The following is a 72,089-nucleotide window of genomic DNA, read 5'->3' on the forward strand; positions in this document are numbered from 1 at the left end:
GGCGTCATCATTTTTTTACGCTCAAACATTAGGCCCACGGAAGCCTGCCTTTTTGCAGAAAAATGTGAGCTTGGCGTGATGGAAGGTGGAGTGGAGGACAATTGTGAGGAGAGAGGAGAAGGAGAAGTAGAAGACGAGGCTGGACGGTGAGAGCCTGCAGTGTGGCTTTGTGTGTTCCGTTGCTCCCACTGGGCTCGGTGATGGCTGCTCATGTGCCTTCTTAAGGCGGTCGTCCCTAGGTGAGTATTGGGCTTACCGCGACTAACGCGTTGACTGCAAAGATTGCAGATGGCAACGCTATTGTCAGCAGCGGACACGTTAAAAAAAGCCCACACTGCGGAGCCATGTGCCGGTGTCCTGGGAGCGCCAGATGTGACCGTACATGGTCGATGACTCGCTCCTGATACATTTGCAGTCTGCTTTGTCCCTGCTGTGCAATGTAAGTCATTGCTGCTTCTCCTCCCTATCTGCTGGTCCATATCTCCCTCTGAACTCCCCTCCTCTTCCTCTCTTGTGGGCACCCACGTGACATCACTAGACACGTCATCATCAACGTCACCTTCCCCACCGCTATAAGTAGAGATCTCGGAGTAGGCAGCAACACCGGGGACCAACCTCCTCCTTGGGCTGATCTGGGTACTGGCGTCAGACTGCTGAGTAGCGCTTGTTGCTACCTCCTCTTCCTGATCCAATACCAAGAGTGGCTGCGCATCAGAAATGTCCTCTTGATATGGATCGGAAAATAATTCCAGTGACTCAAGCGGAAGGTATGTGGTGGTGGTGGTGGTGGTCGTGTTGTTGGTGGTAGTGTCTTTGGGGGTGCACATAGCAGAGAGTGAAGAAGAGGGTGCAGATCGAGAGGATGAGGAGGGTGCAGAAGAGTAAGGCTGAGCGAGCCACTCAACCAAGTCTGGTGCATCCTTTAAAGTAATTGAACGCACCTTCTGCAACTTCCCACTTTGGCTCAAGCCTGTTGCTCCTGCCCTACCCCTACCACCCCTGCGGAAGGGCCTGCCTCTTCCTCTGCCTGTCATTTTTTAAATGACCCTGTGACAAAACTCTTAGTCCCTATACCGATGAAGGACTGCTGCAGTATAGGGCAGCGGTCAGCAGTGGTGCACGTCAACCCTATCTATTGTGGACCGATAGCGGTCCTTACAGAACAGCAGACTGTACCGCACTCAAGCCTATGTACCGTAGCACCCTATACCAAGTTACCAGTCCTTATAAGAACTTTTGTGGAACAAGCAGGTTGTGTGTTAGTGATTAGCAGACTGTACGTCAGTCCCTATACCGCTGAAGGACTGCTGCAGTATAGGTGAGCGGTCAGCAGTGGTGCACGTCAACCCTATCTATTGTGGACCTATAGCGGTCCTTACAGAACAGCAGACTGTACCGCACTCAAGCCTATGTACCGTAGCACCCTATACCAAGTTACCAGTCCTTATAAGAACTTTTGTGGACCAAGCAGGTTGTGTATTAGTGTTTAGCAGACTGTACGTCAGTCCCTATACCGCTGAAGGACTGCTGCAGTATAGGGCAGCGGTCAGCAGTGGTGCACGTCAACCCTATCTATTGTGGACCGATAGCGGTCCTTACAGAACAGCAGACTGTACCGCACTCAAGCCTATGTACCGTAGCACCCTATACCAAGTTACCAGTCCTTATAAGAACTTTTGTGGAACAAGCAGGTTGTGTGTTAGTGATTAGCAGACTGTACGTCAGTCCCTATACCGCTGAAGGACTGCTGCAGTATAGGGCAGCGGTCAGCAGTGGTGCACGTCAACCCTATCTATTGTGGACCGATAGCGGTCCTTACAGAACAGCAGACTGTACCGCACTCAAGCCTATGTACCGTAGCACCCTATACCAAGTTACCAGTCCTTATAAGAACTTTTGTGGAACAAGCAGGTTGTGTGTTAGTGATTAGCAGACTGTACGTCAGTCCCTATACCGCTGAAGGACTGCTGCAGTATAGGTGAGCGGTCAGCAGTGGTGCACGTCAACCCTATCTATTGTGGACCGATAGCGGTCCTTACAGAACAGCAGACTGTACCGCACTCAAGCCTATGTACCGTAGCACCCTATACCAAGTTACCAGTCCTTATAAGAACTTTTGTGGACCAAGCAGGTTGTGTATTAGTGTTTAGCAGACTGTACGTCAGTCCCTATACCGCTGAAGGACTGCTGCAGTATAGGGCAGCGGTCAGCAGTGGTGCACGTCAACCCTATCTATTGTGGACCGATAGCGGTCCTTACAGAACAGCAGACTGTACCGCACTCAAGCCTATGTACCGTAGCACCCTATACCAAGTTACCAGTCCTTATAAGAACTTTTGTGGAACAAGCAGGTTGTGTGTTAGTGATTAGCAGACTGTACGTCAGTCCCTATACCGCTGAAGGACTGCTGCAGTATAGGTGAGCGGTCAGCAGTGGTGCACGTCAACCCTATCTATTGTGGACCGATAGCGGTCCTTACAGAACAGCAGACTGTACCGCACTCAAGCCTATGTACCGTAGCACCCTATACCAAGTTACCAGTCCTTATAAGAACTTTTGTGGAACAAGTGAGTTGTGAATGTTTAGCAGACTGCAGCAGAAGGGCAGCAGTCAAGTATAATATCCTTTCTATATTTGGAAGAAAGAATATTATACATGTACAAGCCTATTACTGTACCACTGATACCAGTCCTGAAAAGAACCTTTGTGGAACTAATAATAACAGCAAGTCTTTAAAATTACCCTCACTGCCTGACAACACTGCTTCCTTCCTGTCCCTATACAAATTGGCAAAAAAAGAGAACGATTAGTGGTTACTGGAACAGCTCTTTTGTGGACCTTGATAGTAACAGCTAATGATGATGATGATGATGATGATGATGAAAGACTAATCTGGCTGTCCCTGTAGCATACACCGTCCTTTCCCTTTCTCTAAACTAACAAAAGACACTCAGGCTGCTGCAAGAATCAGCAGCACAGCAAACCTATCAACACCTAACACCTATACCAGTCCTGAAAAGAACTTTTGTGTACCAAATAGCTAGTGGTTTATCTCTCCCTACTCCACACAGGAACCTGTCCCTATCGTAACAGAAGAAAGAATGTAAAATGGCCACCGGATCGGGTGTATTTATAGGTTAGGGGGAATGTACAAGTGTCCATGTGCTGTCATGTCTCAATTGGCTGTCCTGTATCACATGATAAACGTGTCACCAAAGGTTAAAGTTCTTGTATACATTAAACACGTAAGTCCGCCGCGGCGAACGACGGAAAAAGGCGTTCGAACGTGCGGACCGCGAATGTCGGAAATTCGCCGCGAAACGACCGCCGGGCGAACCGTTCGGCCATCACTATACAGGAGGCTGAAAAAAAAAGAGTACCTGTGGTTTCAGGAGTGCAGTGCCCAGAGAAGAAGGCTGTGACTGCTGTCTCACAAGAACATAGTCATTGGGATGTGCAGATGGGTCAATTCAGGCAGCAGGCAGATACGTTGTCAGAAAACACTGTTTCTGGCTGGCTGCACTGGCTCTAGTGACACTGGGATATTGTTGCAGTCTTTATTGGCTGTGGTGACACTGGCACTGGTGTTTCTAGCAATCAGGAACATTGTTACTGACTGTTCTGGACTTGTGACACTAGCATTGGTGTGGCAGTGATCAGAAACACTGTTGCTGGCATACATTGGCCTAGTGATACTGGCTATGGTGTGGAGGCAATCAGGAACACTGTTGCTGGCTCACACTGGTCTGGTGACACTGGGATTGTTGTGGCAGTGGTCAGGGACACTGTGGCTTGTTGCACTGACTCTGGTAACACTGTGGCACTGTTGGGGAGGTGATCAGGAACACTGTTGCTGGATTCACTGCCACTGTCACTGGTGTGGCGGTGATGAGAAACATGTTTGCTTGTGTACACTGGCCTGGCAATCCTGGGACTATTGTGGCTACAGATGAGGAACACTGTTGCTGGCTTGCGCTGATTTAGTGCCACTGGGACTGACATGACTAGTGACCAGGAACACCATTCCTGGCCAACATTGGCACTGGTATAGTGGCAATCAAGAACACTGTTGTTGACTGCACAGGTCAGGCAACACTAACACTGGTGTGGCAGCACTGATATTGAGGAGGCTAGTGATCAGGGACAGTGGCTGACTGCACAATGTGCTGGGGTGGCTTTGTAAAATAAAAAGTGCTGATCACTGTTTGGAATCACCATGATTGGTCACATGATACAGGGTCATGCTGCTGTGTGCACTAGTGGGCATGCATAAGCACCACAAAGGAAAAACATAGGGAGACAGATGTCAGAATGACAATAGTTAAAGAGACCCTGTCACCAGACCAATTATTTCAACAAACATATTACCATAATATTTTATAAGCATTAAATATATGTATTTTTTTGTATGTTTGCCTCTATAAACCTCTCTTGTAGACATACAAAAGCTCTGAAACGGCTAATGGCTTTGATATGATGTCAGCAGCTCCAGCAGACTCAGAGTTGTCACTCAAATGACACTCTTTATTCCTCTTCACTCCTCCCCCCAGCAGTTGCATAAAAGGGTATGCAAGGTGACAAAGGTAGGGGAGAAGTAACTGAACGAACACAAAGAGTAATTAGACACTCCAAAAAGAGAGAAGGGCTATGATGTGCAAGGAGAAAGGGAGCTGAGCTAGGGAAGTGACTAATTCAATTTAAAGTTCAATTTTTCTATGGTCACAGCATAGACTTATTTTATAGATTCAATTTATAACAGCAATACAAACGTAGCACCCTCTAACAATAAGTAAGTGCTAGTATAGGGTTTTTTACTAGTTAGACTGTCAGCACAGGTACATTTAGGCAGGCCTAGCTTTGGCCTAGGCCTGTCTGTTTTGATCTAGGGGAAAGGAGTGGTGTTCTGGAAGAGGGACAGGGCCTGGAACTGGAATGGCAGGCAGCTCATGTGGGGGCCCTGACTAATTCCCAACTGGTATTGGCATGAGGCGGGCCTCCTATATAAGCTGAGGTAACATGCCACTGGGAGGAGTTGCCGGCCGGGTGAAGTGGAGAATGGAATATTAGACAGCAGCAGGAAGGCACCCCCATCTGGTGGGGGGGGGGGTGGGCCGATCACAGGAGGAGGCCAAGAGAGAGCAGTGAGGGAACTTTGCTGTTACACAGTCATCAGTGAAGTCCTTATCATTACACGGTCATTGATGAGGAACTCCTGGAGCAGAGGGGCAGGTGAATCTGTCAGAATGTATGGTCCGGTCAAGGACTTGGGGCAGAGAAAGGTCGGTGAGTGTAACACAGTGGAGGGCTGGATGTGCCAGGAAGTCTGTGAGGGAACTTTGCTTCTACACGGTCATTAGCAAAGTCCCCATCATTACACGGTCAATGATGGGGAGTCCTGAATCAGAGGAGAGACTGTGGGGAGTTGTGTCAAATTGATGTGGCCTGAGGGCACAGGATATGCAAGCAGGGCTAGCTGGGAACAGTAGTCCACCTCTTAGTATGTGCTTTTAAACTACCAGGCCTCCGGGGAGAGAGCTACTGCAGGCCTCTGGCCTAGTAGCAGTGATCAACCAGAGTCTGCAGGAGGAACTATTCAGAGTGGGTCCTTTTTGCTTAAAGAAGATGTGACATTACAATAATAACCACAGTATAAGTTTGTGCAGGAGGAGAGGATTTCTGGGAACTCATCACCCTTACACGGTCAAGAGTGATGTCCTCATCCTTACACGGTCATGGGTGAGAAAGTTCTGGAAGCAATGGTCTGCAGGAGTTAAGCAGAGGAGGAGCAATAATCTGCATGGTGATGCAGGGAAAAAGACTGTGGCTGTTAAACATGCGCATCTTTCCTTCAGGCTCAAATTAAGTGCTAATTTACAAAAATCTTTAAATATGATGGCAAAGATAATCTGTTCTATGGGCATCCCATATACACCTTTCCCCAACCAAGTTGCACCCCCCAATAAACAAAAACAAAACGCAGCAAATTATTTTTCATTGTCTTTGCAAGTGATGTATGAAGTCTGGCAGCGGAGTAATATGGTGGATATTTGTTACTAGTGGCAACTACACCGCTACTTAAACAATAGTTATTTTTGACAATTCAATATAAGATTACTTAAAGAAATTCTTTTCATGTTGTGATTGCTGCCTGTCTGCTGGCCATCTTTTTCCAGAACTTCTAATGTCGCGTACACACGATCAAACAATCAGGTGAAAAAGCCCGGCAATCTCAAGTCTGCCGGACAATCCCCCTGTGTGTAGCCTCCGGCATACTTTTTTGACCCGAAAGTATGGCGAACTTAGAAAGTAGTTTTGCACTCCAATCTTCCCGCCGGACTCGCATTTCGGCGGACAATCTGGGCCGTGGGTATGCCAGTCCGCCGTACTTTTGAAATGAACGGACTTTTCCCGCCCGGAGAAAAGTCCGCTCATTTCGAGCGGGTCTCCAGGTAGGCGGGGACCACCAAGGAGACGTCGCTGGCCCCGCCACCTGGTATGGACATAAAGGGGAACCCCAACGCCGAAAAAATCGGCGTGGGCTTCCCCCCAGGTCCACATCAGACCCTTGTCCAAGCACGCTACCCGGCCGGCCAGGAAAGGGGGGATGAGTGAGCGCCTCCCCTCCTGAGCCGTACCAGGCTGTGTGCCCTCAACATGGGGGGTGCCTTGGGGAAGGGGGGGCGCGCGGCCCCCCCACCCCAAAGAACCTTGTCCCCATGTTGATGAGGACAAGGGCCTCTTCCCGACAACCCTGGCCGTTGGTTGTCGGGGTCTGTGGGCGGGGGGCTTATCGGAATCGGATACCGGCCCCCCACCCTATGTGAATGAGTATGGGGTACAATGTACCCCTACCCATTCACCTGTGAAAAAAACACAACACAGGGTAAAAATAGTTTATTGCACAGCTCCGGGGGTCTTCCGTCTTCGGGGGTCTTCTCGCCGGACTCCTCCGCTATCTTCTGCTAGCTCTTTTGCTAGCGGAGGAGCCCGGCTTTCTTCCTCGCCGTCTACCTCTTCTTCCGACTTCGGGGGTCTTGTCCCCCTCTTCGGTTCTTCTGCCGGGCCACCGCGCCTTCTTATAGCTCTTTTACAGTCTTTACGGTCTTCTGTCGCCACCGCCGCTGCCTTCTGTTCTTCTCTTCAGATGTTGACTCGTCGTTCCCTCCGCTCACAATGACGGGGACCGGGCGCGCAGTGACTTATATAGGGACACCATAATGAGCGGGGACATCATCCAGTGATGTCCCTATATAAGTCGCCGTGCATCGCGTCGGAGCCATTGTGAGCGAAGCATGCGACGAGTCAACATCTGAAGAGAAGAAGAGCAGAACAGAAGGCCAGAAGGCGGCGGCGGCGACGCCGGCGCCCCTCTGGCCCCATTTCCTGCCTGACCCACAAGTATCATGCCCAGTCTCCCCTGTACTGAGTTATTCTGATCTGGGCCCCCCTGATTCCTTTGTACTGTACCTTCCTAACCCCCTGTACATTGCCTTTCTGCCCCCTGTTCTTTACCCTGCTGAACCCTTATCCTCTCCCCTACTGACACCTGTCCTCTGCCTTACTGACCCCTGTCCTTTACCCTACTGACCCCCTATCCTCTACCCTGCTAACCCCTGTCCTGCTCACCCATGTCCTCTGCTTTACTGATCCCCGATCCTTGTACACTCTTCTTCATATCACTGACCTCTGTACACTGGCCTACAAGCTACTGACCTCTGTACACTGCTTGACATATTACTGGCTCTTGTACACTGCCCTACATTTTACTGACCTTTGCACACTGCTCTACATTTTACTGACCTCTGTACACTTCTCTACCTACTACTGACCTCTGTACACTGCCCTACATCCTACTGACCTCTGTACACTGCCCTACATCCTACTGACCTCTGTACATTGCCTTACATCCTACTGATGTACTGTACACTGCCCTAAAAAACTACTGACCTCTGTACATTATCCTACATCTTACTGACCTCTGTACACTGCCCTACAAACTACTGACCTCTGGACTCTTGTCTTAAGTATGCTCCTCATGACAATTCTTAGGTTCTCAGCAAAAGATCATGTGACCTCATAAACCATCACCCACCTTAGAAACTCCATATTTAGTACATTTCAAGATGCAAAAGTTGTAGAGATATATTGGAATGCACAAGTGCATCTGTTGTGAGAGCTAGAGACTAAGCAAAATTAACAGATATCCTAAGGAAAACACGCTTGGCAGTGAAACACTATATGAACACTACTTTGCTTTCCTCATAACAGGCTTAAAAACAAATGATATTGGTCTGCAGATAGAGACTGGTTGATGTCAGCCTTGCAAATAGAGAGATTGCTTCAATGAGCTGATACAAAATCCATCTTCCTTGTATGCAGTGACTTTACATTGTTTGAAATGTCAGACAGGCTAGGATATTTTTCTGTGATGTTGCTTAATGCTATCATTACAATTTTAAAGTTGATGGACGTTTAGATATAAACATAATGCTGTAAGGTTTACCACTTCAGATGGTATCACTAACTTGGATGCTCCAGGACCTAAAGTACAGACCTATATTCACAGAACTGGGTTTCTCACCAGAAGTCCCAAGGGTCAGGGCAGGCTATAATCAGTAGCATATTGGTAATCCAGACAAGGGTCAGCAAACCAGAACAGCCAGAGGCATAACACCTGCCAAGACACTAGGTACAGGAGTTGGGAAGCTTAATGTTAGACATTAGGTGTAGGGCTCTGGGCTTGTGATGCTTAAATAGGGCACCACAGCCTTGGTGACAAACCAGGGCAGAGGCGGTGGAACAGGCATCGATGAGATGCTGCTTAACAACAGGGACATCTCCCGCCATTGGCAAGTGAGAGCAGAGGGGCAATGCTGACAATGCAGGGCCAGCAAGAAAGCATGGCTGAATGGTGGCTGTAGGGAGAGGAACAGAAAGAGCAACTTCTGGGATTGATACAAAAGGAGCATGTTAAATGCTCCTAATAAATGCACAATAAAGCCCAATAAGTTTCTTCGTAGTGACAAATTCTATTTCAGTCCAGAAGCATTGATGTAATGGTACTGCTGCTTTCCTGTGCCAGCTTTCAGGGAGCCATACCTAGCATAGCTACTATCTCTTTCAGATACAATTTGCAGTGTTTCCTTTAAAATGGCAGTCACATGCTGAATAAAGCATATGTTGCAATCCTGCCCTAGGCAGGGGTGGCTGCCCAAGCTAGTTGATAGTGTTGCACTCATTTCATCTTCTCCCAAGATCAACGTTGCTGTTGCTTCTGCCTACTGCCAATAAGTGTCACTAGTAAACTTGGCAATAGAGTGAGAAGTCACTAGAGCACTGGGTTATAAATATTTATGTTCCCACTGACCAACCGTTAAGGGGTTTATTGCCAGTGGTGCATGCTGGGGAAAGACATAAATATTTTGGGCTGACCTGGGGAAAGTATGTGTGCACAGGGTCCATGATCCAGCTAATTAAAAAATGACTAAACTGTGCTTGCCGCACCACACCTTGTATTAATTCCCTATGTGTGATTACTCCAGTGTCTATATCTGGACTGATAACGTACCCGGAAAACTATTTGTGCTATATTAATTAATGAATGAAATAAAAATCTATAAATATATAAATGTGATTACTTCAGTGAATACAGGACTTATTAAACTAATTTGTTGGTTTAATAAGTCCTATATTCACTGGAGTAATCACATATATATATTTATTGATTTTTATTTCATTCATTAAATAATATAGCACAAATTGTTTTTCGGGTAAGTTTTCAGACCAGATATAGACACAGGTGTAATCACACAAAGTTAATTAATATACAAGGTGTTGCAAGGCAAGCACAGTTTAGTCATTTTTTTATTTCTCTGTTTCCCCAAGGGCGGACATCATTCACAGCAGCGGCCTAATTAATTTATCCACATCACCAAGGAGCGAGTGCCACAGATTCCATAATCCAGTTAGGCTTGTGACTTAGGAGGCCTTTCCTTGTGCCAGTTGCAAAGCCTTGGAGTGGGCTATAGAAGCCGCCTGTCTAGCGTGGTCCTGCTGCTGGAGGTACAAGGATCCTTGCAAAGGTTGGGTATCTGGAAAGTGGAAGGTGATGCCTGAGATGGAATACCAGGGGTGACTATGCCAACTGGAGATCCCGAGGCCAATCTAAAAGGCTGAAGACCCATCTAAAAGGTGACCGAGTTGCTTTTTGTGGAATTAAATATTTAAAAAGGCATTAAAATGACTGCTGCCAAATTGTTACATGTTCCCCATTTTCAGCTGAGAACTCAGTCCTAGGGTAAAGGGTAAATGCTAACGCACCTTGTCTCTACAGGTCAAGAGGGTGCTACACATATGCCAACTGATTTTTAAGGTTACATATTTGCAGAGCACAAATATTATAAGGAATAATAATGTAAGTTCAATATGGAACATTTACTCTATATTTTAAATTTTCACTAAAAACTGCTTATTATGCGATCTGCCTTGCTTTTCGCTTACAACAAAATTCATGCCACAAACCTTAGTGTAACACATTGTATCATAAAAAAATGCAACATAAGCATTAAACATGGTTTGCAAATAGACCAGAAATACACAGGAGAGTTCTACATTCTATAAATTCTTTTCTAATGTTAATTGTGTGGTCTACGGTGCAAGTACATCAAGCCATCTGTTTAAAATTATGACAGGAAACTACACTTGCCAAGATCAATAAGGACAGGGCCAGCTACATTTTCTGCAGAATTCACTAATCAGAGCAAGAGTATAGTTTCACATCTACCTTACTTCATTTGTGTATGTATTGTGCAGCTCATTTGATGACGGTGCTGTTGGTGGAAAGGCATATAGAGGTATACGTATATACTTCAAAGGTCATCTACTGACTGCACAAAGCATGCAGACACATAATTAAATTTAAAGGGCATCCTCTTGGTAAATGAGAGCATCAGGCTACAACACCAAACTAAACCTGCATGTTTGTACATTTACTAAAAAATATGATTTAGCTTGCTTTTTGTATTTTTCTGATCATCTTCTGGTGGACAACATGCAAATTAGGGAGTGCATATCTTCTGGTGCATGGTTATTGTGTGTGCCAGTAACCCCCCTGTTCTTTCAGTTTAGTCTTAAAAACCAATAAGTCATCCACACACTGCTCAGCAAGGACTTAAAGCACTTAGTCAGGCAACCAGTTGCAGTAGACAAAATTATATAATCTTTTGCTTTTCTTGGCTCCCAAGGTACCATGGGAGGTAAGTTATTACCGGAGGAGAAGAGCAGCTGCACTCACAAATAAAATTTGAATTGTCATAATGACTGTTACACGGTGGACCGCAGATATATAGTTTGTTTTTTTTGTACCTGAAAGAGAATTCGTAGTAGGCATTTTTAACCCCTTCAGCCACGGAAGGTTTTATCCCCTTCATGACAGGGCCATTTTTTGCAATATGGCACTGCTTTTCTTTAACTGACAATTGTGCAGTCGTGCAATGCTGTACCCAAATAAAATTAATTTCCTTTTTTTTCCCACAAATAGAGCTTTCTTTTGATGGTACTCGATCACCTCTGTGTTTTGTTTTGTTTTTAAAAAAGAGAAAAAAAAAATACAGTGCAAACAAAGTATAACCGAGGAGGTACATACATAGTTATCTCAGACAATGCCAACAGTTTGTTCAGCGTAAATAACACAACGTAGGACAATATTATCTATAAGACTTGTGACCATCCTTTCAGCCTCTGCCTCTAACGTTTACCATTACTCTAGTATGGTCAGGCAGAACATATCACCTTGTCCCAATAGTTAGGGATTCAATTTCACTGTCCAATTCTCATGCACCAGTACTTAGAGAAAGGAGAAGAGGGGAGGAAAAAAAAAAATATATATATATATACAGTGGTGTGAAAAAGTGTTTGCCCCCTTCCTCATTTCCTGTTCCTTTGCATGTTTGTCACACTTAAGTGTTTCGGAACATCAAACCAATTTAAACAATAGTCAAGGACAACACAAGTAAACACAAAATGCAATTTGTAAATGAAGGTGTTTATTATTAAAGGTGAAAAAAAATCCAAACCATCATGGCCCTGTGTGAAAAAGTGATTGCCCCCCTTGTTAAAACATACTATAACTGTGGTTGTCCACACCTGAGTTCAATTTCTCAGCCACACCCAGGCCTGATTATTGCCACACCTGTTCACAATCAAGGCATAACTTAAATAGGAGCTGCTTGACACAGTAAGGTCCACCAGAAGATCCTTAAAAGCTACACATCATGCCGAGACCCAAAGAAATTCAGGAACAATTGAGAAAGAAAGTAATTGAGATCTATCAGTCTGGAAAGGGTTATAAAGCCATTTCCAAAGCTTTGGGAATCCAGCGAACCACAGTGAGAGCCATTATCCACAAATGGCGAAGACATGGAACAGTGGTGAACCTTCCCAGGAGTGGCCGGCCGCCCAAAATTACCCCAAGAGCGCAGCGACGACTCATCCAAGAGGTCACAAAAGACCCCACAACAGCGTCCAAGGAACTGCAGGCCTCACTTGCCTCAGTTAAGGTCAGTGTTCATGCCTCCACCATCAGGAAAGACTGGGCAAAAATGGCCTGCATGGCAGAGTTCCAAGGAGAAAACCACTGCTGAGCAAAAAGAACATCAAAGCTCATCTCAATTTCTCCACAACACATCTTGATGATCCCCAAGACTTTTGGGACAACATTCTATGGACCGATGAGACAAAAGTGGAACTCTTTGGAAGGTGTGTGTCCAAGTATATCTGGCATAGAAGGAACACTGCATTTCATAAAAAGAACATTATACCAACAGTAAAATATGGTGGTGGTAGTGTGATGGTCTGGGGCTGTTTTGCTGCTTCAGGACCTGGAAGACTTGCCGTGATAAAAGGAACTATGAATTCTGCTGTCTACCAAGAGATCCTGAAGGAGAATGTCCGACCATCTGTTCGTGTACTCAAGCTGAAACGAACTTGGGTTCTGCAGCAGGACAATGATCCTAAACACACCAGCAAGTCCACCACCGAATGGCTGAAGAAAAACAAAATGAAGACTTTGGAGTGGCCTAGCCAAAGTCCTGACCTGAATCCTATTGAGATGTTGTGGTATGACCTTAAAAAGGCCGTTCATGCTTGAAAACCCTCTAATGTAACTGAATTAGGACAATTCTGCAAAGATGAGTGGGCCAAAATTCCTCCAGGACGCTGTAAAAGCCTCATTGCACGTTATCGCAAACGCTTGGTTGCAGTTGTTGCTGCTAAGGGTGGCCCAACCAGTTATTAGGTTTAGGGGGCAATCGCTTTTTCACACAGGGCCATGATGGTTTGGATTTTTTTTCACCTTTAATAATAAACACCTTCATTTACAAATTGCATTTTGTGTTTACTTGTGTTGTCCTTGACTATTGTTTAAATTGGTTTGATGTTCCGAAACACTTAAGTGTGACAAACATGCAAAGGAACAGGAAATGAGGAAGGGGGCAAACACTTTTTCACACCACTGTATTTATATATATATATATATATATATATATATATATATATATATATATATATATATATATATATATATATATATATATATATATATATATATGAATATATATATAAATATAACCCATAAAATTTAAAAGATTACCCAAAAAAGAGATCAATATGATCCTTGAGAGAACGAAACAGAAAGGATAGAGTTATTAGAGAAGAAGACAGAGGGAAAAGGAAGGAAGGGGAGGGAAAGGAGTGGGGTAGGGTGACCCAGGGCTGTGGGTCAACTGTGGCGACCTTCAGGGCTGTATCACCGTGCCAGTTAAAGAGTTAAGCAGGGCTATTCCTTCGTCGGAAAGAATAAAGATGTTCCAAAGCCTCCACGCCTTAGAATGCCTTTCTTGTTTATTTTGCACTATGAGGACTAAATCTTCCAATGTTTTAATGTCCTCCACTCTGCACATCCACAGTCTGACTGACAGGCGTGAACTTTACTTCCACCGTAGGGGAATGCAAGACTTAGCGGCATTCAGCAGTTGTCGTATTATTAACTTTTTGTAGCTCTGTGCTGGGATCGAGGTGGCATGCAGCAGGAGAAAAGCTGGATCATTACCAATCACATGATCAGTACATTTCTGGGTGATCGTTCTAACTGTCGTCCAAAAGTTTTGTAGTAGGGGGCAGGACCAGAAAATATGAAGCAGTGTCCCCACGTCTGTCTGACATCTCCAACATGTGTTTGTTGAAGCATGAAAATATCTATGTAGTACCTGAGGTGTGTAGCACCATCTGGTCAAGATCTTGTAATTAAGTTCCTGGATTTTCGTACATATCAACGGTTTCAAGGAAAATCGAATTATCGTCTATTTTTGGGCATCTATAAACGAGCACTGTAGATCAGTCTCCCATTTCTACATAAAGGGCAAGTCAGGTTGTGACGGGGGGGAGTTGAGTAACGCATACGTTTTGGATAGTATTTGAGGCAAGGTCCTCTCATTTCTGCAGTACTCTTCAAAGGTCGTCAGTTCTCGATTAAAATGTACCGGGTTCGCGAAAGAATGTAGGAGGTGGTGTAGACAGATCGCCTTCCAAAATAGAAGGAGAAAGCGTCCACTGTCACTGGTCAGGTTTGAAGTGAGGGACATTGAGTGCCCTCCAAAAAATGAGAGGCACAATCTATTCCTGTCGATGCAAGTGTCTCGTATTCCAAAGGTTCCAGTCCCGGAGGGAATGCTGGGCTTCCCAGTATTGGATAAAGTGGAGATTCATCGGTGGAAAGATGGGTTATGAGTATGCTCTTTGCTCCTTCCCAAAGGATTGTGCCAATGACGGGATGGGAAGTCAGGTCTGAGGGTAATCGGTCAAAGCACCAGAGGGCCCCCTTTAACGGGACTACCGCCTGGGCTTGTTCTAGTTGGATCCAAAGTTTAGACTTGCTATGTTGGTTCCAATCTATGATTCTACCAAGGTGTACTGCCCCATAATAATTACATAGATCTGGGAGGGCCAACCCTCCAAAATGTTTAGGCAGTGTTAGATAGCGTCTGCGTAGCCTGGGTTTGGAGTTAGTCATTATAAATTTAATAAAAAGGGAGTTTACCTGCTTAAAGTATTGGGGTGCAATCTTGATCGGCAATGCCTGAAATAAGTACAAACATTTAGGGAGGATGGACATCTTGATGAGGTTGCCACCTCTGTGGTTTTTATTTTTTGCGCTAAAAACAAAAAAAGACAGACAATTTTGAAAAAAATATATATATTTCTTACATTCTGCTATAAAACATATCCAGTAAAAAAAATAAACAAACCGAATTTCTCCATCAGTTTAGGCCAATATGTATTCTGCTACATAATTTTAGTAAAAAAATCCCAATAAGCGTATATTGATCGGTTTGTGCAAAAGTTATCGCGCAAGAAAAGGGTTAATTGTGTTCCCTATGAGTGCTATTTAACTGTGGGGGGGATGTGCTTTGACTGGAGGAAAACAGGGATCCATGTCCTTACTTAGCATAAGCACAAGATCTCTATTTTCCCCTCTGACAGGACAGCAGTCTCTCTTTTTTACATAGGCAGAGCGCTGTCCTGCCTCTCCTCAAAATGCTCGCTGGGTCCCACTGATTGGCTCCCGCTGTGTCCAATCACAGTATCATGGGTCGCCGGCATTGAGCATGAAATCACGTACCTGTAAGTGATTTTGCACAGGAGAGACGCCCTGCCGCAATATATCTGCACGGGTCTTAAGAATCCGAATCTTTCCTCATAAGATATTACAATAGAAAATTGGTATTTCTTCAGCAGTTTTGTGCTGTTAGTCATTAGTATTCTCTCTCTGTCAGATAAAAAGATACCCCAATGTCAAGCTGTGAAGCCTCTATAGAGGCCGATGTGTTCTTTCCTTGAGCTCAAGCAGCAGACAGGACAGCATCTGTGAAGGTTTTCATCCTTGACACACAGCCTGTTATGTTTTAGCATGGAGAGAATAGAATAGAAGTAAATAACAGCAAACTATATCAAGTATTCACTCAGAGGTTAGGCTACAATTTAAAAAGAAGATTTAACTGCCTATTGGTGAGTAGTTTCCTTCAGAATGTTTTTTGAAATACCACAGGGAACTTACTTTATAGTCCTATTGGCAGTGGCGCCGTTAGGGCGTGACTATTTAGGCTAGAGCCCCAAATCAGGGGCCCATAGTCCCGAGTCCAGAGCTGGCCCTACCATGAGAGTAGGGATGAGCTTCGTGTTCGAGTCGAACATACGTTCGACTCGAATATCGGCTGTTCACCCGTTCGGCGAATTCCGAACGTTATGGGGCGTTCGCGCCAAATTCGTGTAGCGCTCACGGCCCACAATGCACTGCATCATCACAGTGCATTGCTGGCTCATGATTGGCCAAGCATGCACTGTGACCCCGCATGCTTGGCCAATCACAGCGCCAGCAGCGAGGAGAGCCATGATTGGCCACAGGCAAGATGCCTGTGGCCAATCATAGCTCAGGCTGTGTAGTACACGCCCCACACTATATAAGGCCGCCATTGTGTAGTGTGTTGGCGTCTGAAGCAGTTAGTGGGTGTTCTGTGTACCTTCAACACAGTATATACCGATCGTTATCGGCCGATTTTCAATCTTGCTCTTCTGTAGTGGTTGTTCTCTGCGTGCCCTGACCGCAGTATACACCGCTATATTCACCTCACCTATATAGCTAGTGATCTATCTTTTATAATAGAGCTTGCAGTCAGCAGTGTTAGGAGCTTGTGCGTGCTGTCTGCGTGCTCTGTACCCAGTACACACCGCTATATCCACCTACATAGCTCTTCTCTATTTGAGCCATCTGCCATCTGCAGGAGTTATTGGAAGTTGTGTGTGCCTCCAGCACAGCACAGTATACATCTGTATATACCCCTTTATCTCTGGTGTTCTATAATAAAGGCATCTGCAGGAGTTAGTGGGTGTTTTGTGCCTCCAGCACAATATACACCTGTATCTACCCTTTATTGCTGTTCTCTAATAGAGCCATCTGCAGGGCTTAGTGGGTGTTGTGTGACTCAATTACAGTATACCCCTTTATCTCTGGTGTTCTATAATAAAGGCATCTGCAGGAGTTAGTGGGTGTTGTGTGCCTCCAGCACAATATACACCTGTATCTACCCTTTATTACTGTTCTCTAATAGAGCCATCTGCAGGGCTTAGTGGGTGTTGTGTGACTCCATTACAGTATACCCCTTTATCTCTGGTGTTCTATAATAAAGGCATCTGCAGGAGTTAGTGGGTGTTGTGTGCCTCCAGCACAATATACACCTGTATCTACCCTTTATTGCTGTTCTCTAATAGAGCCATCTGCAGGGCTTAGTGGGTGTTGTGTGACTCCATTACAGTATACCCCTTTATCTCTGGTGTTCTATAATAAAGGCATCTGCAGGAGTTAGTGGGTGTTGTGTGCCTCCAGCACAATATACACTACCCAACTGCTGTTTTACCCAACTCCCTTCAGGCCATTACCATGTCTGGAAGGCCAGCAAGGAGAGGCAGACAGGCGCGAGCCGATAAAAGAGGGCAAGCAGGCTCTGTGTCTAGAGACAACAGTGCTGGTCGTGGATGCGGTGCATTGTCATCAGCACGTGGCCATGGGACACGCTTGTCCTTCTTTTCGGCAGCTGGACATGTTGAACCGCAACATGCCAATGACTTGGTAGAGTGGATGACCAAGCCCTCTTCATCCTCCTCATCCTCTCTCACCCAGTCTCAGGGTACTAGCAAAACAGCTGCCAACGCATCGTCTTCCCTCGTCTCAATGTCATCATCAGTGACTCCTTCCCTAGACCCACCACGTCCTCCTGAGGAGTCTCCTGAACTCTTTGAGCACAGTGTTGGGTACATGCTCCAGGAGGATGCCCAGTGTTTTGTAGGCTCTGATGATGACACTCAGCTAGAGGAAGGCAGTAGCGTGAATGCAGAGAGAGGGGATGCTCAAGAAGGACAGCAATCTGGCAGTCATGTTCCACAAGCTGCAGCATATTGCCAGGTTTGCTACAGCGATGAAGAGGGAGGGGATGATGAGGGCACTGACTCCACGTGGGTGCCTGGTAGGAGAGAGGAGGAGGAGGAGGCACATGTCCAACGAGGCAGGATGCCCTCCGGGGGCCAGCTTAGGGGCAGCACACCGACTGAATCACACCGCAGAGCTCCGCCTGTGCAGGGCGCTGCCTCTGCGCGTTATTCTAAAAGTTCTTTGGTGTGGGCCTTTTTTGAGACGAGTGCATCAGATCGCACCGCTGCTATTTGCAACATATGTCTCAAGCGTATCTTGTGTGGCCAAAACATCAGCCGCTTGGGCACCACATGCTTGACCAGACATATGTTGACCTGCCATGCAGCTCGTTGGCAAGCGTACCTCAAAGACCCACACCAAAGAACAAAGCGGACCTCTCCTTGCTCCTCATCAGCTGACATCTCCAACCCCACTAGACCTTCAGTCCTCTCTGAAACCTGCTCTGAGAGGAATGAAGGTGTAGAATTAGGTGTGTCACAGCCAAGTGCTTCCGGGCACTCTGCTAGCAGTACACCCACGTCCGATTATAGCAGGCAAATGTCCCTGCCCCAGCTGCTGGACCGACGAAAGAAGTTCACTCCCAGCCATCCACATGCCCAACGGTTGAATGCTAGCTTGGCTAAATTGCTAGCACTTCAACTGCTGCCTTTTCAGTTGGTAGACTCGGCCCCCTTCCGTGAGTTTGTACAATGTGCAGTTCCTCAGTGGCAGGTCCCTAAACGCCACTTTTTCTCACGGAAGGCGATTCCGGCTCTCTACCGGCATGTGGAAGGCAATGTCCTTGCCTCGCTGGACAGGGCGGTCAGCGGTAAGGTGCATATTACCGCTGACTCATGGTCCAGCAGGCATGGACAGGGACGTTACCTGTCTTTCACGGCCCATTGGGTCACTCTTCTGGCAGCTGGGAAGGATGCAGGACAAGGTGCAGTAGTGTTGGAGGTTGTTCCGCCACCACGCCTCCAAAATGCTACTATTGGTTGTGACACACCTCTCTCCTCCACCCCCTCCTCTTCTTCTTCCTCCATGGCCTCTTCCAGTGCTCTATCCTCAGAACCAGCGGTGCTCCGTAGGCGTTCCAGGGGCTACTCAAGTACGCAGGCAAAACGATGCCATGCCGTGCTTGCGCTGGTTTGTTTGGGGGACAGGAGCCACACTGGGGTGGATGTTTTGTCAGCTCTGCAGGGGCAGGCCGAGAGGTGGTTGACGCCACGCCAGCTTAAGCCAGGAATGGTGGTTTGCGACAATGGCACCAACCTCCTCTCCGCCCTCCGACAGGGACAACTGACCCATGTGCCCTGTGTAGCTCACGTCCTTAATCTGGTGGTGCAGCGGTTCTTGGGCAGGTACCCCGGCTTACAGGATGTCCTGAAGCAGGCCAGGAAAGTCTGTGTGCATTTCCGCCGATCATTTAATGCCTGTGCTCTTCTGGCTGAGCTCCAAAAGGAGTTGAACCTGTCCAAGAACCGCCTTTAAATGTGACATGCCCACCAGGTGGAACTCAACGTTGGCCATGCTGCAGCGGCTGCACACACAGCAGAGGGCCATCAATGAGTACCTGTGCGACTACGGCACCAGGACAGGGTCAGGGGAGCTCGGTTTTTTCTCACCACGCCAGTGGGGCATGATCAGGGATGCATGCACTGTCCTGTCACCGTTTGAGGAGGCCACAAGGATGGTGAGCAGTGACAGTGCATGCATCAGTGACACTGTACCTCTTGTCCACCTCTTGGAGCATACGCTGCGTGGAATAATGGACAGGGCACTTGAGGCAGAACAGAGGCAGGAAGAGGAGGACTTCCTTGCCTCTCAAGGCCCCCTTTATCCAGACAGTGTTCCTGCTGTGCCACCCATCACACAGGAAGAGGATGAGGAGGAGGAAGAGGAGGAGGAGGATGATTGTGTCAGCATGGAGGTGGAGGCTGGTACTCAGCATCAGCAGCAGCAGCAGTCTTGTAGGGATGATTTACAGTCCCAAGAAACACATGGACTTGTACGTGGCTGGGAGGAGGTAGCTGCGGATCATGTTGTCCTTAGTGACCCAGAGAACTCCGGACCGAATGCCTCAGCTAACCTACGCTGCATGGCCTCCCTGATCCTGCAAAGCCTGCGGAAGGATCCTCGTATTCTTCGGATCAAGAAGAGGGACCATTACTGGCTGGCCACACTCCTTGATCCACGGTACAAGGGTAAGGTTGCCGACCTTATCTTGCCATCGCAGAGGAAGCAGAGGATGAGACATCTCCGGGAGGCCTTGCAGAAAGGTCTGTGCAATGAGTTCCCAGAGACTGGGAGGTTACAAACTCCTGGTCCTGGACAACGTGTTGCTGAGGCATTGGTCAGAAGGAGCGGTGGAGAAGGTGGCCGTCTGACTGATGCTTTCAGACAATTTTTTAGTCCGCAGCCCCAAGGTATGATCGGTTCCAGCAACCATCGCCAGCGTCTGATTTACATGGTGCAGGAATACCCAGGGGCAAGGTCAGACTTGGACACCTTTCCCACCAAAATCCTCTGGCTTACTGGGTCTTGAGGATGGATCACTGGCCAGAGCTTGCACAGTATGCAATTGAGCTACTGGCCTGTCCTGCATCCAGCGATCTTTCGGAACGCACCTTCAGTGCTGCTGGTGGCTTTGTTACCGATCACAGGGTGCGCCTGTCCACCGAATCAGTTGATCGACTGACCTTCATCAAGATGAATCAGTCTTGGATCACCCACAGCTACCAAGCACCTGAAGCTGATGTAACCGAATAATTTTTTTTGAAATATCACATCCCTTCAAGACTGCCTATGCTGATGCTGAGTGACTGTCCTGTTATGTTGATTGTCTATCCTCTTCCTCCTCCGCTGATATGTTGGAAGAACATTTCTGGTTCTGGGTGATGCCATCAGCCCAATTTTTCTGCCCCTGTTTAACAGGGGCGTTTAATTACAATTTTTGATGCAATGCTTTGCAGCAGGGCTAATTCCTGCAATAAAAATAGAGTATATGGGAGAGGTTGCAGTGTGGTGGCACCAGCACCAGTGCCTAAGGCCCAATTTTTCTGCCCCTGTTTAACAGGGGCGTTTAAGTACAATTTTTGATGAAATGCTTTGCAGCAGGGCTAATTCCTGCAATAAAACTAGAGTATATGGGAGAGGTTGCAGTGTGGTGGCACCAGCACCAGTGCCTAAGGCCCAATTTTTCGGCCCCTGTTTAACAGAGGCATTTAAGTACAATTTTTGATGCAATGCTTTGCAGCAGGGCTAATTCCTGCAATAAAACTAGAGTATATGGGAGAGGTTGCAGTGTGGTGGCACCAGCACCAGTGCCTAAGGCCCAATTTTTCTGCCCCTGTTTAACAGGGGCGTTTAAGTACAATTTTTGATGCAATGCTTTGCAGCAGGGCTAATTCCTGCAATAAAACTAGAGTATATGGGAGAGGTTGCAGTGTCGTGGCACCAGCACCAGTGCCTAAGGCCCAATTTTTCTGCCCCTGTTTAACAGGGACATGTAATTACAATTCTTGATATAATATTTCACAGGAGGGCCCGTTCCTGTGCCCACCCAGAGTAACTGTGAGGACTTATAGTGTTGTGGCACCAGCACCACAACCACCAAAGGTCAATTTTTCAACCACTGTTCAACAATGGCATGGAATTACAATTCTTGATATAATCGTTCACAGCAGGGCGCTCCAGCGCCCACCAAGAGTCACTTTGAGGGCTTACAATGTTGTGGCAAAACCAACACCTTGTTCCGCCATTTCTGCAGAGCATATAGGGCAGGCCCCTACTTTCAAACATCCAACTTACAAACATTTCCTACTTGCAAACGGAAGGAGACAACAGCAAGTGAGATGAAAAAAGATGTACGACAAAACAAATTATACAGGGGTGATAACCCTTCCCTATGTTTTCCAAAAAGCTTAAAAATAGTTTTTTTGACTGGAGCTACACTTTAAAAATGTACCAGTTGAAAATTACAAACAGATTCAACTTAACACAACACACCTACACAGTCCCTGTCTTGTTTGCACCGCCTGTATACTGCTGTTCTGAGTATATAGGTGTCACGTACCTTTAAGCAGAGCCCGGAGTGCAGGGAGTGGCCTCTCGTAGACCTCTGACTCGAGAGACCCTGGTAGTGGTGACAGGGGCTCAGGAGCACAGAGGGGCACAAGTGCCTGACTGGATAGCAGGTGGTAGTGGCAGAAGACTGTTGAAGGAGGAGGTGTATTGTAGTCCAGTGTCTGAATGCAGGCAAAGGTGAGATAAGTTCCAGCAGACAGCAGAAGGGTTCCGGTAGTCCAGCAACGGCATACAAGTGATTACAGGAGGTGACAAACAACGGAGGGGTATTGTAGTCCAACAACGGATGCAGGTGTAATGGATAAGCGGAAGCGGAAGAGTCCAGTAGTCTGCGGCCAGAGGTAGAAGGCTACAAACGCAGAAGGAGTACAGCCAGATATTGCGGAGGACTGGGAGGTGTCCTGTAGTACAACAGCAAGCAACTTACAGTTGACGGATGGTGTAACAGTCCAGGTCAGGCACAGGCGGGCAGATCAGGTACAGAAACGGAATCCAGAAGAGTAGTCGGGTACAAGCCAAAGTCGGGGGGCAGGCAGCAAACAGCAGAGTCGGGAACAAGCCGGGTTCGATACGGATCAGGGTACAGGTACAGATACAGGTACAGGTTCAGGTTCAGATTCAAATACGGATCACCAGGACGCACAGGAACGCTGTTGATCAGGCAGCAAGGCAGTGAGGCATGGATCCAGTTTAAATAGCGCTATTGGCACCAATTTGCGTCAAACGGCCGCGCGCGCACCCGATCGCGGTAACGCTCCTGGAACTGGGCAAGAGATCTTCTGCGACTTTCGCCGCTCGGACGTCCGTGAGGAGGATCTTCCTGACATTGCCCCCCCCAATGGGCAGCCTCCGGATGCCCAACTGGGACATCTTACCTGGGTGAGATCTTTTAAATGCCAGAACCAACCTCTTGGCGTGGATGCCAGTCTCTGGTTCCCAGGAGTTCTCTTCTGGACCATACCCCTTCCACTTCACCAGATACTGTACCTGGTTGCGTCTCTTTCTGCAATCCAAAATTGCTTCTACTTCAAACTCCTCTTCACCATTAATAAGCACAGGTTCAGGAGGGCCCACGTTCCGATCGGTGAAGGGATCCTGGATTGAAGGTCTTAAGAGGGACACATGAAACACCGGGTGAATACGCATCGATTCTGGTAATTTCAGCTCATAAGCCACATTGTTAATTTTCCTGGAAATTGGGAAAGGACCCACAAATTTTGGGCCCAGTTTTCTAGATGGGCATGTTAATTTTAGATTCAGAGTAGATAACCAAACCAAATCTCCGGGTTTTAGGTCGAGCTCCCCTCTCCTCTTTCTGTCAAAAACTGCTTTGTTGCGTTCTTGAGTTCTTGCCATCGTTTCTTGAAGCAATTTGTTATTGGTGCAGAAAAAGTCCAAAGTTTCTTGAACTGCTGGAACCGTGCATTCTGGGATATTGGCTGATAGGAACTGAGGGTGAAAACCATAGTTCGCAAAGAAGGGAGATTGATTAGTTGCAGAATGAACAGAGTTATTGTAGGAAAACTCGGCAAGTGGTAAAAGGGATACCCAATCGTTTTGCGAAAAAGAAGAATAACACCGCAAATATTGCTCAAGGGTCTGGTTCGTTCGTTCGGTCTGGCCGTTGGTCTGGGGATGATAGGCAGACGAGAATGAAAGACCAATTTTCAAGGACTTACATAAAGCTCTCCAAAATTTTGATGTAAATTGTACCCCTCGGTCGGAAACAATGTTCGCAGGTATACCGTGGAGTCTTACAATCTCCTTAATGAAGATCCTTGCGGTCTCAGGGGCAGAGGGTGTACCCTTCATGGGCAGAAAGTGAGCCATTTTGGACAATCTGTCGACCACCACAAGGATAGTGGTGAAGCCTTCTGACGGTGGTAATTCTACAATAAAGTCTATGGAAATCATTTTCCAAGGCCTTTCCGGGATGGGGAGTGGTTTCAGCAATCCCCAGGCTTTTGTCTTGCTACTCTTGTTCTGGGTACAGGTAATGCAAGATTCAACATAAAGTTTACAGTCTCTTAGCAGCTGAGGCCACCAGAAGGTGCGTTGGAGAAGTTCGGCGGTCTTGTGTACCCCAAAATGACCGGCCAATTTGTGGTCGTGGCAAGACTTGAGAACAGCAACCCGTAGTTGTTGGGGCACGTAGATCTTGTTTTCATGCCATAACAAGTTATTGCTAGAGAGTAAAGTGGTGTTTGAGGGATGTGGAGCTGAAGATGAAGCCTGCTTAAGTTGGGATAGAAGATCTTCCTGGAGCATAAGGAAATTTCCGGGCGCAAGGATGGTGTCTGTGGGTTGAGGAACTTCGGGTTCGCTGAACATCCGGGATAGCGCGTCGGGTTTGGTGTTCTTTGATCCGGGCCTATAGGTTATGTGGAAGGAAAATCTTGTAAAGAACAGTGCCCATCTGGCCTGACGCGGCTTCAGCCTCTTAGCAGTCTTTAAATACTCTAAGTTCTTGTGGTCGGTGTATACCAGAATGGGATGGGCTGCTCCCTCCAGGAGATAGCGCCATTCCTCAAGTGCGGCTTTGATAGCGAGTAACTCCCTGTCCCCGACATCATAATTCTTTTCCGCTTCAGACAATTTACGTGAGAAAAACGCCACTGGGTGCAATAAAGCCTTTGGGCCCTGTCTCTGAGAAAGGACTGCTCCCACTGCAACTTCGGATGCATCCACCTCAAGGATGTAGGGTAGCGCAGAATTAGGATGCTTCAGGACAGATGCTGACACAAACTGTTCTTTAAGGGAAGAAAATGCGGCCTGTGCCTCCGGAGTCCACTGGAACTTGATACCTTGTCTCGTTAATCTGGTGATTGGAGCGATGATTGTAGAAAATCCCTTGATGAATTTTCGATAAAAATTCGCAAACCCCACAAAGCGTTGAATTCCTCTTTTATCAGTAGGGGCTGGCCAGTCCAGGATGGCCGAAACTTTTTGCGGATCCATCTTGATTCCATCCACCGAAATGATCAGCCCCAAAAACTGAATGCTGCGACGTTCAAACTCGCACTTCTCAGGTTTTGCGTACAAGCCGTGTTGGCGAAGCCGAGTGAGAACCTTCTTAACATGCTCCCTGTGAGCTGGTAGAGAGGGGGAGAAAATTAAGATGTCGTCCAGATATACTAAAACAAACAGGTCGAGAAAATCTCTAAAGATATCATTCACAAAATGCTGGAAAGTCGCAGGAGCGTTACATAGCCCAAAGGGCATTACGAGATATTCAAAATGTCCGAAGCGGGTGCGGAAGGCAGTCTTCCATTCGTCCCCGCTTCAGATACGGACCAAATTATAGGCTCCGCGAAGATCCAATTTTGTGAAGATACTAGCTGATCCAAGGCGCTGGAATAATTCGGGTACCAAAGGCAGTGGGTACCGGTTCTTGACTGTAACTTTATTTAAGTCCCGGTAGTCAACACAAGGGCGGAGAGAATGGTCCTTCTTTTCTACAAAAAAGATTCCTGCCCCAGCTGGGGACGTAGAAGGACGTATGAACCCCTTTTTCAGATTGTCATCAATGTAAGTCCTGAGAGTCTCCAATTCCACTTCTGTTAAGGGAAATATTCTCCCGAAAGGGATTTCGGCTCCGGGAAGGATCTCAATTGGGCAATCGTAGGGTCTATGAGGGGGAAGTGTTTCTGCCCCCTTCTTGTTGAACACGTCCAGGAAGTCATGGTAGGTCTCAGGAACGTGCTGGCGAGTCTCAACATCGGTCTCCATACACATTAAATGGGGTGAAACCTTAGTTGATTCTTGAAAGCAGTGTTGACGACAATAGGGGGAGAAAAAGAAAATGTTTCCGGTGGACCAGTCTATTTGCGGGTTGTGTGCCCGAAGCCAGGGCATACCCAGTATGATAGGGAAAAGGGGAGATTCAATAATGTCCAGGCAGAGTTGTTCCTGATGGTTACCGGAAATAGTAGCAGTCAAAGGACATGTCTCTTGTGTCACTGGTCCTGATTTGATAGCTGACCCATCAGCAAGGTGTACAGACAACCCTTTCGCCCTGGGCCGTAAGGGCACTTGGAACTTTTGGGCAAACGATAAGTCCATAAATCCACTGCACGCTCCAGAATCAACTATTGCGGGGACTTGAATGTTCCCTCCGGGTAGCTGAAGAGAGACGGGAACAGCCAGGTGAGTAGCATTACTAGGCACAGCAGGTAAAACAGGAGAAGATACAGAAAAATGCTTACGGAATTTGGCAGGACAGGATCTCACGTAATGTCCGGGTTCTCCACAGTAAAGACACAGATTGTTGAGCTGCCGGCGTTGTCGTTCCTCGGTGGTGAGCGTTGGTCTAAGTAAGCCCAGTTGCATGGGTTCAGGCGTGTCAGCAGCAGGATGTGCAGGGGGATTAGGTACACGGGGTAACATCCAGACTGGTCGGGACGGCCCGGCAGTGCGTTCTGTTCTCCGTTCTCTCAAGCGTCTGTCTATCTGGATGGAGAGGTTGATAAGGGCTTCAAGAGTTGCTGGAACACCCACCCGGGCCAATTCATCCTTTAGAGGTTCAGAGAGTCCCATGCGAAACTGGTATCGCAGAGCGGCATCGTTCCAGGTAGTATCGGAACTCCAGCACCGAAATTCAGACGCATAGTCCTCTGCCGCTCTGCGGCCTTGCTGAAGAGAATATAAAGCTGCTTCCGCTGTGGCCGCCTGTTGAGGATCCTCATAGAGCAAACCCATGGCTTGAAAAAATGTATTCAGATTATTAAGGCAGGCTTCCTTTTGCTCCAAAAGGCGGTGGGCCCAAGCCTGGGGCTCACCCAGTAGAAGGGAGATAACAAAACCCACCTTAGTGGATTCTAGAGAGAAAGTTCTGGGTTGAAGTGCAAAAAACAATTCACAGGCATTGCGAAAAGCTCTATACTTGCTGCGATTTCCCGAAAACCTCTCCGGAGTTGGGACCTTGGGTTCAGGGGGTAACATAACCACTGATGGCGCAGAAGAAGTTCCCGACACGGTAGGGCCTGTGGTAGATAAGACCTGGACACGCTCTTCCAATCGAGAATAGCCTTCTTGTAGAGATTTAACAGCCTGGGTAAGTCCAGCAAGATGACGGCATAAATCATCCATGGCCGAATCTCCCTGCGTGGGCTCAGACATGGCTGCCTGATACTGTCACGTACCTTTAAGCAGAGCCCGGAGTGCAGGGAGTGGCCTCTCGTAGACCTCTGACTCGAGAGACCCTGGTAGTGGTGACAGGGGCTCAGGAGCACAGAGGGGCACAAGTGCCTGACTGGATAGCAGGTGGTAGTGGCAGAAGACTGTTGAAGGAGGAGGTGTATTGTAGTCCAGTGTCTGAATGCAGGCAAAGGTGAGATAAGTTCCAGCAGACAGCAGAAGGGTTCCGGTAGTCCAGCAACGGCATACAAGTGATTACAGGAGGTGACAAACAACGGAGGGGTATTGTAGTCCAACAACGGATGCAGGTGTAATGGATAAGCGGAAGCGCAAGAGTCCAGTAGTCTGCGGCCAGAGGTAGAAGGCTACAAACGCAGAAGGAGTACAGCCAGATATTGCGGAGGACTGGGAGGTGTCCTGTAGTACAACAGCAAGCAACTTACAGTTGACGGATGGTGTAACAGTCCAGGTCAGGCACAGGCGGGCAGATCAGGTACAGAAACGGAATCCAGAAGAGTAGTCGGGTACAAGCCAAAGTCGGGGGCAGGCAGCAAACAGCAGAGTCGGGAACAAGCCGGGTTCGATACGGATCAGGGTACAGGTACAGATACAGGTACAGGTTCAGGTTCAGATTCAAATACGGATCACCAGGACGCACAGGAACGCTGTTGATCAGGCAGCAAGGCAGTGAGGCATGGATCCAGTTTAAATAGCGCTATTGGTGCCAATTTGCGTCAAACGGCCGCACGCGCACGTGCACGCGTGCACCGCCGATCGCGGTAACGCTCCTGGAACTGGGCAAGAGATCTTCTGCGACTTTCGCCGCTCGGACGTCCGTGAGGAGGATCTTCCTGACAATAGGGCCTGGGGGCCACACGCATTTCCTTTTTTTAATATGGGTACTGGGTTCCCCTTAATATGCGTACAAGACCCAAAGGGGCTGGTAATGGGCAGGGAGGGCTACCCATGCCATTTTTCTCAATGATTTTCAACCATATTGCAGGAACCAGATATAACATTAAAACTGCAAGCAGTTTTAAATGATGTTATTTCCGTTTAATGTCATTTTGTGCAGGGACTGTTCTAAACACGGGAAACACGTGGCACTTCACAGGCATACTACAGACACCCCCCAGGCACCATATTTAAAGGAATATTTAACTTTTTTTTTTCACTTTAATCGTCATTAAAATCAGTGCTCCCGCCAAAATGGCCATTTTTAAAAACATTTTAGGCATTGACCCATGTCCCCTGGGGCAGGAGCCAGGTCCCCAAACCCTTTTTAGGACAGTATCTTGCATATTAGCCGTTAAAATTAGCACTTTTAATTTCGAACGTTCGATTCCCATAGACTTCAATGGGGTTCTAAAGTTCGTACGAATTTGGGGTCCGTTCGAAAGTTCTGGTGCGAACCGAACCGGGGGGTGTTCGGCTCTTCCCTACATGAGAGTGTCACGAGCTGGCTGACACTGCACTGTCCCACACAGCCACTGCATTCTCACTGAGTCTGCACGTGAAGTTTCCCTGATAGCCAGAGCCAGGAGATCAGTGTGAAAGCGGGAGGTACTTTTTCACAGGAGCTCCTGAGCTACGGAGGCAGAAGGTGGGTGCAGATCATGGAGGGGGATGGGACTCTGTACTACCCTAGCCTGTCTTCTGTATAATCAACCTCTCTGTATACCCTAGCCTCTCTGTATACACTAGCCTCTCTTCTATATACCCTAGCCTCTCTGTATGTAACAATCCACATCTGGTGGCAGGTGATGTGGCAAGTGACAAGCTGGATCTTGTGGCAGGTAATGTGACAAGCTCTCTGGTGACCCCACTGACGGGGGGGGGGTCTCTGGGGACCCTGATGTAATGATAATATATAATGTAATATATATATATATATGTTTAAACTTCGAGTGCAAACACTAATACAAGAGGCTGTACACACCTATGCTTTGGGGTGCAATTTAAGCCCCTACAAAATGAATGGGTGCAAATCACACATGCAATTTGAACAGGAATGCAGTGGGATTCCTGTCCTAATCACATGCAGATTCTCCCACTGCTCCTATATGAACCCAGGCTTAAGTCACTATGATAAGCCTGGGTTCACACAAGAGCGGTGGGGGAACTGCAGGTGATTCTGACAGGAATTGCACTGCATTGCTGTTCAAATCACATGTGAATCTTTGCAGTGTGATTTGAGCCTATTCATTGTGTATGGGCTTAAATCGCACCACAAAGGTATCATTTTTAGGTATTGAAACTATTGCACAAGTATGAGTACTCATACAAATGCTTGGTATCAGCACCAATACTGGTATCGGTATTGGTGCAACCCTAGCATAGTGGATTTTAAATCTCTCCATCCCTCAATGCCAGCACCAAAGAAAGGCGACTCATTCCCTCCACAATGGCAGGTTCTCTTTAAAGATGAAGTCGAGCTTATGCTCGTTTGGCTCGGCTTCTCATATGGGTCACAGAAGTGCAATTCATTTTGCACTCCTATGACCCATTTTCAGCAGATATCGGTCTGAAGTCCGCTCTTTGCTGATGTCATCTGGATCCACCAGATGCCTGGACTGATGCCTGTTTCAGTCTCTCAGCAAGCCACTGAGAGACTGAGATGGCCGATCCCCTCCCCTACACAGCTCAGTGCTCCAGTGAGCGTTGAGGAGCAGAGAGTAGAGCTGCTGATCGACAGTCAGCAGCTCTCCTCTTGGGATCTGTGAGAACTAAGCCATCTGCAGTGTTCAATGGCTAGGTTCTCAGTGTAGAGACACCGGGGGACAGATGCAGCATCGGTCCCATGTTGCATCCACCTAAGTAAGTATAAAAGGAAAAAAAACAAAAACATACTTCTCTTTTAAGCCCTGAAGAAACCGCTATGCATTCAAGACACTACCATAGGAGGTGTGCTAAAGTGAAAACCTAATGCTACAATGATCATCCAGCTTTTGAGTGGTCCTGAACTTGAGGTTAGCTGACATGGCTGCCAAGATTTTATGTCAATTGTGCTCGTCAGAGTCAGAAGTAGACAAGGGAATAAAGAAAACAAATGCTTTTACTGTGATCAAACTGACTGAAATAATAATTGTCTGATACTAAGCCTAGACATACAGCTACATTTGCTTGAAGTCCACCTTTGCCTTAGTTGGCCAAGGAGCATTCGTCAGATTGACCAGATGTGTCATCATTCCAATGGATAACATATCTTATCTGTTTAAAGTCCACCTGTACCTCAGAGGCAGTTGCTCGCCATTGGCTCGCGTTGCTGTCAATCACATCCAATGATGCGGTGTGCCGGGGGCGGGGCCGAGTGATACAGCGAGTGGCTATAGCTGCCGGCTGTATCGCGGGAGCGTGCCCACAAGTGCTTCTCACCGTGCGAGGGAGCTCACATGAACATGAGAAATACTTGCGGGAGGGAGCAGAGACAGCTGCCGAGGGACCCCAGAAGAGCAGGTCCGGGCCCAAAAACGGATGCAAAACAAGCTGCACAGTGGAGGTAAGTATAACATGTTTGTTATTTAAAAAAAAGAAAATTACTTTACAACCCCTTTAATTTGGGCAGTAATCACGTTCACACAAAACACTAATGCAAAAATAATGCTAACAACACAAAAATATGGTTTAATTGTTATCTTTTTTCTTTCCTTACATTCATATTTGTGGCTCAGAAATTGCATGAAAAATAATTTGGTGAGGACCACCTAAACACCAGTACAATGTAGTCAGTGTCCAGTGACTGAAGTTAACTCATAAACAGATCCCAATTGCAAACAAACACAGACAGGGGAGTTCAATTAAACAGTAATTTCACTTTTCTGGTGGTATGGCCCCTTTAACATGACCTAATTCGTGAATGCCTTGAGTGAGTTTCTGTATAAATAGTGACATGTGTGCCAAATACAGGTAGTTCGTACTAATGTCCTTTTTAGAATTTCTCACTATGGCTGCAACTGATTCCAAAATAATTACCTTCAGTTCGCAGATAAGTAAACTGGTGGTAATTACAACCAACTCAACATTGCCGTTATATGATACATTTTGTCACGTGTAATGAAACGCTTAGGATGGAGTGATGTACTGACGTCATCACTAGTGATGGACGAACTTCCGACGGGACGTTTCGCGAACGCGGCCGATAGTTTGCGAACCGTAACGTCTGCGGCGGGCCCCATTGATTTCAATGGGAGGCGAACTTTACAAACCTACAGGTCATATTTGCAGCCACAAAATAATTACTAGCTGTGCACACATAGTCCCACCACATGGCCAATGACATAATACATGCATGAGGTGAATCTGGGATCGACAACTACAAGCATTCTTTTTTTATATGTGAAATTCTGACAATTCAGGACCCAGGAGCGCATGAAGGCAATGGAGGAGAGGGAAGGTCAGAATAGGCAAAGAAGAGGGTGCAGGAGATGATCACCAGCACCGTGATATAGAGCACTGACACCTGCACCGTGATAGAGTGATCTGACACCAGCACAGTGATAGAGAGCACTGTCATTAGCACCGTGACATAAAACACTGACATCAGCACCGTGATATAGAGCACTAACACCTGCACCATGATAGAGTGATCTGACACCAGCACCGTGATAGAGAGCACTGACATCAGCAGCGTGACATAAAGCACTGACACCAGCACCGTGATATACAGCACTGACGCCTGCACCGTGATAGAGTGATCTGACACCAGCACTGTGATAGAGAGCACTGACATCAGCAGCGTGACATAAAGCACTGACATCAGCAGCATGACATAAAGCACTGACACCAGCACCGTGATATAGAGCACTGACACCAGCGCCGTGATAGAGAGCACTGACATCAGCAGCGTGACATAAAGCACTGACACCAGCACCGTGATATACAGCACTGACACCTGCACCGTAAGCAGCCCCAGGAGGAAGTCAGCATAGCACAGGGATGGTGGGAGTCCCTCATAATGAGCATAGCACAGGGATGATGGGAGCCCCTCATAATATGCACAGCAGAGGTACAGCCCCAGGAGGGTGGTCAGCACAGCACAGGGATGGTGGGAGACCCTCATAATAAGCAGCCCCAGGAGGAAGTCAGCACAGCACAGGGATGGTGGGAGCCCCTCATAATAAGCAGCCCCAGGAGGAAGTCATCATAGCACAGGGATGGTGGGAGCCCCTCATAATAAGCAGCCCCAGGAGGAAGTCAGCATAGCACAGGGTTGGTGGGAGCCCCTCATAATGAGCATAGCACAGGGATGGTGGGAGCCCCTCATAATATGCACAGCAGAGGTACAGCCCCAGGAGGAAGTCAGCAACAGCACCGAGATAGAGAGCACTAACAGCAGCACTGATACCAGCAACTTGCTGCTGGGCCCCAAAAATATGACACCGCTCAACCTCTTCAAACAGGAGGGTATGGGCATATAGTACGTGTGCTTTTTCTGTACAAGGAAGTGAACCAAATGAAGAAAGAAGGTCTGTGTGCTCGATTAAAAAAATCATTTATAGACATATACATGGTCTACTGATCACATGTGTTGAATTCCTCCGAGATCCATGCCTCATTCATTTTTAGAAATGTGAGGTAGTTAACACTGTCGTGAGCTAGGCGAGTACACTTATCGGTCACGATCCCCCCTGCTGCGCTGAACGTCCTTTCAGACAGGACACTGGACGAGGGGCAAGCCAACAGTTCGATTGCAAATTGGGCAAGCTCTGGCCAGAGGTCAAGCCTGCCCACCCAGTAGTCCAGGGGTTCATCACTCCTCAGAGCATCCACATCGGCCGTTAACCCGATGTAGTCGGACACCTGTCGGTCTAGGCGTTCCCTGATGCTGGACCCGGATGACACCTGTCGATGGGTCGGCTGAAAGAATGACCTCATATCAGAAGTCACCAACACATCTTCAAACCGGCCTCTTCTTGCAGGCGCTGTTGGATTGGTACCCGCAACTCCTTCTCTGGGATTGGGAATTGCTCCTCTGCCAGCGCACGCAAAAGCAGAATGCAGCATTTCTCGAAGCAAGGCCTGGAAGTGCTCCATTCTGCCAGCCCTCTGTGACGGCGGTAACATTTCCGCCATTTTGTGTTTGTATTGGGGGTCTAAGTACGTTGCCACCCAGTACTGGTCCTTGACCCTTATGCATTTTATACGGGGGTCCCTGTTAAAACACTGGAGCATGAAGGCCCCCATTTTCACTAAACTGGAAGCGGTGGGGTGGCCTGGCTCCTGCTCATCATCCAGGATAATGTCGTCCTCTTCATTCTCCTCTCCCCATCCATGCACAACAACAGGGATCCCAGAAAGGTTTAAAGCATGCTCTTCTTGCTCCTCCTCATCCGCCCCGGCACCATCCTCCTCTGACTCCTCTTCAGACTCCTGTTGTTGACTTGTCTCAGATAGAGTAGTCCCCCCTGGGAATTCATCCAGCATTGCGACTTCCTCATCTTCCCGCTCCTGCTCCTCCACAGCTTGATCAATGACACAACGCAATGCACACTCCATAAAGAAGGCATAAGGTACCATGTCACTGATGGCGCCATGGCTGCGACTGACCAGTTTGGTGATCTTCTCAAATGGCCGCAGAAGTCTGCATGCGTCGAGCATGAGCAGCCACTGGCACGGTAAAAAAAAACCCAGCTCCCCAGAACCTGTTCTGCCGTAGAGTTCATACAGGTAGACGTTAACTGCACGTTTCTGCTGGAGCAGCCTATCAAGCATATAGAAGGTTGAGTTCCATCGTGTCGGGCAATCGCAAATAAGACGTCTGACCGGCAGATTGTGTCGCCGCTGAATGTCAGCAAGGCGAGCCATGGCCGAGTAAGATCTTCTGAAATGGGCCGAGATTTTCCTTGCCTGCCGCAAGATGTCCTGGACCCCAGGGTATTTGACAACGAATTGCTGCACGACCAAGTTTAAGACGTGTGCCATGCATGGCACGTGCGTAATTTTGCCCTGTTTCAATGCGCTAAGCTGATTGGCACCGTTGTCACACACCACTTTACCAACTGTCAAATTGAGAGGTGTTAGCCACTGATCTGCCTGTGAACGCAAAGCTGAAAGAAGTGCCGGGCCGGTGTGGCTCTTGGCTTCCAGGCACAACAGACGCAGCACGGCATGGCAACGTCTCACCTGGCATGTCGAATAGGTTCTGGGGAGCTTGGGCGGCGCAGCGTAAGAGACGCTAGCAGCGGAAAAGGAGGAGTCAGCCGAGGAGGAGAGGGAGGAGGATGGAGTAGGAGGAGGAGGAGAAGAAGAGCCAGGCCTGCATGCAATCCGTGGCGGTAAAACCAAATCTACACGGGTGCCACGGGTTACATGCGTGACGGCCATCAGAAGGTTCACCCAGTGGGCAGTAAAAGTGATATACCTTCCCTGCACGTGTTTGCTAGACCACGTGTCTGTGGTCAGATGTATCTTGGCACCGACACTGTGTGCCAGAGATACATTCACTTGCCGCTGAACATGGTCATATAGCTCTGGGATGCCCTTCTGTCAGAAATACTTCCTTCCTGGGACCTTCCATTGTGGTGTTCCAATGGCCACAAATTTTCAAAAGGCCTCCGAGTCCACCAGTTTATATGGCAGTAGTTGGTGGGCTATCAGTTCTGACAAGCCAACTGTCAACCGTTGGGCAAGAGGGTTATCCGGCATCATCATTTTTTTAGTCTCAAACATTAGGCCCATGGAAGCCTGCCTTTTTGCAGAAAAATGTGAGCTTGGCGTGATGGAAGGTGGAGTGGAGGACAATTGTGAGGAGAGAGGAGAAGGAGAAGTAGAAGACGAGGCTGGACGGTGAGAGCCTGGGGTGTGGCTTTGTGTGTTCCGTTGCTCCCACTGGGCTCGGTGATGGCAGCTCATGTGCCTTCTTAAGGCGGTCGTCCCTAGGTGAGTGTTGGGCTTACCGCGACTAATGCGTTGACTGCAAAGATTGCAGATGGCAACACTATTGTCAGCAGCGGACACGTTAAAAAAAAGCCCACACTGCGGAGCCCTGTGTCGGCGTCCTGGGGGCGCCAGATGTGACCGTACATGGTCGATGACTCGCTCCTGATACATTAGCAGTCTGCTTTGTCCCTCCTGTGCAATCTAAGTTATTCCTGCTTCTCCTCCCTATCTGCTGGTCCATATCTCCCTCTGAACTCCCCTCCTCTTCCTCTCTTGTGGGCACCCACGTGACATCACTAGACACGTCATCATCAACGTCACCTTCCCCACCGCTATAAGTAGAGATCTCGGAGTAGGCAGCAACACTGGGGACCAACCTCCTCCTTGGGCCGATCTGGGTACTGTCGTCAGACTGCTGAGTGGCGGTTCTTGCTACATCCTCTTCCTGATCCAATGCCAAGAGTGGCTGCGCATCAGAAATGTCTTGATATGGATTGGAAACTAATTCCTGTGACTCAAGCGGAAGGTATGTGGTGGTGGTGGTGGTGTTGTTGGTGGTAGTGTCTTTGGGGGTGCACATAGCAGAGAGTGAAGAAGAGGGTGCAGATCGAGAGGATGAGGAGGGTGCAGAAGAGTAAGGCTGAGTGAGCCACTCAACCAATTCTGGTGCTTCCTTTGACGTAATCGCACGCACCTTCTGCAATTTCCCACTTTGCCTCAAGCCTGTTGCTCCTGCCCTACCCCTACCACCCCTGTGGAAGGGCCTGCCTCTTCCTATGCCTGTCATTTTTTAAATGACCCTGTGACAAAACTCTCTACAGAAGTGCAGTATGTATGTGGAAGAAGGTATATAACACCCCGCTTCAATCTGTTGTTTTTGGGGGCCACTGGTCTATCACACAAGTTATAATACTTTTTTTTTTGGATTGCATTTGTCACGCTTTGTAGTATCGCTGCAGAACCGCTCAGCAGTCACAATGCTGCACAGTGGAAACACACTATGCTATGCTTTCTATATGTGCAAGTATTTTATGCGTGTATTACACAACTATATACTGCACACCAAATAGTACACCTATACCAGTCCTTAAGGACCTTTGTGGAACTAGTAGGTTGTGATTAGCAGACTGTACCTCACTCAACCCTATATACTGTAGTACGCTATACCTTACCAGTCCTTAGAAGGACCTTTGTGGAACTAGTAGGTTGTGATTAGCAGACTGTACCTCAGTCCCTATACTGATAAAGGACTGCTGCAGAATAGGGCAGCAGTCAGCAGTAGTGCACCTCAACCCTATATATTGTGGACCTATACCAGTCCTTAAGGATTAGCAGACTGTACTTCACTCAACCCTATATACTGTAGTATGCTATACCTTACCAGTCCTTAGAAGGACCTTTGTGGAACTAGTAGGTTGTGATTAGCAGACTGTACCTCACTCAACCCTATATACAGTAGTACACTATACCTTACCAGTCCTTATAAGTCAAGTCAAGTATAATATTCTTTCTATATTTGGAAGAAAGAATATTATACGTGTACAACCCTATTACCATACCAGTCCTGAAAAGGACCTTTGTGGACCTAATAGTAACAGCTAATGATTAAACTGACTGTCCCTCACTGCTACACACAGCGTCCTGTCTGCCCCTCTCTCAGCACTGACAAAACACAGGCTGCTGCAACAATCACTTGAATAGCAGTGCACTCAAAGCTATATCCTGTACTACACCATACCAGTCCTGAAAAGGACTTTTGTGGACCTAATAGTGACAGCTAATGATTAAACTGACTGTCCCTCTCTGCTACACACAGCATCCTGTCTGTCCCTATCTGCACTGAGAAAAGACAATCTGCTGCAACAATGACTTGAATAGCAGTGCCTCAAACCTATATCCTGAACTACACCTATACCATACCAGTCCTTAAAAGGACTTTTGTGGACCTAATAGCTAGTGATTTGGGACACTGCAGTCTCTCCCTGCTCCACACAGCAACCTCTCCCTATAGTGACAGTGGAAAGAATGTAAAATGGCCGCCGGATCGGGTCTAAGTTAGGGGGAATGTCCAATTGTCCTTGTGCTGTAATGTCTCAATTGGCTGTCCTGTACCCCATGATGGATGTGTCATCATAGGTCAAAGTTCTTTTACACAGTAAACACGTGAGTCCGCCGGGCGAACAGCGGCAATAGTCTGCCGATCGGGCGAATCGCGAACAGCCGAAATTCGCCGCAAAGCGACCGCCGGGCGAACCGTTCGGCCATCCCTAGTCATCACATGTTCTCGTTCCCTGGAGATGCAGGTGGTATGCTGTATGTTCGACCAGAGAGGATTTTCCTTATCAATTATCTTATCTTAGCGCTATTCATGACTTACTGACGTAAGTGCAATTTTAACATTTACTAAATCTAATAAAAAGCTTTTACACTGTTTGAAGCATTTTTTTCCATGTTTTGGGGACAAGCCTTTTTGGGATGACACTTGGATGATCATTACTGTCCAAACAATTGCTTCTGAGGTTATCTTTTAGAAGTGCTCCTGAAAGACCCTGGCCAGGTTGTTTGGCCACATGCTCCTTTGACCTTTCTTTAATTAGAAGGTCTTATGAAGCTGCTAAGCCTGCATTCTTCCTGTAATGAGGTGGTGGTGGATCTTTTTAAATGGTGATGTATGTCTACTGTATGTACAGATCTTTTTGAGCATTTCAGAAGAGGATCCTCTTTTCCAGTTTCACAATCTTTTTATTTGCACCTGGAATTTTATTTGCTGAAGTTTATCCTTCATTCGATGTACACCGCACAAGTTATATATTTATTGCTTATGCTTGTTATTATCACCAGTATCAAGTAGCTTGACTAAATGTTATTTACATGCTTAAATGTGCTTTTTATGTACATTATTGGTTGGTGGGGATATTGCAGGTCACGCTAAACTGATGGTGGGTGGAGCCTGATGGGGAACTATGAGAGACTAGTTCCCCATCAAGTCCGCCAGGCCTGTGATTAACAGCACACATCAGAGGGTGGATTGATAACCGCTATTCAGTCCAATAGCAGTTCTTAAATCTGCCCACTACTGAGCAATGTCAATCACAGGAAAGGCAAACCTGATGGGGAATTAGTCCTAGAATTTCCCATCAGGCTCTGTCCACCCTCCAACTCAAATTCAATGGCTGCTGTATCTGTTAGGGGGCGGAGAATCATGGAGAACTTTGAGAAAAATTCCCCATCAGGTTGGTCTTGCTTGTGATTGACAGCACAGGGCAGTAGGAGGATTTGAATGCTGTTGTTGGACTGAATAGTGGCTAGAAATCTGACCACTGCCATATGCTTTTGATCAAAAGTAAAGCAGATCTGATGGACAGCTAATCTCATAGTTTCCCGTCAGGCTCTGCCCACCCCTAGTATGTAAAACCCTGACTGTGCGCCTGCCAGTGTGACAGGTACAGTGGCCAGGAGGGGGGATAAAAGGCACTGAAGAAGTAGGGTCTCATATGTACACTTTTATTTTAGTGGCAGCATTGGCATTCCTGGGAGAGTTTCTATCTCTTAGACTTCAGCATTACAGTAGTGTTTTGGCAGTAGTCCATATGCCTGATGCTGTAATAAAGCAAGAAACTAAAGGAAAAAATTGAGTTTTTGCTCAAAGTACCCAGTCAGCTTTCTTCTGTCATTCTCTGGGGAAATTACGTAATAAATCTCATTTGTTGACTAATTGTGTTCCAGAATTCTTTCATTAGTTTTATAGGCCTCAGCTGATCTGTGAGTGTTGTCTAAAACATGAAGTGGCAGCTGAATTCAGTACATTGACTGTGGCAATAAATATGATTATTCCTTTAAGTTCTACTGGACCACTGAAATCTGAATGTAATGAGCTTATATATTTTTGCTTTTTGATATCAAATACTATATCCAATTATGCATCATTAGAGAAGATTGATTTAAAGAACCACTCTCACATAAAATGGTATATTAGAGTTCAAGCAGATTTAGTCTGATTTTTGATCAAATTGGAAAAAAAAACACTACATCTTTGAACTGTCAAAATTATGATAGAGGTTTTATCCTCTCACACACTGGGGGTTATTTACTAAAACTGGAGAGTGTACAGTTCTGCATAGAAACCAATCAACTTCCAGGTTTTGTCAAAGTTTAATTGAACAAGCTGAGGTTAGAAGCTGATTGGTTACTATGCACAGCTCCACCAGATTCCGAGTAGTTTTAGTAATTCTCCCCCACTATGCCAGTTTCCTGCAAAATCTAGGAGCGCAATTATAAAATTCTTACTAGATACTACAAATGTCAGATGTTACACTACTCTCTATGATCATCTGATATTATACAAAGTTCAAACAGGGACTCCTTATGCCATGCACACGACCAGAATCTGCCCATGTATGACTTAGAAAGAAGTTTTGACTCAAAAATTGTCTGCCGGACTACGAGTCCGGCGGACAATCCGGCCGCCTGTCTGCTAGTCCGCCGGACTTTTGAAATGAACGGACTTGCCCACACACGGAGAAAAGTCCGTTCATTTTGAACGTGGCTCCAGGTAGAAGGGACTAGCAAAGAAAGTCAATGTCGCCGCCTTTGGGGGGGGGGGGCGCTCGCTTGTCCCCACCCCCTTTCCTGACCAGCCGGGCTGCGTGCTCAGATAAGGGTCTGATATGGACCTTGGGGGGACCCCTATGCCGTTTTTTCGGCGAAGGGCTTCCCCTCTAAGTCCATACCAGGTGAAGGGGCCGGCAACATGTCAATCTTGCCGCCGAAGGCGGCGACATTGACTTTCTTCGCTGGTCCCGTCTACAAAATGAACAGACTTTCCTCAGTGTGTGGGCAAGTCCGTTCGTTTCAAAAGTCCTGCCGCACCTAGTCTGCTGGAAAAGTCCGGTCGTGTGTGGGCAGGTCCGCTCGTTCGGAAAGTCCGGCGGACCTCCCCTTCAAGGTCCATCGGATAGTCCGATCGTGTGTACACGGCATTAGATACTCTTTTTTAGCTCAAACTATCATATCTATCATATCTAGAACATGATGCAAAGATGACACACCAGCAATAGCTGAATGGATATGCAAAATGAATATTTCTACATGAAAAATGTAGCCTCTTTGGCAATGAATAAAATAGAGGCCCTTCAACTGAGATGGCTACTTTGAGAACATTTCTGTCCTTGTAAACCTTTCATCTTTACTTATAACATTATTCTCTTGCCAAGCACATAATGAATATGTGTGGCAGCAAGGAGGGTGGACCTGAATGCTCACAAGCCACACATGCGTACAAGGAGAATGAGGTTTCTATACTGAGAGTGTGCTTGCTGCACATTCCTAGAACATTGACTGAGCTGTCACCAACAGCTCCTTGTTTCTAAATATGATCAGGTGTTGGCAAGATGGGTTCGTGATCATGTGACCACTGTGACAACCAATCATAGTGGCCATGTGATTGTAAAGTCCGTCCTGCTCTCCCATCGTAAGACCCAGTTAAAGGGCCATGATGGATGATTGGAAAGAGGTTAAGTGAACAAAACACAAATGCTGACTAGAGGGGTCAAAGGGGACCTGGAGTTCTCTTTATTATGTCTCCTCCCTTACCCCAAATCCTTACGCACTTCTTCAAACCTCTTTTTTCTTTGTGCTTCTTTTCACTCTTTTCTCCTCCGAAAATTAGAAAATCTGAAATAATAACTAACTAATAATAACTTAACTATTACTAACTATTTAATTATAGGTATTAAAATTTCCTTTCAAATTTGTCTGTTAGTGAACATGAACGAATACAAATTTATCCAAAGATACGAATTATCTGAAATAATAAATGCCGTATCGAAACAAATGGAATGTAACAAATTAATAATAATAAACAGCAATAATAGTAATAATGAAAATGTATTATTATCATTATTATTACTTATTATTAATTTGTTCCATTCCATTTGCTTAGATGCGGCAGTCATTATTTTATATAAAGAGAAGAAGAAGGGGGCGCCTCTGGGTGTAGATTTTTAAAAGGCAATTTATTCACAGGTAAAACAAACAGATGATGCACTCACATTTTCCAAGTCATAAAAAGGCGTGTAGAATACAAGGGGGGCGGTTTTTTCATCTGATTCGTCCGTCACATAGGATCCGGTCCGCGGGTGTCATGTTGTCCTCTCCTGGCGTTACGAGTTTGTTGTTAAAAAATGCCGGCTTGGTGGACGCAGAGGATGTGTTTCCAAAGCGATTTATTTATATAATTTGTAACTTAGGATAAATTCGGATTCGTTACGTTGAATAACAGCCAAATTTGAAAGAAAATTCCAAACATATATTCTAAACATATGAATTTTCCGATTTTCCGATTTTCGTTCTTTCGAATTTTTGGATTTTCTTTCTTATTTTCGGATTTCTGAATTTCCAAATTTTCGAATTTCAGAATTTTCGAATTTCAGAATTTTTGAGTTTCCAGATTTTAGAATTTACGAATTGACGAATTTTCAAATCTATATAACGAATGACACGAAAAATGAAAATTTGTTTTTTTTTTAAAACGAATTAAATGAAAACTAACACAATTTTTGGGCAGTGCATATGTCTACTGGCATGACACCCAAAATTTACTGGCATGGCCAAGTTTTTACTTGCATTTCCAACAGTTACAAAATGACAGTTTTAAGTGCAAATTACAGTATTTAGGCTACAAACAAGTTTACAACATGCAATTAGCAGTGTGATTTAAGGTAAGACACATATTTCTTATTCTATTTTCGATATAGTAAGTAGATCAGGGACAGGACTCAGGGAAGAAATTAGAAAGGGCTGGCACACACACATGGCATTTTTATATCTGTTCTATTTTTTATAGAACAGATATGAACAAAAACTTTTAATGGTATATTTAACAGACCAAAAGGGGGGATATAAGAGACATTTATTGTTAAAGTTTAAATACACTTCAATATCAGCATGCTCAGATTTTATCATCAGTGCTTGCTTTTTTGGACTTTATTGTTTTCTTTTCAACATTTTTCAAGTTTCAAAACACTACTGAATAATAGTTTGCTGAAAGTGAGCAGCAATATATCTTCTGAACCGCCATTCTTTCCATTTTCTGGTTTAGATTTAAACTTGTTGCTAGCCAACTGAAACAGATGAATGTTTAGCTGCCAAAAAGACATTCAATTTGATTGCATTTTGCATTTTCACTTGTTTTTTGTGTTTTTGAATATTTAGCCAAACATTAATTATATCTTCCCGGGTAAGCAATAATTCTAATGTTATCACTGCAACAAAAAGATGGTATTTTTGATGGTGGATTCAAGAGTAATTCCATGAGTTTTGGCCTAACTGGAAGTATTCTGGTGTTTGGCTAAAGAATGGGTAAACTGACAGATTGAAGCTGAATCATTACTAATGTAAATTGGGTTATAATAGTTTTTCCTTTTTGCATGAGCTTGGCTAAATTTTACCATTGTCTCATAGCCAGTAAAAATGGTGTGTGTGCCACATGAACAACATCTCAGAATGTAATAAAACTAATTTTAACTCAGTACGTTGGTGTTAAAAAATGGGCCAGTGGAAAAAAACTTCAGAATCAAATATGGTTAAGTTATTTGAGGTGATAAAACAATTAAAGTTAAGAGAGGACCCTTTATACCCATTATTTGCTGAATTTCTGATGATTTAAACAGGAGTTTACACTGGACAGAAAATAGTTGCTTCAGCAATGTTTCTTTAACAGGCCACCTTCCTATTAAAATGAAAAATAAAAACCTATGATTAAATAATCTTCAGCAAACAGGCAATGGTCAGAAACATGTGTTTGTAGTAGTACATTGTAAACAAAGGGTTTTTCTTTTACTTACACAAGGGTGACACCTAGTACTCCCTCATCAAAGTAACATTGTTGAAACATCCAACTTTTACCACTGGTCTTCACAGGCTGTAGTGTGGGGATTCCTCTTAAAAGGAGATTAACTAGTGGCATGCTCATGTCACATGTAAAAACTCAAAACTGATAATCTTGCCTCCTGGTGGGGTAGGAGATGCAGGCTTCTTCCCTCCGTGGGGTAATCACAAATTAGCCCACTGGTAACAAGTGGATAAAGTAAACACAAAACACTTTTAATTTCTTAACTGAATTTGCTTGTGCGATTTTCTTGTATATACTGTAGTAGTCAGATTTCCTCCAGGTACTACTGAACTTGATATTTGTATTTTTTTTTGTGGAATTCCCCATTACAAATCTATTTGCTAAAAGTATGACCTAACTATTTTTTTTACAGCTAGTATTTAGCCTAGCTAAATAACCTAATCTTTCTGTTACCAGTCCAATCTTAAGTGCTTGAACATACAAGTTTGACACCTAATGCCCTGTACACAAGATTGGACTTTCCGACAACAAAACCTTGGATTTTTGTTCGAAGGATGTTGGCTCCAACTTGTCTTGCATACACACGGTCACACAAATGTTGGCCAACAATTATGAACGTAGTAACGTACAAGATTTACGTGATATCTCCATTATGAACGCTAGTTTTACACATCCGAGAGCCTCTGGCTCGAGTTTAATTCCGAGCATGCATGGAATTTTTCCAACAGACTTGTGTACACACGATCGGAAAGTCCAACAACAAACATTTGTTGGCAGAAAATTTGAGAACCTGCTATCCAACATTTGTTGGCGGAAAGTTCCCCAACAAATGTTCGATGGAGCATACACAGGGTCAGACTTTCCGCCAACAAGCTCACATCCAACATTTGTTGTTGGAAAATCCGATCATGTGTACGGGCATTACACTTGATTATGACCTTTGAATGCTTGACTATGGAAGCAGTGAAACTAAAAAGTGAAAAGTGTCATGATACTGTGTGCTGGTCTGGGTATTCTGTAAATCCTGATGATCCTAATTTAGAATGGCAGTGATCAAAAAGGCTTAGGCCCCTTATCCACTGCAAGTTAGGAAAGGACAACCTCTGTGCATGTAATACTTTGCTTATTGTTTTTGTATGTGTGTACATCTCTAATTTACAGTGCCTTGCGAAAGTATTCGGCCCCCTTGAACTTTTCAACCTTTTGCCACATTTCAGGCTTCAAACATAAAGATATAAAATTTAAATTTTTTGTAAACAATCACCAACAAGTGGGACACAATTGTGAAGTGGAACAAAATCTATTGGATATTTTAAACTTTTTTAGCAAATAAAAAACTGAAAAGTGGTGCTTGCAAAATTATTCGGCCCCTTTACTTTCAGTGCAGCAAACTCACTCCAGAAGTTCAGCGAGGATCTCTGAATGATCCAATGTTGTCCTAAATGACTGATGGTGATAAATAGAATCCACCTGTGTGTAATCAAGTCTCTGTATAAATGCACCTGCTCTGTGATAGTCTCAGGGTTCTGTTGAAAGCGCAGAGAGCATCATGAAGACCAAGGAACACACCAGGCAGGTCCGTAATACTGTTGTGGAGAAGTTTAAAGCCGGATTTGGATATAAAAATATTTCCCAAGCTTTAACCATCCCAAGGAGCACTGTGCAAGCGATCATTTTGAAATGGAAGGAGTATCAGACCACTGCAAATCTACCAAGACCTGACCGTCCCTCTAAACTTTCAGCTCAGACAAGGGGAAGACTGATCAGAGATGCAGCAAAGAGGCCCATGATCACTCTGGATGAACTGCAGAGAACTACAGCTGAGGTGGGAGAGTCTGTCCATAGGACAACAATCAGTCGTACACTGCACAAATCTGGCCTTTATAAAGAGTGGCAAGAAGAAAGCCATTCTCAAAGATATCCATAAAAAGTCTCGTCTAAAGTTTGCCACAGGCCACCTGGGAGACACACCAAACATGTGGAAGAAGGTGCTCTGGTCAGATGAAACCAAAATCGAACTTTTTGCCCACAATGCAAAACGATGTTTGGCGTAAAAGCAACACAGCTCATCGCCCTCAACACACCATCCCCACTAAAGGAGAAAAAAAGGGGCCAAAAAGGGGCTGGGGAATCACCAACCCCTGGGACTTTAAAGGTATCAAATCAAAAAATATATTTGCAGAGAAAGATTAATGTATAAAATATTACAATTTTATTCATGCTATACACAATTATAATTTAAACATTCATAAAAACGATGATTTAACATCAATTTGCAAGAGAAGGCACATTGGTATTAGATTCCGTTTTTCACCAAACGAGAAGAATGAAAAAAAGGGCAAGCTGCAGTCATTCTCAACATGTTTCGCCCGGAATGGGCTTCTTCAGGAAACACCGATTGAGCAGCCACGAAACGATATTGCCAATGCTCCACATATCAAAGAAAAATCCAAAATATCAAACGGAAATTATTTTAGAATATTGTTGAAAAAAGTATAGTCATTTTGGCGATGAAATAAGAGAGACTTTTCGCTTATTGGGAATCCAAATAGTGATGTTGAATCAATAAGGATTACTATAAATAGTTTGGTTTCAATGGTAGATCAGAAATCAGAGTCCATACAATATGTTGGAAACCAGCATAATAAGGCCATGATTAGCTGCTTAATGTTTGCAGGTATGCGTCTGGTCACATCAATTGCCAATTGCCCTTGGCAATTGATGTGACCAGACGCATACCTGCAAACATTAAGCAGCTAATTATGGCCTTATTATGCCGGTGCTCCCACCATCCCTGTGCTGTGTTGACTTCCTCCTGGGGCTGTACCTCTGCTGTGCATATTATGAGGGGCTCCCACCATCCCTGTTCTATACTCATTATGAGGGGCTCCCACCATCCCTGTGCTATGCTCATTATGAGGGGCTCCCACCATTCCTGTGCTATGCTCATTATGAGGGGCTCCCACCATCCCTGTGCTGTGCTGACTTCCTCCTGGGGCTGCTTATTATGAGGGGCTCCAACCATACCTGTGCTGTGCTGACTTCCTCCTGGGGCTGTGCCTCCGCTGTGCATATTATGAGGGGCTCCCACCATCCCTGTGCTGTGCTGACTTCCTCCTGGGGCTGTACCTCTGCTGTGCATATTATGAGGGGCTCCCACCATCCCTGTTCTATACTCATTATGAGGGGCTCCCACCATCCCTGTGCTATGCTCATTATGAGGGGCTCCCACCATCCCTGTGCTATGCTCATTATGAGGGGCTCCCACCATCCCTGTGCTGTGCTGACTTCCTCCTGGGGCTGCTTATTATGAGGGGCTCCAACCATCCCTGTGCTGTGCTGACTTCCTCCTGGGGCTGTGCCTCCGCTGTGCATATTATGAGGGGCTCCCACCATCCCTGTGCTGTGCTGACTTCCTCCTGGGGCTGCTTATTATGAGGGGCTCCCACCATCCCTGTGCTATGCTGACTTACTCCTGGGGCTGTACCTCTGCTGTGCATATTATGAGGGGCTCCCACCATCCCTGTGCTGTGCTGGTGTCAGATCACTCTATCATGGTGCAGGTGTCATTGCTGTATGTCACGCTGCTGATGTCAGTGCTCTCTATCACGATGCTGGTGTCAGATCACTCTATCATGGTGCAGGTGTCATTGCTGTATGTCACGCTGCTGATGTCAGTGCTCTCTATCACGGTGCTGGTGTCAGATCACTCTATCACGGTGCAGGTGTCATTGCTGTATGTCACGCTGCTAATGTCAGTGCTCTCTATCACGGTGCTGGTGTCAGATCACTCTATCACGGTGCAGGTGTCATTGCTGTATGTCACGCTGCTGTCTGCAGTGCTCTCTATCATGGTGCTGGTGTCAGATCACTCTATCATGGTGCAGGTGTCATTGCTGTATGGCACGCTGCTGATGTCAGTGCTCTCTATCACGGTGCTGGTGTCAGATCACTCTATCACGGTGCAGGTGTCATTGCTGTATGTCACACTGCTGATGTCAGTGCTCTCTATCACGGTGCTGGTGTCAGATCACTCTATCACAGTGCAGGTGTCATTGCTGTATGTCACGCTGCTGATGTCAGTGCTCTCTATCACAGTGCTGGTGCCAGATCACTCTATCACGGTGCAGGTGTCATTGCTGTATGTCACGCTGCTAATGTCAGTGATCTCTATCACTGTGCTGGTGTCAGATCACTCTATCACGGTGCAGGTGTCATTGTTGTATGTCACGTTGCTGATGTCAGTGCTCTCTATCACAGTGCTGGTGTCAGATCACTCTATCACGGTGCAGGTGTCATTGCTGTATGTCACGCTGCTGATGTCAGTGCTCTCTATCACGGTGCTGGTGTCAGATCACTCTATCACGGTGCAGGTGTCATTGCTGTATGTCACGCTGCTGATGTCAGTGTTCTCTATCACGGTGCTGGTGTCAGATCACTCTATCACAGTGCAGGTGTCATTGCTGTATGTCACGCTGCTGATGTCAGTGCTCTCTATCACGGTGCGGTTGATCATCTCCTGCACCCTCTTCTTTGCCTACCCTGACCTTCCCTCTCCTCCATTGCCTTCATGCGCTCCACAGTCCTGAATTGTCAGAATTTCACATATAAAAAAAGAATGCTTGTAGGTGTCGATCCCAGATTCACCTCATACATGTGTTATGTCATTGGCCATGTGGTGGGACTATGTGTGCACAGCTAGTAATTATTTTGTGGCTGCAAATTTGACCTGTAGGTTTGTAAAGTTCGCCTCCTATTGAAGTTAATGGGGCCCGCCGCGAACGTTATGGTTCGCGTTCGCGAAACGTCCCATCGGAAGTTTGTCCATTACTATTCAAGACCATAGTGTACAACATCTTGATAAGATTGCTACTGGCTACTGAAAATTATAACCATTATAGCTCTACATGTTACATGCCTTGCACTTCTTCAGGAGCTTCACGGAGACCGGCATACTAAAAAGATATAATAATATCAGAAAAAATATAACTTATTATACTATAGAAAAATACATTACAAAACACATTAGCAAACTCTGCAGCAAGTGAGACTGAAGCCACACTGAAAAGACCAGCCTAATAGGGGTTACCATCACCACAACAGCCCATTTGATCCTCACAAACTATGGGTGCGTGTAAAACAATGAAACAATTGTGAATGTGGAAAAGCCAGAATATTGTGAGTGTACAAAAGCCAAACCAGCAAAGAAAAAAAAACTATTATAGTATAACTCACGAATAAAAAACACGGACATGAAAAAAGTTTTTTTCCCCATACAAATTATGCATCTGCCTTCGTTTTGGTATGGTTCAAAAGAATAGTTGAAAAAAAGAAGTATCAGCAGTGTTCCTTATACAAGGCTTCACTCTATAATGCAGTGAGGAGACAATGGTGTCTATCATAGCGGTAACATGGAGTATAAATAGAGCAGTCATCTAATGAGTGGAGACAAAACAAATAGTATGCCCATAAGTAATCTCATTAGGACCATTAAAAGAAGCTTTAGAGAAAAAAGAAAAACACAATCCATTTAAATAAACCTACCCACTGGTTTCCCCAGGCTAATACTGCATTGCTGTCATTCAGACCTTCAGATTCCTTTGGTAGAAAGCAGGCTGAAACACATCCCAGCTTCTTCCTATTTATAGCACACCTCAATCTGTAGTCACCAATCGGATTACCGATGTGACGTCCTCCAGACCGGCCGCTCATCATAATCGCGCATACGCCCATCTCCATACCGACGCAATAAGCGTCTAGCCGGACGCTGGGGCTCAATACAGCTGCACACGTGCAAATTCCGTGCATGCGCACGCATTAATTCCACGCATGCACCAAACATATACAAAGGATAAACATTTAGTGGTAACGTACGTGCGCCCGCATAACACCAGTGCATGCACACGCACGTTTATATGAAAAAAACTAGCAATTTCAATATAGTAAAGGGGAAATAACATGCGCAGCATAGGGCAATATAACACGGGGGAAGTTGACGTGCGCAACACAGAGCATCGGCGCACACGCACAAATTCACCACCCCCAGCCCTGCGCACCGGAGCCGTTAATCGAGATGGAAGATAAGGAGGAGATAGGGGCCGCGCAATATATGAAAGGCGAAACCCAGGGGAAAAATAAATCCCCAATGGTTCTGACATGCGCCAAAATGTCCAGAAGGATATTGGCGCTGAGCGGCCGCATAGTAGTGAAAGAAAATTAGCAGCTGTGTGATGGCTAGACCCCCTATGATGGAAAAAGGCATAGCTTAAAACTTCAGTATGGCAATCAGTCCCAAAGGAACAGAGTAACATTGTAATACATTTTAACATTTGTTATAAATTATATACATTGTATAGAGCAACAAGATGTTTATTGACCCAAGATGTTTATTGACCCAATATTGACCCAATATTCTATTGACCCAATATTCTACTATCATGATAGTACAATGTTCAAACTGCTAGCATTTAAAACCAGCTGCAATTAGTCACATATTGTACACCTAATATAGCACACAAATAGATGACTTTGAAAGTGTGGAGAGGACTGGAATATAAAGTACCAGCAGAAATGAAGATTACTGCATTTACCAGTGTGTCCCTATGATCTACAAAAATGGTTTAAATGTTTTAGCTTCGTTAATTCCAGGTGCGTGAATGGCGTTAAGCCATTCTATCCATAAGGTCTCTTTGCGCAAAAGGTGTTTATCCCATTCACCACCTCTGGGATCTTTAAGGATTACTGTTAATACCATGAACCAAATTAGAGAGATATCAAATTTATGATAAAGATCCAGATGCCTACTCACGGCAGTAACCATTTTTCCACCTGCTGAATAGTACACATGATCGCAATTGTCAGGCCGTTTTGCCTACATAAAAGGCACCATAATGGCATGTCATGAGGTATACTACCCTTTGTGTGTCACAGCTGGCATTGAAATTGGGGATGAAGAATTCCCCATTTGGAAGTTTAAATTTGTTACCTATATTAATGAAAGAACAAAAATTACAATCTGATGCAACTGGTCATACGACAATCGTGACTTTTTCCTTGTGGATTACCCAAATAGTGGCTAGATTTTAGCCTGTCCCGTAGGGATATCGCACGTCTGTATACAATCTGAGGAGGGTATGCCAATGATTTGTAAGAATAGTGCATATCTCTTGATGTTGTTGAGAATATCTAGTCACAAATTTGACATTGTCACTAGTTTTATTCTCTTTTTTCTTGTAAAGTAAGGTATTACGAAACTGACGTAGGACTTTATTAAAAGCCCTATGAAGTAGGGATTTGCTATGTCCCCTTGCCTTTAGCCAATCCCACAGCATATTCGCCTGAAGCTTAAACTCTTCCAAATTAATACAATTACGGCGCAATCGCAAGTTTTGCGCGTATGGAATGCTCTTAATGAGTGCACTGGGATGTGCACTATCTGCATGGAGCAGGGTAATCCCTGCCGTCTCTTTTCTAAATAATATCATTGCTAGGTCCACACCATCCCGATGCCCCGCTCAAGAGGGGTGCTCGAGTATAAGGACTCGACATCCAATGCCACGAGCAGGGCATCGGGAGGGATAACCAAACCTTCAATTTGTTTTAGTAGATCAAGAGTGTCACATGTGTATGACTGTAGTCCCAGTACGTGTGGAATTAAAACCGAGTCAACTAACCGGCTTGCGTTTTCCGTTAAGGAACCTATCCCTGACATGATAGGTTGATCTGGCGGCATAGTGGGGTGTTTGTGTACCTTTGGTAAAGCGTAAAAAGTCGCTTCCCTAGGGTTACATACATTGAGGTAATTGTATAGTTCTAAATCGATAAGGCCCTCTTGATGGGCAGAGCCAACGATCATCAAATACTCATTCCTAAATTTAGTAATCACAGCTTTTGAGATAGTAATACAGCATTGCGTATTGGATAAAATTTCCATAACCATTTTTTCATAGTTGTCCTTCATCATTAAAACAATATTACCACCTTTATCAGATGCTTTTATTTCCAGGTCCGGATGATCCTGGAGATATTTAAGCTCGTAACTGGAAAGGTGTGAGATTTTTAGGTTTTGCTTTTATTGACATCTGCTTTATGTCGTTGACTGTGCCCATCAAGAAGGCCCAAATATGGTCATTAGTCATCAGATGCGGGAAACGTTGAGACTTACACTTAAATTTGTTAGTTGGGGGTTTATGTGAAATGGGACTAGGGGCCTCCAGAAGGGATGTTTCTTCGCAGGGCTCATTAGTCTGATCATTCTCATCTAATAAGAGCATTAGGTCTTGAAGGGCTCGGAAGTCATTCATTGTGTAATGTTTCACCTGTTCCGAGATACATTTATCTTGTTTGGCTTGAAGGTAATATTCATCAAAAAGAAATTTGTAGGTTAAGTTGGGTGAAAAAAGATAAATATCTTTAATGGTTTCATATATGTCAATATCCATTGACGGGCAGAAACTAAGTCCTAGTTTAAGGACCTCTAGTATCTGGTCGTCAAAAGGGTATGGTGTAAGGTTAATGACATCGAGACTTGATATTAAGTTGGAAGTGGCATCCTGGACAACTGAAAATTTGACTGAGAAGCACTCGGTTGGACATGTGAGTCCAGCGTGCTTTGTTTTGTATACGTTTGCAATTGAGCTGCAGGTAGGATAACGGGAAGCAAAGGATTTGGGATTAAAGTTTGTGATAAGTCAGGGCAAGTGATCAGTGAAGCCATGGCAGACCTAATTTGATCGGAGACTAAAGTAGAATTAGTGGGATTAGAACGTGTATTTTGATTCGGTAAGGATGAATTTAACATCTGAATAGCTGTAGCACCCAAATATTTAGGTTGTGACTGGGCTCAACCACCCATATTGTGTACATTAGCATGTATTTGGTTAGATCACATTAAATTAGTGTCTTGTGTCGGGGACGTTTTTTAGGAAAGGGTGTAACAGACCCACCACCAAAGTCCCGCTTACGTGCTCCTGAATTGGCGTGAGGGTGAACACCATTATAACCACTGTTGCCCTTTCTAGGCGATAACTGTGAAGAAATTAAAGAAGAATCGGTTTCAGTATCATCATCAGTAGTAGTATATTTAGGTTTATTTTTTGAGAACCGAGAATTGTTTCCTGGTCCTCTGCCCTGAGGTGGATTTTGCCAACTATATGCAAAATTCTCCTAAAAAGCTAACCTATCTTTTGATAATTTATTCTGTTTTTTTTAGATAATATCTTTAGTAATTTTGGCACCTGGTATTATAGCAGTATCCACAGCACCACTCTGTGGTGATACACTTTCTTTATTTAATAAGTGTTAAAATTTATTAGATTACAGAGTTATTAAAACCCTTTGATCCTTGATCTAAAGCAGGGGTAGGCAACCTCAGCCCTCCAACTGTTTTGCAACTACAAGTCCCATGAAACATTGCAAGACCCTGATAATCACAGACATGACTCCTAGAGGCAGAGGCATGATGGCACTTGTAGCTTCACCACAGCCGAGGTGGTGATCTAAAGGGTCAGATTACCTAATAAAGTTGTTAACTTGAGACCTGATATTAATTTTATCGGCTCTATGAAAATTGCTTTGCATCAGCTGTGCCCAGCTTATCTAGTTTGCCACTTGCACCAAACATTCTTACCTGGTAGGTGACATCAAATGAAATTAATTTGCTTTGTTGTACCTTCTCTGGCCTGGATGGAGAGCCCACCCTTATACTTATCTTCAAGAAGAACATAGACAACAATGCAAGCTCCCCCTTGTGAGTAGGGAAATATTAGATCTCCCATGATGTTTTATTTTATTTCTGTATGTGTCTCTATTGGAAAATGTTCTTCAATAGTCACTGAGATAGAAAATGAAGGGAAACATCAGGCAATCAATATAGGAAAAGTGCATTTTGGGGCTTTAAATAAGGCCAGCATCAAAGGGACGCCAGCCTCCATCCCTGTCAGTAGTTTATAAGGAGTGTAGAGAGATGGGACTTTGAGTGAAGCACACAGCAGTAAATGGATTGGTCAAGTGACTGAAAAAATTAAATTTATTTATGTTTCACAAATCATACATTGTTTGCAAGTATTTCGGTCAACAAGCCTCTAAAAAATACTTGGGGCAACATGCCTCGTACAAAATAAATCCCAGTTCAATAAATAAACATATATTGAGTAGTCTTGAGACCTTAGTTAATAAGTAAATTAACCAAACGACCGAAATAAAAATTTCTAAATATGAATAAAATTTCAGATTATGTAAAAACTTGATATTCCATGATTACAATAAAAAGAAGGTAATAATTCAAGGCTCTACATGTTTCGCGGTGCTGTAGCCGCTCATCAGGAGCAAGTACCATGGAATAGATCTAAAAAAGAAAAATAGCAAAAAAATAATAAAAGGAAAAATAATAAAACAAAAATGAGCTAAAAATGGGTGTTAGCCCATATTTAAAGTGGTTCTGCACACACATTTTTTTATTTTTTTTTACATGCTACAATTATTACCATTCTAATGTTAAACTCACTTTTTAGATTTCTTTCCGGTATCCAGGTCCATTTTTAGTTAAAATCGTCACTTTTAAAAAGCTTGCAACTGAGTTTTCATTTTGATTGTGGGCATTTGAAGCCCACAAGCAATCCCTTTCTTGTTCCATTTCGTGTGAACTACCAGCATGCCTTGCTGGTTCCCGCACATGCTCACTGGCAACAGCGCCGAGCGGCGTAAACATCTATGTTGCCATAACGTCTGTGAAATTACGCGAGATTTCACGTCAGCTGTCCGCACTGACTCCTGGGATGAATGACACCAGATCTCAGGAGACAGTGCGGCAATCACAGGAAATAATGCGGATCCCCGCAAAATCCCCGCCCACAGCCGCAGAGACAGAGGAATGTGTGCATAGACTGGGTCAACGATTAAAAGGTACGATTCCAAAAAAAAAAAAACCTCCATTAAGCACTCTTTAGTAGATTTGGAAGGCAGTGAGATCAACTACAAAAAGTGTGTGCAGAACCGCTTTAAAGAAAGACTGTGCATCCAACTTACATTTGCATTAGCACACCATTTGGGTGGCATCAAGGATCGCCAAAAAAAGACCGCAAGGTGAAGCCCCCAGGTAACACGGTAGCCTGCATGGATGATTGTAACCGCCAAGAACACCTCCAGAGTTGATGAGTGCAATAGGTGTGATGTGAACATAATGATTGAAAGAAACCCCTAGGGGGACATAAGTGAGATAAAAAATAAAAATATATGAATTGGGAGCATGTGTTGCAGTGGTGATGAATGGATGGTGCGAGAAAAAAAAGAGCAGATAAAGTGAGAAAAGAAAAGAGAGCATGTTGTGTACCTATGCCAACTGAGAAGGGCCGTAGACCATCCACGTAAGTATGATCCTACTAGTGAGAGGGAAAGGTGGAATGTGTGAACCTACAACGGGAGATGCCTGGGCAGATGCACAATCTGTGTCCCGTCACCAGAGCCACGTAGGTACATGCAGCAGTGGAGGGAGGAAAAGCTTTCACCTAGACGGCTCAGCCATCCGGCGATTAGCGCCTGGCCATCCCCGCACTGTGCACGGGCGGTGGTCTCAGCGAGGGGCATTGATAGTTTCAAGAAGCTATTAGATAAGCACCTGAACGACCGCAACATAAAGGATATACAATGCAATACTGACATATAATCACACACATAGGTTGGACTTGATGGACTTGTGTTTTTTTCAACCTCACCTACTATGTAATTTTAAAATACTTTAATCTAGTTTTCTGACTAAAGATTAATATGCACAAATATTCATTGCATATTCCTTTACTGTTTAGAGGCAAGCTTATAATGAACAATAGGACTATTTTATAGTTTCCTCATGAATTTTTTTCTTTGTCCCAACCTATTACATGTATGACTGATGTTTAGGTAGGGCTGCTATTAAATTTAGTTGCCAGGCGATAGTTGCCTTGGCCAATTGTTAGGAGATCAATTGATTTCCCCCCTAACTCTGGACTTGCTGCACTTTTCTCTTCTGTCACTAGGTGGCATTTTAGCTGGCGACATTAGATAAGACAAGGGCATAGCACGGACAGATTATGAGTGAATGGGGTGTCTCAGCCAATTGGCAGGGGTTTCTTTAGCCCCTTGGCCTGCTGGGAGAGCCTCTTTATTTGAGTAGAGTCAGATGATTGGGGCTCGGTGCCACCTGGATGGTTGTCTGGGTGCATGTGTGGTGTACTGCCCCAGGCTGCTTGGTCGGAAGCCTGAGGCCTATCTCAAGGGCATCTGGCTGCTAGGCTGTCTGAGGCCTATCCAGAAGCAGGAGAGCAGCATAGGTTTGGGACTGTGGGCTTTTAGTCCAACCAGAAGTAGCGGTTCCGCTGACAGGGGAACCAGCTGTGGTCGGAAGTAGAGGGGGAGCAGACTTCTCATCAGCCGTGGACAGTGAAGTGGGAAAACCTCAGCAAGTGCCAATTCAGGGACCCAGCAGGACAGCAGAGGTGATGCTTGTGGAGCATCAGTGAGTACCAAGCCAGGGACCTAGCATGTCAGCAGATGTGATGCTTGAAGTGTATCTGTGAGTGCCAAGCCAAGTACCCAGCAAGGAAGCCGGGGTGATGCTTGAGGAAGATACTGAGTGTTAATTGTGAAGGAGCTCAGGGGATCCAGTGGCTATTGGATCTGAAGTCTAAAGAGATAGACTGAGATCTCATTGAGTGAAGACCCACAGTGAGTGATTGTGGGGTAAGCTGAGAACCGTTGTGTTGCAAATAGTTGGATAAAATTACAGTTAGTAACTTCTACAATTTTGTTGCCATAGAAGACAGTGTCCTACCTATACAGAAGTGGTGTCCGGCTGGAGGCCTTCACCTGTATAGCTGTCTGCTTACAGAAGTCTATGAGTCTACCAATTAACATTGCATCTATCTAAGGGTGTCCTGGCCCTAACCCTCTCTCCCACATTTCTGTTCAAGAGATAATAAATCTCTTTTTGCATTCTAAAAGTGTTTGGCACTACACTCATCTTGCCTTGCAACCCACTCTACACAGAAGGATGTCAGCTGTCTCTGACTTTGGAGGTCACCATTGGGCTTCAGGGGGCCTGAGACTTTGATACATACATGTGTGAATATTTTTTTTTTAAATAATTGTTATTGAATTTCCACATTATACAACAAAAGAGCACATATAACATTTGTATCACATTACCCCACCAAACATCCATACAACAACTACATAAACAACAACACAAAAAACAACAAAAAATAAAAAACCCCACCCTTCCCTATTTGCATCATCAAAGCCTATTTCATTCCCCTCCTTCGCATTTTACCCAGACGGTACATGCATTATTAGTAATTATTTTTCTCCAGGATTGTATCTCTTTAGAATCTTGCATATTATTTATATATTCAACTGATTGCTCAGGCAGATTGGAGACTGACCACCAATGCCAGATCTTTACAAATTTTTTAGGACATCTCCTATGTTTATATGTCAGCTCCTCTCATTAATTGCTTTGTTCCATTGATCTATCATTGGTGAACAGTTTGAAATCCATTTTTGTAGTATAAGTTTACGAGCCATATACATAGTTCTCAACCACATCACCTGCACTTCAACTGGAAGGATATCTTTCGGTATAAATTTAACCCCTTTGTGCCAGCGCCTCCTGCCCCTATAAGAGGTTTCAGATGCCAGAAGGCGGGGTTTATGATCATGTGACCACCATGATTGGCTGTCAATGTTATCTCATGATCGGAAAATTCCCAATTGCAAGAAGCGATTGGGAGCTCAGGGCACACACTCTTGGTACAGCTGTGTCTGTAAATTGGCACGCAAATATGCGGCCACTCAGCGCCAAGGCCCACCCACTGAGAGGCCACATATTTGCTTACCGTTGGCACTTAGGGGTTAATTCCTAGGTTATTGCAGGAATATGATGCATGGAGACCTGACTGACCAGCATTATCACCATCTTATTATCTCGCTCTCTTTTTTTAATTTTTGATAGCCAGATCCATGAAGCTGTACTCTGATGCTGTAATGAAGGCCAAATCTTCATATAACCTTCTGGTGCTCTATAAAATCTAGAGACTTGTGGTTTAAGACTAGGGTTTTAAAGACGAAAGAAAAACATTTTAGATTGCACAACAAACTTATTATGTTCATTAAAATAACAACATAGTTGCCCATATCTGGATTCATATTAGGCCCCATTGTTGACAATAGTAAAAAGCCCACATATGGATAATTACACTACTGATGATATGGTATACTTGTAAGTCTGTGTTTCATGCCATCTTAATGTACATATGGTGCTGATTAGTTAAAGTGGTTGTACCTTACATATACCCAGGTAAGGGACTGCCCTCTGATTATACAGGGAGATTAAACAAATGCATCCATTCCACCTTTTTATTTGCAGCTTTCTTTACCCTACATTCATGCAAAGTACAGAATTCATACAGGATCTCTCAGCTCTGATAAGCAGGGGGCATAGAGCTGAAGTGAGAAGAGCTCTGAGAGCTGATTGGAGGGAAAGGACACACACCCTTCACACAGTACACAGGAACAGAACTGAGGTTGTCAATCAGCTGTAGATCCATGCCCTGTCACCATTTTTATCTTGGTGTCAGGAAAACATGTCAGAGGTGATTCATGCTTATAGCAGAGGAAAGAAGCAGCAGACAGAAATTACACTTAGTTCTTTGGATTATGACAAGCACACACTATAGAGGGCTATGCTTTGTTAAATTGTTTCATGTCTGAGGTTTACAACCACTTTACTTCACTCTTTAACTGATGTCATTTTACCCAACTAAACTCCAGCTCTGTGGTGGATCGTGTCATGAGAAGAGACATTCTAAGATACTATCTTCTCCAGTAAAACCAACCTTGTTACAAATATCCTCTATTCTAATGCATTCTTGAGCCTTTTACATTCTTATCTGTTATATTACCAAACATTCTTTCATAAAACTAATTTGTAATTTATGTTCCCTACCCTTTAAAATCCCATTAGAAAACCTTTTTTTAAATAAATTTTATGGAAACCCATCTCCCGGATGAAAGGACTATTGAAAAGAATACTTCTTTGAGCTAAAATAAGATAAGAACGATCTGTGAGATTTCTTTTCATCTCTATTTACAAGGACAGACCAGTGGGAATATTTATATAAGATTCTACATGGAGCACTCTGTAATAACATTCAATCTTGTTTTTCTTCTTTAGGTGAACAGCTCAGCTTATCCTTGGCAGCAAGGAGCTTCAATGTATAAAGTCAAAGCAAAATTACTCAAATTCTAAATATTATAATGTTAAGAAAATCTACTCTTCAAAGTCACCTTTACTCACCCGGACAAAGCTGTACAGGTTTGCAGAATATTTTTTGTCATCGTTTACTATTTAGTGATGTCGACATCTAGTATTACATCGGCGAAGGTAGGTGAACTTGCCAGCATACAGTCAGAGCCAGGAATAACAACCATTAAATGCCCTGTGCCAAAGTGGTCTCCTGCCCAGCTGACGGATTTACAATGTTTCCATTCAATGTCTTTGACTTTTTTCCTTCCCTTCCCCACATAAACAAACATGATTTTCACGCATCAAGAACATCACATTCAGGCCCTATGCTGAGAAATAATACAACCTGTGGTCTATTTATTAACGTTTTATTTCTCTTAGTCAATAGAAATCATTTTGCATTATTGCATACAGAAAGAGTGCTGTGTTGGTCTATTTCAGTTACTGACCTCCAAGCCACAGTCAACTTATCCCTCAAGGCTTGGGTCACAAACGCTCTGTATTTTTTAGGACAGTCTTAGGAACATGACGCAGTAGTTTGGGGGAGTTGTGACACTTGGATGATATAAATGGTTTTTGTACAGTAGCAATTAGTTTGATGAACGTTTAAAATTTACATGGTTTATGTATTAGAGATCTTGTCCACAAATTGCATGGTAAACCCTTACTTTGGGCATGGTTTTTACTGTAAGTAGGGATAAAAGACCTTTTTGGACACGGATATGTCATATTTATAAAAACTTTTGGCAAATCTTTTAAAGAAAGTAAATGTATGATTTAGATGCACTACCAACTTGATTTTAAAATGTAATGTTATTCACATGGAGCCATGGAAAAATATTTATAAAATTGCATAAGATTACCGGTTGACTATTCAGTCCTATAAATGGTGTATTGTAAAATGCAATTGCTCATTCATTTCTGAGATCAGTCTATCGTGGCAAAATAGAGATCTTTTTATTAGAGCCCATGCGCGACAAAACAACACGTTTAAATCAAAATGAGATACTTCCTGCGCTAATTCACAAAAACACAAGATAGTAACTAATAAACCTTACACCACTCAAAATAAATCCGCATAAGTAAAGCGGACATGTGTATGAAGAGACAGCAGCTCACACCCCAAGCACCCACTAATCTGTGCGAATTGCAAACAATATGTATAACAATGAACTTGTATAGTGCTATCTCGCAGTCCGTGATAAAGTGCATAAATATATACATTCATAAATATATAATAAAACCCAAATACATAAGAAATATATTTTATAAAACTAGTGCTACCTTATATTCCGTAACTCAGTGCATAACCTGTGCAAATCAGCATAATATGTGCAAATCACAATTAAATAAATAAAAATAAAAATGAGACTAGTAAAAATACATATCATGCAACATTAATATGTGTAAAGTGTATTTGAATTTTATTATTATCTTTAGGAAATTTATATATTTATGCACTTTATCACGGATTGCGAGATAGCGCTTTACTAGTTTATTGTTATAAAACAACAGGTTTACTTTAATAACTGACTCCCAGGCATAATAACTTCACTATACCTTCACTTCTTGCAGCTCCTTATGACAGTTTTAATAACGAAAATGCCTCATATTTTCAAGTATGGAGGAGCTTGGATGCACTCCATTTCCTCTCAAGAGACAGTGCTGGTGATTAGTGCTTAGTACTGTCACATGGGGCAGGGAGAGATTGCTCAGCCCTGTGTAAGGTCTGATTAGCTTGACCCTGAGCTTACACAGACCGTTCTACTTTTATGACCAGATCTGACTGTCTTTTAGAATAGGTAGCTTCAAACCACTCAAAAGTAAAAACTCAGATTTAGAGTCATGGCTTTCAGTTCTTTCATCTACCATCTTGTCATCCAAGGTTTTTTGGTCTGTTCTCGAGTACATATTCAACTTATCAAGTTCATGTTGAGTAAAGTTGTTAATTGTTGATAGACATGTGCATTCGTTTTCGTCCGAATGCATTTTCATCCGCATTTCAGGTATTTTTGTTTTCGTTTTGACAAACAATAACGAAAGTGCAGAATCCGAAAAACTAAAGATCTGACATAAATAAATGTTTTATTTTCGTTTTCGTTGTTACAACAGTTCGATATAGAATAGGAGATTCCATGTGACTCTAACAATAACAATCTGTGTCTATTGAACCTGTGGTCGAATGTGCCTAACCTTACCTCTATTAGTCCAAGATTATATAGAGAAAATATTCAACAGAGAGAAAATATTCAACATAGAGAGAAACGATTTGACAGAGAGAAAAGATTCTAAAGTACTAATTTTAAAGGCTAATATGCAAGTTTTTGTCCTAAAAAGTTTCTGGGGACCTGGATCCTGCCCCAGGGGACATGTATCAATGCAAAAAAAGTTTTAAAAACTGTTGTTTTTTCGGGAGCAGGGATTTTAATAATGATTAAAGTGAAACAATAAAAGTGTAATATTCCTTTAAATTTCGTACCTGGGGGTGTCTATAGTATGCCTGTGAAGGGGCGCATGTTTCCTGTGCTTAGAACTGTCCCTGCACAAAGGGTCATGTCTGCAGGAAAAAAAGTCCTTTAAAATCACTCGCGGCTATAATGAATTGTCAGCTCCCGTAATACAGAGAACACTCATTGAAAGTGATTGATAAAATAAATAAATAAATACATTTTAAAAAAAGCGTGGGGTTCCCCCAAATTCAATTACCAGCCCCCTTCAGGTCTGTTATGGATATTATGGGGAACCCCACATCAAATTTTAAAAATAAATTGACCTGAGGGTCCCCCTAAAAATCCATACCAGACCCTTTATCCGAGCACGCAACCTGGCAGGCCGCAGGAAAAGAGAAGGGGATGAGAGAGCGCCCCCCCTCCTGAGCCGTACCAGGCCACATGCCAACATTGGAAGGATGCTTTGGCGTCTCCCTAAAGCACCTTGTCCCCTTGTTGATGGGGACAAGGGCCTCATCCCCACAACCCTGGCCGGTGGTTGTGGGGTCTGCGGGCAGCGGGCTTATCAGAATCTGGAAGCCCCCTTTAACAAGGGGACCCCCAGGTCCCGCCCCCCCTGTTTGTAATGTTAAGGGGGTACAAAAGTGTAAAGAATTGTTAAATAAGACAAACACACTTTTGAAAAAGTCCTTTATTAAAAAATTTAAAAAAATTTAAAAAGATTCCAGCGGTGGTAATCCACTCTTGCTATCCAGCAACGGATGATCATCTCTCCAGCGATGGCTGATCTGATCCAGCGCAGCGAATCCATCCATCTTCTGTCTCCAAGGAGGAGACATTGCGGGAGCCCGGCGGGCCTGACGTTTCTTATATGCGGAGGGCGGGACACCCGTCACCTGACCCCGCCCCCCCTCTGACGCAAGGGGAAACCCCTGGCTTCCCCAGTGACGTGTGGGTGACCCGCCCCCTCAGATGTAACAGAAACCTGCATTACATCAGAGGGGGGCGGGGTCACCCAAACGTCATTGGGAAAGCCCGACTTCCCTATTCGTGTCAGAGGGGGTGGGTCACTGCAGGTCAGGCTGGATGGCTCTACAGGGCAGGGCTCTGGTACCTTCCCTAGGAGAGGGCAGAGGCCAGGAGGTCATCATCTGCATACTTGAGGGAATCTGGCCAATCCCAAGCAGAGGGCCTACAGTGTGGCTGGGTCAAAAGTGGTTAAAGTGGTTGTAAACCCTTACAGCCCATTTTTACCTACAGATAAACCTAGATTAAGGCTTACCTGTAGGTGCAAGAAATATCTCCTAAACCTACACGGTTTAGAACATATTTGCAAAAGACAGGCACCGCTGTCTATGGCGTGCAGGCACATTGAGCATGCCGCTGCTAATGGTGATCATGCCGTTAGTGGCGGCTCACGCGTGCTGTGTCTGGCTGGAGCTGCGATACCTAGAAGTCACTGCGGGATAGATGGCGGCATCGGAGGAGGACAACGAGGGTTGCTTTGGGGGCTTTAATCTCAGGTAAGTTATTCATAGTGAGCTAGTATGCTATGCATACTAGCTCATTATGCCTTTGCCTTGCAGGGCCTATTTTTTTTGTATAGTTTGGCTTTACTTCCTCTTTAAATAGCGTGAAGCCTGCCCAGCAACAGAGTTGGGTGAAAGGTGGAGGAGACCCAGGGGGCTCTGCCTCCAGGCTGGAGATGCGGAAAGGAAGGAGAGGGAACTTAAGAGAGGAATCTCATTATCTTTGGACATCTGGACTGGCATGGGAAGATCTGATCAGTTGAAGGCCTGAACAGCAGTCTTGCCCAGTACTGCAGTGAGCAAAGTACATTGTGATTACCTCGGCACACCCAGGGGCATACAAGGGGAAAGACTGCAAGACGCAGCATACGTTCCAAGCCTTGTTCTAAATCCTGATCCCTTCTCCTGGGGAGTTCTTCAGAGCAGCCAAGTGGGCTGGTAGTAAGGGCAGCCAGGCAAGCTGATAGTCGAGCATCCAGGAAAGCTGGTAGTCAAGGCAGCCAGGTGGGCTGATAGTATCTGCAAGCATCAGCACTAGATGAAGTTCTACAGAGGAAGCAAGATACTTCTGCATACCGTTTGCAGCTGATCTATAGAGACTACATTTATTCCAGAGGGAGTACAGTCCAGGATCTAAATTTTTGTACATAGAGAAGAAAGTTTGTCCTCATCTATTGTTCTTCAAGTCAAGATGGGCATCTCATAATCTCTATACCCTATCCAAGTTGTTTTCCTCAATAAAACAGCAAAAGCAAACCCAGGGACTTATTTCATGTGTCTGGATGCAAGTTGGAAATGTGTGTTGTCTGGCCGTGCAGGAATAGGGGGAATAGTAACCAGGGAATCCTGCGGGAGTAGTGCTACACATACTTAACTTTTGAATAAATACTCAAAGAGTATTGATGACGCCCTCTGGGATGGGCAAAACAATTTGAGGCAACTACGTCACTTCCGCTGTGTGGAATGCACGCCGAGCTGCCGCAAACCTGAAAGAGCCCTACTATTACAGATAAGGCTGTTTTGTTCTGATACTCTGTAAGTGTTATTTTAATTGCGCTAATACATTTTTAAAAAGCTACTACACTATGAGAACTCTCTCTTTCTGTTGAGCCTGGTGGAGATTCCTGTCTATCAGCAGGTTGAAGGTATATAAGAACAGAGAAGAATCTGTGACACCAGATATAAGCAAGTTTGATTCCCCAGACTGAAAAGCTGAGGGTCCATTTTTTCTGATTAGTAATGATATAAGAGGGGTGTGTGCTACACTGCACAGCATGTTTACCTGGAGCACTTCAGCACTTTTATTATGAATTTTGGAGCACCGAGCACTTTATTGGAGGATGGTTGTTCATTGAATGGATCACAATTAAGACGTTTTGTGATAATACTAGTTGGACTAGTTTCATCTTTTTCACTGCACATATCTTATATATTTGGTTTGCATGTATGTATTTACTGTATGCGCTGTGAATATTGGCAATTTAGTTATACCGTATATACTCGAGTATAGGCCGACCCGAATATAAGCCGAGGCCCCCAATTTACCCCCAAAAAAACTGGCAAACTTATTGACTCGTGTATAAGCCGAGGGTGAGACATGCCTGTCCATCCCTGTGTGTGTGTCCGTCCATCCCTGTGTGTCCGTCCATCCCTGTGTGTCCGTCCATCCATCCCTGTGTGTGTGTGTGTCCATCCATCCATCCATCCCTGTGTGTGTGTGTGTCCATCCATCCATCCATCCCTGTGTGTGTGTGTGTCCATCCATCCATCCATCCCTGTGTGTGTGTGTCTCCATCCATCCATCCATCCCTGTGTGTGTGTGTGTCTCCATCCATCCATCCCTGTGTGTGTGTGTGTCCATCCATCCATCCATCCCTGTGTGTGTGTGTGTCCATCCATCCATCCATCCCTGTGTGTGTGTGTGTCCATCCATCCATCCATCCCTGTGTGTGTGTGTGTCCATCCATCCATCCATCCCTGTGTGTGTGTGTCTCCATCCATCCATCCATCCCTGTGTGTGTGTGTCTCCATCCATCCATCCCTGTGTGTGTGTGTCTCCATCCATCCATCCATCCCTGTGTGTGTGTGTATCCATCCATCCCTGTGTGTGTGTGTCCGTGTGTGTGTGTGTGTGTGTGTGTGTGTGTGTGTGTGTGTGTGTGTGTGTGTGTGTGTGTGTGTCCAGCCTACCTGTGTCCCGAGCCTGTGTCCCGAGCCTCCGTCCCGTGCCTTGCCTCCTTGCCTCCGTCCCGTGCCTTGCCTCCTTGCCTCCGTCCCGTGTCGTGCCTTGCCTCCGTCCCGTCCCGTGCCGTGCCTTGCCTTGCCTCCGTCCCGTGCCTTGCCAGGATCGCCGCTCTTCGTCGGCGCCTCGGCGGCCATTCTAAAATTCAAAAGCCGCGCCTCCGCCTTCGCCTGTGATAGGCGGAACACTGAATTTCCCAGCAGCCTGTGTTCCGCCTATCACGGACATCGTCTCATCCTCGTCCGTAGTACGAGGATGAGACGATGTCCGTGATAGGCGGAACACAGGCTGCTGGGAAATTCAGTGTTCCGCCTATCACAGGCGAAGGCGGAGGCGGAGGCGCGGCGTTTGAAGGGTAGAATGTCCGCTGTCTGTCTGCTCGACACGCTGATCGAGCAGGCAGACAGCGATGACTCGAGTATAAGCCGAGGGGGGCACTTTCAGCCTCAAAAAAGAGGCTGAAAATCTCGGCTTATACTCGAGTATATACGGTAATTGGTTTCACACTTAGTGAACAGCAGCTGCAGGAGATTGGTCACATTATTATTTAGGATATAACGCGAGTATATAGTTTTCACTTTCATGATTCAAATGAATGACTGGCAAGCATGTTCCTGTGTGATTCCTGGTGTGAACTGCCCTCCGTCAAAAACCATGTCAGGTAAATTTTACATGTGACACATGCTTTTTCATCAAGCATTAACAGCCCTGCTTTTGTCAGCAGACAAAATTTGATCAGTGGTTTGCTTAGGCTGTCCCTGCTTTTGCTGATGCCAAATTGTAGAGCCGCTGGTTAATTACTATTGACCTCTCATTAAGAGTTAAGTGACTGCATATAATGAAAGGGGTTGGCCAGCAGCAGAACAGTTGTTATGAGTAAGATTAGGTTGTAATGCACTAGGGACAGAGGGTATAGACAGGTGTTCTTAAAGCAGAGGTCCACCCTAAAAAATCTTTTTACATTAACAGTCTATTTAAAATATATTAAAAAACATAAAAAAAAAAGAAAATTTAACTTACCAGAAATGGATGTTGCTAGGCAGTCGTCCTAATCTACCACTTCCTTCTCCGCAGAGCTGTTCCTTCTCTTCATCCCTTGCTTTGCCTCCTGGGAAATAGGGCGCGCTGTCTTCTGCAACCTGCAAAGCGCCGCACGACTCGCAACTCGTGCATGTGCAGTAGGAAACAGGCAGTGAAGCCGCAAGGCTCAAGTTTCTCTTTGTTAGGATGGCGGTGCCGGCAACCCCATCCGATGGACGGATCGGCCTCAGGGGGCCAACATCGCGGGCTCCCTGGACAGGTAAATGTCCTTATTAAAAGTCAACAGCTACAGTCTTTGTAGCTGCTGACTTTAAAAAAAAAAATTGCGGCTCGAACTCCCCTTTAAGAATTCATAGACTGCAGATGACAAAGTGTTATAAAATTGTCCAGCAACAGGACAATTATAGTCAAAGATAAAAAGTCTAACCAGTGTATACCTAACTTTACTTTCAAAATATTTTATTTTATATTAAAGGCACTTACATACTTAAAACAGTACACAAACTAGCAGTAGCAGGGAGGGCCTGCTGTCACAATGTAAGTAAAAAAACATGAGACATTAGTGAAAAACAGACAATATCAAGAGTGTACAGTCGGCAAGCCCTTCCTTATCGAGGGGCTACATCAATAAGAGGTAAACGGAGGGTGTCCCCCCCGGGAGAGCCCACCAGGTAGGACTATTAGGGTAACTCCCAGGAGCCCCCATCCCGACACCCCTAATAGGGAGCTTGCTGTGCCAGGATGAGGGAGTGTCCTCCCAGGCCCCTCCCTCGCAGAGGGGAAAAACAGTCGGGGGATCGTCTGCCGTGGGTACCGCAACATTAAATTGGACTGTATGGTGAACTTGTCAATTACAGCTCTGTTGAGCAAACCAAAATCTTAGAACGACTAGAAGGACAGAGAAGAGAAGAAAGGAGGAGAAGAGGAGAACAGAGGGGTCGGGGGAGGTAAGCTATGTCCTGAAAGGGTGGAAGGATATAGCGAGGGAATGTTTCACAATCAATGTAAGGATGGGTGCTTTAGGGGTGAGGTCTGGTTCCTAGGGGAGGGCCTGGGGGTACCCCCGGCAGCAGAGAGATTCCCATGTAACGGGCCCAAGGGTCCCACACCTTTCGGAATTTAGGTGTGGTGTCTGACAGAATACCTGATAGTTTTTCTTGGGACATTATCCACGATATCTTCCTCTTAACTGCGAGGAAGGAGGGTTTGGGTTGCTTCCATGCGGAGGCAATCGCAATTTTGGCTCCTAATAGAATAAAATAAGTTAGTTTCTGAATGTTACCAGACATCAAAGGAATCGGGGTATTGAGTAACGCAACCTCTGGAGTTCTCGAAACCCGGCAGCCTGTGACTAAGTAAATCAAGTTGAATATTTTAGTCCAGAACGAACGGAGTCTAGGGCATTCCCACCAGATGTGGATCATGGAGCCACGAAGTTGGCACCCCCTGAAACATAAGGGATTAGCCGTGGGATATATTCTGGCTAGCCTTACTGGAGTGAGGTACCACCTGGTTATCAATTTGATGCTAGCCTCCATTAGTGAGGTGTTCTGGATCCCCCGAAAGGATCTGGCTAAGGCCAGCTGCCAGGATTCGAGACTCCCAGAGGTCTGGAGATCAGATTCCCAAGCCGTCATATAGGGGGATTTACCCGTTGGGGAAGTGAGAGCCGTGTAGATCACTGAAATACCACCCCTCTGCTCCCCGACTCCACCACACCAGGCTTCATATTCAGTAAAGGGAGGAGGAAGGGGTTTGTTTTTCCAAAGTGAGTTCAGGTAGTGAGATATTTGGTGGAAGCGGAACCTCTCTGTGTTTGGTAGCTCTAAGTGTTCGATACAATAAGCTAGGGAAATCGGACCCCTGGAATTAAAAAAGTGACCTATCCGGTATAGTCCCTTGTCCAACCACCATCTGAAGGCCTCAATGTTCAGACCGGGGGGGAAGTCATGATTACGGAACATGTGAGCAAGGGGTCTTATAGTGGAGACTAGGGAAGGCTCTTTGCGAAGGCCGTCCCATAGGGCACAGGAGTGAGAAAGGGATGGGGACATGATGGGCGGCCTGGCTTTGGGCGGGCACCATAATAAAAAATCTAGTGTATAGGAGGGTACCGCACAGCGTTCTATGGACTGCCAGTCCGGTTTCTCAAGTTTGGAGTAGATCGAGGAGAGTTGGGCTAGGCGAGCTGCAAGGTAGTATTTGTGGAGGTTAGGCAGACCCAGCCCCCCTCTGCGTCTATGCAGGAAGAGCGTGTTTTGCGGTAGACGGTATCCCTTATTACCCCAAATATATTTCAGTATTTTGCTTTGCAGAGAGCAAAGGTGGTCCTTCCGAACTGGTATTGGCAGGGCTCGAAAGTAGTAAAGGATTTTGGGGAGAAAGGTCATTTTTATGGAGTTAATCCGGCCAAGCCAGGATAATTCATGTTTAGACCATGAGGAGAGGTCGTTTTCCAGCTGTCTGTACAATTTGGGGTAATTGTGGGCATATAGCATCTCTATTTTAGGTGTGAGGGAGATACCCAAGTATTGGATGGCAGTGTCACTCCATTGGAACGGAAAGGATTGTTTGAGAGAGAGGACTTGGTGAGTGGGGAGAGAAACATTCAACGCCACAGACTTGGAGTAATTAACCCTCAAGCCTGAGACCTTGGCAAAGTCGTCCAATACCCGGGATAAGTTGGGTAGGGTTGTGAGGGGGGAAGTGAGGAACAACAGTATGTCGTCCGCGAAGAGTCCACATTTGTGCGTTTGACTACCGCATTGGACACCTCTAATGTCCATATTGTGGCGGACTGCGATCGCCAGTGTTTCAATGGCTATTGCAAATATGAGGGGGGATAGGGGGCACCCCTGTCTGGTCCCCCTGGTGATGGGAATTGGCTCAGAAAGGTATCCCTGCATTCGAATTTGGGCCCTCGGCTGGGAGTATAAGGCCTGTAATAAGCCAAGGAAGCGAGCCCCAAATCCCCACCTGTCAAAGAGCTGGAAGATGTACTGCCATGAGACCGAGTCGAAAGCCTTTTGAATATCTAAGGAAAGGAGGAAGCCAGATTGTCCGGATCCCCCTTCCCAATTAGACTGCAAAATGGAGATAATGTCGATCGCCCTCCGAATTTGGTCAGGTCCCTGTCTGCCGGGAATAAAACCAACTTGATCCTTGTGGACATAGCGTCCAATAAAGGAGGCTAACCTATTGGCCATAACTTTCGTAAGAATTTTGAGATCATTATTAATAAGGGAAATCGGTCTGTAGTTGCTGACATCTTCCAAGATCTTGCCAGGTTTGGGGATGACCGTGATATACGCCGTGTTAAGGTGGGGATCCAGGGGGTCTCCATTAGCTTTATGGTTACCGAGATTGGCCAGGTGGGGAGCTAGTGTGTTGGCAAAGGCTTTATAGTAAGGGATCGAAAGGCCGTCGGGACCAGGGGCGGAGCTTTTTTTAAGAGTCTTAATGACTTCCAGTATCTCCTCTGTCTGGAAGGGGGCTTCCATAACTTGTTTGTGAACGTCCGATAAGGCCGGGATGGGCAGACCCTCCAAAAACTTTGGGAGGAGGTTATCTTTGGGGGGTGGGGAGCTACTGTAGAGAGAGGTGTAGAATTTCTGAAAGGCATTCAGAACTGTGACCGGATTAGACGTGGGCGGGAGTCCCGCGCTTCTGATCCGAGGGAGGGTGCTCAGCTTGGTTCTAGGGGAGAGTCTATTGGCCAGGAGAGTGCCTATTTTATCCGCCTGTGAGTAAAATTTGTGGCCAGCCCACCTAACTGATTTTTCAGCTTTCGTGGTGAGGGCGAGATTTAGTTCTAAGCGAGTCCTGTCTAGTATGGCCGTGGGGGTACGGAGGGGGTCCTTTTTGTGAAGAGCTCTGAGTTTAGAGTATTCCTCTTCTAGCTTCAGGATGGTTGATTGCCTTTCCCGTTTTATTTGAGAACCCAATTGCATGAATTTTCCCCTAATGTAAGCTTTGTGCGCCGCCCACAGGGTCTCGGGGGAGACATCAGGAGTCGCATTAATAGAAAAATATTCCTTCAATGCTTTGTCGAGATCTATAACTCGTGATGGCTCCGAAAGGAGGGATTCATTTAACCTCCAATGCCTAGGATGTCTCCCACTCGAGCCCCCCAGGGCCGTCACAATTACAAGAGAGTGATCTGAGATCACTGTGTCAGTGATGGAGGCTTTGAGCATCCTGGGAAGGAGCGAGGAGGGGGCAAGTATGTGGTCTATGCGTGCATATGATTGGTGAGGCGCTGAGAAGTGAGTGTAGTCTCTCTTTGTGGGGTTTAATTCCCGCCAGACATCGGATAGCCCATGAGCGTGTAGCAATTTGGCAATCCGTAAGCTTGCCTTTGTGGGCCTGGTTAAGCGGGGACGTGAGGGGGAGGATTTATCAAGTCCTTGATCAAAGGCGACGTTAGAGTCTCCTCCGACAATAACCGTCCCCTCTAAAAGAGGTGCTAAGGAACGTAGCATGGATTCGAAAAATTTGGCCTGACCCGTGTTCGGGGCATAGTAGGAGACCAAGGAGTACAGTTGGTCCCCCACAGTGCCCTTTACAAGTAAAAATCTGCCCTCCGGATCCGCTTTTTCAAAACTCTTATTGAATTTGCATGTTTTGGCCATCAAAATGGCCACCCCCTTGGTCTTGGATTCCGCGTTGGCTAAGAAGAACTGAGGGAAGTGGGCATGTAGGTACTTGGGACTATACCGGATAGGAAAGTGGGTTTCCTGAAGCAGAATTATATCTAGTTTCAGGGATTTGTAGTAATCGAGGGCTTTTCTCCGTTTGATGGGGGAATTAAGACCCTGAATGTTGTGGGAGGCTATCTTAAGCCTAGCAGCCTGTGGATCAGCCATGGAGCAGAGGGGGAGCCCAGCATCTGAAAACGACCTCACTTACCCAATCTATAGCTGGGTTCTTGGTAAGGGCATTGAGATCGGTGGCCCGAGGATGTCTCCCAGGATACCATGTCGACTGGGTTGGCTCAGCCCAACCTGAGGAGAAAAAAAATAGTGTCATGCAAACATTCAACGGGGGAAGCTTACCATCAAGGGGGAAGAGAAGGGGAGAAAGGGCAAGGAAAGAAAGGGTTCCTGAGAAGAGAAAGAGGAGATCAGGGCAGGAGACACCCCCCGAAATCCCAAGCAAACACAATGAAGACAACCGACCCATAAGGTCAGGAGTCCCGACCCTCAGACGCCTGGGAAAGGCCGAGGGAGGGAGAGTTACACATGTGGTCCCTCGCGGAACTGGGGACCCCTAGTCGGGTAACTACCCGAACTGTGAAAACAACTTTAAATAGCAATAACATAAAAGCTGCAATATACATAAAAAGGAACTTTTCTTTTGAGGCACGGCTAAACATAATGCCTAGAAAACACTGGGGCTAAGAAATGAACGCTGTTCTTAAGGCATAAGGAAGGATGGTACATCCAGGGGGGGTGCTGAGGAATGCAGCCCCCTGGGAAATCCTCAAAGCAACCTTAGGGCCCATTTCGAGGGTATGTAAACAAAAAAAAAATATATGCGGGGTTACGGGCAGTCCAGTAGATGGACAAAGTACTGCATGGCGTCCCGGATTATTGGAGGCAATGGGGATAAGGGTAGAACAAGGGTAGCACAAGTCCTAGGCAAGGGGAGGGCAAAAAGGGTTGGAGGGCCAAACTTTCCAAGTTTGGGGAGCAGTCCTCCGGCCCTCTCCAGGACCTCGGACGGTCAGTCACAAAATGGAGAGATTGATAATGGGACTGGAAGTTGCTCAGGTGGGTGCATTATCCTTGACCTTCTTGGCTCTTCCGGAGGTCCATAACGGGGATTGTGGGCTGTTAGGAGTGGGTCGTTTGTTAGATCCCTGGCTAGGGTTAGAAGTGTCCATGTCAGCTTCTTGAGAGATGATTTTCAGCTTGGTGAGGAGCTTTTCCCCCTCGGGAAAAGTGGAGAAGGCAAAAGACTTCCCTTTGTCCGTGAACCTGACCGCAAAAGGGAATGCCCATTTGTATTTTATGTCTTTGTGGGACATTGCAAGCAAGAGGGGTTTTAGAGCTCTTCGTCTCTGTATCGTGGAGGGGGAGAGGTCCGCAAAGATCTGAACCTGGTGTCCCTGGTAATTGACGTGTTGCAGGGATCTGGCTCTCTTCATGAATTCTTCTTTCACCGAGAAGTGATGTGGCTTGGCCAGAACATCTCGCGGGGTGCCATCCTTCCTAGGGGGGCCGAGGGTTCTATGGACCCGGTCAAGTTCAAGCTTGGTAGCTGGGATGTCTGGGATTAGCTGTTGAATGAGGTCTTGCACCGCCCTGGACACATCAGTTATTGATTCTGGAAGCCCGCGAATTCTGACGTTATATCTGCGTGACCTATTTTCGAGGTCATCTATACGGGCCATGGCTATGTCCAATTGCTCCTGTACTGAGTAGATGTGTCTGGAGTTTTGGATGGATCTGGCTATGGTATCCTCCATTTTATGTTCGATCGTTTCGATCCGGGAGCCTAGGTTAATAAAATCAGCTTTCAATTCCCCCGTGATTTGCAAGGCAGTTTGGGAGATGCCCCTCTCTAATAATTCAG

Source organism: Lithobates pipiens, unplaced genomic scaffold (assembly GCF_037356315.1).
Source record: "Lithobates pipiens isolate NorthernLeopardFrog02 unplaced genomic scaffold, aLitPip1_a1.2 Scaffold_19, whole genome shotgun sequence".
NCBI lineage: Eukaryota > Metazoa > Chordata > Amphibia > Anura > Ranidae > Lithobates > Lithobates pipiens.